The sequence below is a fragment of the Rhinopithecus bieti genome, unplaced genomic scaffold (genome assembly GCF_001698545.2).
Source record: "Rhinopithecus bieti isolate Rb0 unplaced genomic scaffold, ASM169854v2 scaffold_16180, whole genome shotgun sequence".
Classification (NCBI taxonomy): Eukaryota; Metazoa; Chordata; class Mammalia; order Primates; family Cercopithecidae; genus Rhinopithecus; species Rhinopithecus bieti.
Window position 1 is genome coordinate 1,178,013 of NW_016808502.1, and position 71,157 is coordinate 1,249,169.

Sequence of the window (71,157 nt, forward strand, 5' to 3'; positions counted from 1 at the left end):
ACATTTCCCAGTACTACTGAATGTCCTGAAAGCAAACACTCAGCCACCTCCAGGAACTGGCTGGATGTGATATTCTAAACGGAGCAGGTGCCTCGGCCAGGACAGACTCAGCAACAAACTTCCAGGCAAGTTTGACAGAGGGAGAGACAGAGCCAGGGCTCACTGGCCTGGGGGATCCAGCCCAGCGCCTACAGAGCAGAGCAGCAAGGGCATGGTGAGCCTTGGGCAGAGCATCTTTCCAAAGGCGGGGGCTCTGTGGAGGGAGGCTGGGCTCTAGGCCATTCCATCAGCAACTTGTATATGAATGCTAGAATCAAACAGCACCTTTAATCATGAATAATTTTAACATTCTCTGTACTATCCTGAAATGAAACTTTTGGATAATATAATGTGTCTATAATGTGATAGACAGATGATGTTACAGATGGATAGCTGACAGAAAAATAAAGATGATATAGATAGATTAGATAGATAGATGATAGATGATATAACAGATGATACATAGATAAATAGATAGATCATATATGTAATGCTTTAACAGTAATACAAAAACAACGGAAATAGATGCAATACACAATAACATCTGATAGTAAATGTTTAGGCACAACTACCCTAGATGACAAGTCAAGTCCTCAGATGCGTGCATTGGGGTAAAGTTTCTGAGGATTCCACCAGACAGTGGGCCTTGCTTTGGTAATTCCAGCATTCACTAGGCCTGTGGTTTTCTGAAATGATGAACAAAGCTTGGCAAAGCTTGGAGCAAAACAAAGTCTGGATCCTCACTTAGTCTGTGCCATAGCTGCAGCACTGGGAGATCCAGTATCTATCACAGCCATGAGAGAAGTGGGTGGTGTTGACAGAACACAGGCATGGGACTAGACCAGACCCCCAAACACAGATCTGCCACCCAAATGAGAAGCCAAGGGAGTGATGATAGCCACAGTGCCGTCTGTCTGTGTGGGGCTTTCTCTGCCTGGCAGAACCTCAAGCGTCCTCAGTCCTGGACCACAAAGCCAGTAGTCCCTATGGTCATCGTTTCCACCAAAAAATGCCCCCACAAATTTCCAGCATGCCCCTTTGAGACCCACTCCCACAGTGAGCGCTGACGCAGGCAGCAGAACCCAGCCCTGCAGTGAGGGTAAGCAGGGGCCAGCCCTTTGCCACCGTCCGTGCCCAACCATGATTCCTAAACTCCATCCTCAGCACAGGCATAGAGCCTTTGGTGGCCCCTCCGAGTCCCCTTTGTCAGCCCCTGGACTATGTGGTCAAACCCGTGCAGAAGCACAAAACCCAGGCCATGCACCAAAAAAAGTCAGCCCTTTTCTGAGTGCTGGGAGGGAGTCCAAGCAGGCAGCTGGTTAGCTCTGCCTCTGACACGCCAGCCTCCCACAGCCAGCAGCGTGGGCCCTAGGCCAGCTCAAAAGCACTGGAGAGTCCCTCACATGTTAGCCCAAACCTGTAAATTACCCATCAACCCTGCATCCACATGTTTTGGATTCTAAAGAGTTGCACTTGGATGACCGGATTCTGAACCAGGAAGCCTCCTCCTCTCCCAGTGGCCCCAGACCTGCTCCCTACACATTGCACCTTTTTTTCTCATTTCTTGCCCACTTTGCTTAGTCCTGAACATCTTCGTTCTAGAGACCCCTTGGCTTCCAGAATGTCAGTATGCAAATGGGATACGGTGACCCTGCCCTGTCGGTAATCAACCAACCCACTCTTGCTCCTCTCCTCGGGTGTTCCTCCGTCTAGGTCCCACAGAGAAGACCACAGCTGTGTGGGAAAGTTAGGGAAGCTATGGGGCCAATGATCTTGTGGACAGCCAAAGTCAGCACCTTTGCAAACCAGGATTCATAACTAAATATGCTGGCATTTCTGGCCTTGTTCAAACCACTTCCCAACTAAGATCAGCACATAGACAGAATATCGGGTTCTGAACATAAACGTGGGTGGGTCTCCTTCCGAACATGAAACAAGCTAATGAACCAGCGAGAGCCCCAGTCTTTGACTGGCTCATGAACTCAGTATTTAAAACAGTAACACTAGGCTTTTGTGGGAACTATTGATGCACATTTAAGTCTTTTAATAAGATTAAGTAAGAAGAACTCATTCTAAAAATGACTCTGGGGATGTTTTCTAGGCTAGTACTAAAGCGCATGGCCAGAGCTTGCTAACTCGATGCCCAAATCTGGTGTCTGCTGACAGCTATCCTCAATAGTGAGCAAATTTCTTGGGATCTGGTTTTCTCAGTCTTTTAATGAGGCCAGGTGTGGTGATGCACACCTGTAACCCCAGCACTTTGGGAGGCTGAGGGAGGCAGATCACTTGAGCTCAGGCATTCAAGACCAGCCATGGGCAACATGGAGAAACCCTATCTCTACCAAAAATGCAAAAAATTAGCTGGTCATCGTGGTGTGTACCTGTGGTCCCAGCTACTCAGGAGGCTGAGGTGGGAGGATCACTTGAGCTCCCGGAGGTGAAGGTTGCAGTGAGCCGAGATGGTGCCACTGCACTGCAGCCTGGGTGATGGAGTGAGACCCTGTCTCAAAAATAAATAAATAAATGAGACTAGGAATGGTGTGGACACACCCATCCAGGAGATAATGAGGACAGTGATGGTGAGGGGCTAGGTGACGTGACAGCAGGAGGCCCCAGAGCTGCCGAGAGCCCCTCAGGTTGGGAGGCACGATGGGCACAGCAGCCTAGATGCTGCTGCAGGGCCACCCCAGTGTGCTATGCTGGGCAGGGCCCTCCCAGGTCTCAGCAGCAGGGAGGAAGCAGCAGTGGGGTGTTCATGGACCAGCTCTGTTCTCCTGAGCCGGGCTGGCTCCCGTCATCTGGACCTAAAGTGGTCAAACAGGTTTTCCCGGTGGCAGCTGAGCTCCTGCAGTGCCGGGAACACTTTGTTCCTAGTAGTGTCCAGGACGGCTGTGTTCACAAGCCAGGTTCAACGTGCGCGATGGGAGCCTGACAAGGAGGGCGTATCCTTCATGTGTCCCCAAGCGTGACCCGGAGCACTCCAGAGAAGAAAGTCACCTTCTGTCGGGTTAAACAGGGCTGTGTTTTTAGAGCAAAGGACAGAGGGAAAGGCCAGAGGCTCTCTCCTTCGTGCCCTTCTCAGGAGGACTCTGAGCCCCCACCAAAGAAGAGACTTAGACAGGTGACACATCTCTAGCAGGGCCCCAGAAAATTACATTTTGGAGAAAAGAATGCCTTACCTCATTCTTTGCTTAATTGTCTATGGTAGTGGTTCCAAATCTGGGGAGGTATTTTTATACAGATTCCAACTCAACTAGAATCTCTGCAAGGTGAACCTGGGAATCCATGATTCTGATGTTAAGGTGTACGGGACTAATGCTCGGGTGCTGTGACCCACACTCCCAAGATTTCTGGGATACTCACTCCCCAGTGTTGAGATGACAAAGCCTGAGGCATTTCTAAAAATATCAGTCAACTGGTTGAATTTCATCTCTGGTCATGACCACTAAAATTCAACTGAGTCCTAGAGCAAAATTCAGAGATAGCACATTTTTCATTGTTTTCTTGCCAGAAACTTTGGCTCCATATTCCGATGACATCCATTACCATTAGCTGTGTGCTCACCTGCCAGGGCCGGCCCTGCATTCGGGGGGCTCACACACCCTCCAGCCCTGGACTTCTGGGCCTGGCCAGGGGCACCTATAGTCAATAAGCCACTCACATTGGTAAACCTGGTTTAACTCAACTCTCCTGGTTTCTGTGTTTCAAAATCAGAAATTGGCCAAATGTCACTCCCAACCTGGACGGCCAGATCTGGAGGAAGGGGCTATCAGGTCTGGGTGTCTGCAGCTCAGCTCGGCACCCGAGGGTGCAAGGAAGAAGCCAGTGGGTACATGAAGGACAACTTGTTTCTCTTTCTTACTGCTGGCTCTCAGCCAATGTCAGAGGATTCTCATAGCCCCTACTGCCTCTCCTCTTCTAGGCCTCCACTCCCTCTCCTCTTCTCCAAGCTGCCATTCCTGAAGACTGCTTTCATCTGCCTTCCTTCTTCAATAAGGGAGAAAGGAACTAATAGCTGTTGAATTGTACTGTGCCCGGTGCTTTCATTCTATGTTATCTCTGAAAGCATCCCATTTCTCAAGCAGCCTTTTGTAATATTATCCTGATAAGAAAGTAAGGCCCAGAGAACTTAAGGACTTTTTGCAAGGTCACACAGCAGGTAGCAGAGCGAACATTCAGGCTCCAGCCTGCATAAGGCAAAGTTGGCCCTTGAGCCAACCTCCCTGGAATTCAGAGGAAATGCTCTTGTTTCAGAAATTGTCATCTCTACAGGGCCAAGTGCCACGAGGTAGAAGAACAGTCCTGTGCCCATCAAGGCCCACACGCAGAGCCCAGGGCAGGAAACCCACACAGGAGAGCCATGGCACCCACAGAAGCCACTCCCATCAGCCCTGCAGGACCTGACAACGCCCGGCCACTGCTCTTCCCTCCAGCCCCACCCTGGGGAGCCAGTGGGATAGAACATTCAGGGAGAAGGAGGTGCTGATGGGAATCCCTGGGGCTTCCCCAAGGTGCCCAGATGGCCCACAGAAGCACCAGGAGGGTGAGCCACAGCAATTGCTGGTGACCAGCAAGGAGACAGTGTGAATGTCAGAGTCCAGTTCTGGGGATTCTTGGGCCCATTTTCTTTGTGCAGCATCTGGGGGCAGTGGAGGGGTCAGTTCCTCTTAGATCCTTTCAAAAGTCTTCTCAAGGACGCCATCCGAGTATTGTTCTTCTTCCCATCCCCCACTCCTAACACCCCCGGCGACACCTCAGGGGGACTTTTGTGCTTGGACTTGTCGTCTTAGTCCAAGCAATGACCTCCCACTGGACGTCTCAAGCATCAACTGCGGCACTGAAAGTGTGTGCTTTGCCACACAGGGGCAGATTCCTGGGGTCTGGCTGTCACTCCTTGGTCAGCTGAAGAAAGGTGTGGGAGCAGGGAGCAGGAAGCAACTCCGGCAGCCTCCATCCAGAAACTGCGCCCTGAGCTCTGCGAGCAGAAGGAAGACAAAGGGGAGGGCCTGGCTGACCCAGTCACCATGCAGCCCACCGGACACCTTGCTTAACTGCCTCGCACAGAACAGCAGCCGCTGCTGCCCTTCATCACAGCCTCGGCTACAGGCCAGGGCAGCCATGGGCAGGGCGACAATCGGCAGCCACCCAGCTGCTCTCCCATCTGTAAAATGAGAGAGAACGTGCGGCTGAAACTATAGGACACAGCACAGACGCCTGCCCGGTAGAGTACCCCAGGTGGCTGCTAATCACTGTATGCTGACCCCCCGACCCCCCCACCATGCGCCCTTGGCAGATGGAGAAACTGAGGCTGGCAGCAGCAGTGACATTGGTGGTGTCCGGATAGCACCCCCAAGGCTGGCGTACACTCCCCGAGCCCTCGGGCCCTGACGGTGGCTTCCAGATGGCCTCTTCGCACAGTCAGCTGCCTCTGTTTTCTTAGGAATCTTCAGCAAAGGGGACAGATGACCCGGTTGTGTTGTGCAATTTATGTAGTGCTCCGGGCCTGCCTCTCTGGGGTCACTGTCTGCTGCCGTGGCCAAAACAGCATGTGCTGATTTGTAAATAAACACAGTGAGGAGCTCCCTGAGCCCGCAGATGATGATGGCGCTGGGGGCTGAATTTCACAACGGCGTCCCTTTTTGTTTTCAATTAGCTGGGGAGGTGGCTGCCTGCAGGAGGGCAGGAGACGAGGAGGGCAGGCTGTTTTCCCTCTTGTTCTCGGGGTTGCCCCCAGGAGGAAGCCATTCCACAGACAGGCAGGGCGTCCCTCCACTAAGATCTCGCTCCTCCTGGGCTGCCCTCCGGATTGGTGGATCGGTGGATTGGTCGCTCCAGGCCCAGCCCAGCTGCACTTGGCAGGAGCCCAGCAAGAAGCGTCGTCCTAGAGCCAGGCAGAAGCAGGTTCCTCTGTTGAATGCAAAGGGCAGCTCTGCATTAGCAGGCTATTCAGACGTGCAGATGCAATTTTAAGAGCCCTTTAGTAATGACAAACATCGTGTTTAGCACAACGAAGGATAAACAGGGATCATGACAGGGAGAGGCCCTTAGATCTCAGTGTTCCACCCTCCAGAGCAGGAGTGGCCCAGCCCAGAATGAAGGCAGCAGCCACTGAGTCCTATTGCAGGGCTCGTGTGTAGAGAAAAAGAGAATGGTCGGAAAGAAAGATAACTTCTTTCTGCACTATGGGCCGTCTCCCCAAGAGGTGGCCTGATCTTTGCATGCTCGCCCTGAACAGCACACTGCACTACTCTTCTGCCTGTCACATATCCACCTGGGGCGTGTCCCCTAGTCCCCGCTAACTATGGAATGCTGTGTGCAAAGCTCCCTGGCATGCACCACGGAGAAGAACATTTGGTGGCCATACCGGAGTGGCAGATGCTCGCAGAAGACAAAAGGCATGCAGGATCTGTTCTCCACAGCCATGAAGGCCTGGACAAAGCTGCCCAGGGAGGGCTCAGCTGGTGAGAAATCAGCCAGCCTCCTGCAGGCTCCGCAGCTTCCTTCTTTCTGCCCCTCCCCCGGTGCATGGGCAGAGTATGGCCCCTCTTGCTAAAGAAGAAAAGTATTACCTTTTAGAAGTTTTTCTTCTTGCAAATTCAAATTAGCTATGTACTTTGATTCCCAAATATCATCACTAAACACTACAGAAAGCGTTAAGAAAACAATGCAGAGAGAGCGTTAATGCTCCCAAAATTGTCCTTCTAGAGAGCACAAGACTTTGCTGAGACATGATGCTTCCTAAGTGATATCCCATCATTGTTGGATGATTCCATTCAAGAATAAGCAACAGGGTTTTTCTAAAACCCTGGTGGACATGTGACAGGGTTGCCTATCAAATACGTGAAAGAGTCTGGGGGCCACACATGTCTTGGTACAAGGAGCGAGTCTGCAAAGCATTCCAGTACTGCACCTTCAGCTTCTTGTCCTTGAGGCTTTGCTTCTCCCATCCTGACATGGCACTCACGGGCTCCCCTCTCCCTCTGGAGGTCACCCAGCTTTCTCCTTCCTGTGCCCAGCACCTCAAGAACATGGAGGGCCCAGAATGCAGAGGAAGGAAAGAGACTGCACCCCACAACCCCCGTCCCCACCCCTCCAACGCCGCCCTGCTGAGGAACACAGAGGGTTTGAAAGAGGCATAGATGGTGAAGTGACAGCACTGATGCCAACGGGAGTCTGAATTTGGCCAGAAGACCTGAAGGAGGCCTAGGGGCATGCCGGGGACCCAGTCTTTTGGTGCAGAGAGAGACAACAGCCCTGAGTATGGCCGCGAGGAGCTCCTGTTCTCAGGAAGTGGTCAGTCCCATGTGGGTTGCAGGCCAGAGTTGCCTGGTCGGGGCAGACAAACTCCTTGCCCACAGCCTCACGTGACCTCAGATGTCTTTTCCAGTGTTAGGGGCATGACATAGCATGAGGCCAAAGTTTCTCTGCTGCATTTTCACAGTGGAGTTCTACATGGAGCTGCCTGGGGATGTGGTGTCAAGGGGAGAGCAGCCTCCAGGGTGAGCAATGGCCCTTCATTTGTCAGATACTTGGAGAAGTAGAAACTGCTAAGAAGAGGAACCAAAGCCTTTCAATGTCATGGCCTGAAGAGAAGAGACACTTATAGGGATGACATGGATGGAGGCAGCAAGGCCAGCCAGGTCCACCGGCTCCTGGGCCATGCAGCCTTGGGTCAGGGCACTGTCAGAGAAGGTGCCCTCAAGTAGAACCAGTCAATACAAGCGATTTATTCATTTCCAAGAAGGAAGCCCGCGCTTCCCCTAGAAGGAAGTGGTTCTGCATCTGTTCTCACTACGAAGCCACTTTTCCTCCTCCTTAGCTTCCCTCCCTTCACCGTGATGCCTCTGAATTAGACCCACTGGTCCCGGGGCTTGCCTCCCCTGCCCCTGCACCCCACTTCAGTATTGCAGACTAAGGAGGTCCAAGTCAGCCCTTCACCTTGCATGGCCCAGCTTCAGTGAGCGGTGGGGGGCAGGGATGGGCTCATGTGAACGTCCTGGTGTAAAGGTCACAGCAGTAGCAGAAACCCGGAGGGGCATTTGCAGACATGAGGAGCAGGAGGAGCTGCAAGAAAGAATGCTCATTCCTTCCTTCTTGGTTCATCTTCCCATCCGCTGGGTTTCCCCACATTCCAGGACACTCCCCAGCCTGCCTCCCCTATCCCACATCTCTGCATCCATCAGGGTCTCAGTGAGGAGCTCAGTGGGCACAGCCTGGCCTGGGGTTCACTGGAGCTCCAGACCGGCCTTGTCCTCTTCTGGGCCAGCCAAGGGCTCTGGGTACAAGACATAACACCCCCGTCTCCATTTCCTCACTGTACACTTGAGGTGCTCACAGCCACATGACCCTGCTGGCAGGCTGCAGTGAGGACCAAATCAGAAGCATCAGTGCTGCCTTCTGAATGTAGGCGTGAAGGAACCCGGGCACCTCAAACCCTCCCCAAATGCAGCGTGCACTCAGCCTCACCACCCTCACCACTCACACCCAAAATAGGACTCAGAATTTTGTGTTTTTCTTCAAGAAAATATGAGGGCAAGCCCCGTAAGCCTGGACCCTCTCACCCACCCTCCTGAAGCAACAGGATCACAGAGGGGAGCTGGCATTTATTAACCACCAACAGTATGCTGAAAGTCTCCTCTTCTGGGGGCTGCCCAGTGGAATCGCTTTCTGCAGATAGCAGGCATCTCGAGATGGGGGGGAGCGCGTCTCACATGTGGACTGTCTGATGCAGAAGCTACCGCCTGCAGGCCACACCCCATGCCATGCCTCCCAAGGTGGATGGAGGGTGCCCAATGCACCCAGGAGACAAGCCGAGCAGAGTGCCTCACGCTACCTGGGCAGCAGGGCAGACGTGTGATCTCCTGCTGGAGATCAGGGGTTCTCCCGGTCCTGGTATCTGTAAGGTGGAGCAAACACTTCTGCATAAGTGAGGTGGAGCAAACACTTCTGCATAAGTGAGGTGGAGCAAACACTTCTGCATATTGTCAGTTCCAGAAGAGCCTTGATAACCCCTCAGACACTCCAAAGAAGGAAAATCTTCCAAGTTACCTTTTAGCATGTATCATTTTATTACAAATTGATCATGTATTGTTTGTCATTTTTTATTGTAAAAATATGATTAATTCTTTTTGAACATGCCTTTGGGGTCAGGCCCATGTTGAAAACAGATGGCACGGGCACAGGGTTGACAGAAGAGGGACTCATGAAGGGAGGTGTGCACAAGGGCAGTACAGGAGGCATGGCCTAGGGGCAAGGGTGAGGAGCAAGGGAGAGGAAGATGTTGTTGCTAAGGGCCAGCCTCGAGGGCCATGGCGTTGGCAGAGAGGCCACAGAGCAATGCGGAGGGGTCTGGCAGAGAAGCAAGCACATAGGCTCAACCCTGCCTCCTCAGCGGGAAAGGCTGGTTCTCCCTTCTCCACGGCACACTGCATTCATCTCAGGGCCCGTCAGTCTGTACAGATGAAGGGTGGCTGCAAAGCCTCTGCTCCTGCTCTCATGGAGAAGTGGAGCCAGTTCCCAGTCCCATGAATCTGGGCTAGCTCCATTGACTTTTCCAGGGGACGTACCAGGAGAGACGCATATTGGAGGCTCACTCACAGAAGCCTGGCAGCTTCTACCTCCTCTCTTGCAACCTTCTCCCTCTGGGAGAAAGTCCACAGACCCCAACACAATTGAGATAGAGACACGTGTGGGTGCTCTGGTCAATGGCCCCTGCCAAGCTCAGCCTCTTGGCCACCCCCATAGAGGCCCCAGCATGGGAGTGAATCTGTCTTGGACTTCCCCGAACAACCCATGTGCCAGATGTGGTATCACAAGTAACCTCCGTCAGTTCTGTGGGGCAGGGAACAACTGTTCAAATTCCTGATCCACACAATTAGGTGATACAATAAAGTGATGGTTGTTCTCAGTGTCTACATGGGGGTGGTGTGTATGCAGCAACAGTACCAGGACCTGAGTCTCTGTTTCACTTTCACTCCCCTCTATGAGCTCATTCCATGTCTCCTGCAGCACCAACCAGTCACAGCAGTGACACGGCACGGTCGTGGGCTCTCTGTGCTGCATCCTGGTGCATGCAACCTGGTCAAAGCAACACTACCTGGTTTTGACAGTAGTGTCATATCGGTGTGCAAATGCACTTTCACACACACCTCAATACATGCAGGACTCATGCTTGGGTTAATGTGCTTGGACAAAGAGGCATTATTAGCAAAGACAAGCATTTAACTGATTTTTTAAAATTTCAATGAATACCTACTGAGGCTTTAATAGATCCCAGGTACTGTTTCTGGGATGCCAGTGATGGAAAACTGCTTTCCACTCAAGGAGATCGTCTGTCTTCATTATAGGAACCACACGTGGATGCCTGGAAACCTGATCTCGCTCAGCTTGGTCCCAAGAGTGTGAGATTCTGACAGCAGAAATGCGTTGTCAGCCCTATGGGTGACGGAGCCAGTGACTGATACTCTACAACTCCGGTTCTGATGGAAATAAAGAGAACAGCTGGCCCTGCTCCTGCTTGCACCACCGACTGTGCACACTTGAGCCAGCCTCAGTGTTTTCAGGTAGAAGCAGGCACAGCCTCCCCAGTGTGGGCTTCTCCCTGGAGGCTGGAGGACCACACGGGGAATGCATATGATCACATGCATAGTGCGCCACGTGCTGTGAGCAAAATCAGCTCCTCACAGCCATGCTTGTTAGAACCTGTAACATCAGCCACATACACAATCCCTCAGAGGGAGCCCCAGAATGCGGTGTCCTCAAGCTGCGCATGTGCTCCCCACCACTCCACAGGGCCCAGTGGCCCACAAGGCATGCCTTGGAATGCTGTGCTGGACATGGATGGGGTGTCACTCACCTTCTCTGTGCTTCTGTGTCCTCATCCTCTGTATTAATTCATTCTCACACAGCTATAAGGAAATACCCGAGACTAGGTAATTGATAAAGGGAGGTTGAATTTGTTCATGGTTCCACAGGCTGCACCAGAAGCATGGGGAGGCAGGAAGCTTTCAGTCATGGCGGAAGGCAAGGGGCAAGCGAGCAGGAGGAAGCAAGGGTGGGGGCAGGGGTTACACAGTTTTAAACAACCAGATCTCGTGAGCACTCACTGTCACAAGAGCAGCACCAAGAAGCACTATCACAAGAAGCATCCCCATGATCCAGTCCCTCCTACCAGGTCCCACCTTCAATATTGGGGATTACAAAGGGATTTGGGTGGAGAGACAGATCCAAACCATGCCATCCTCCAAATAAGAGGGTTGAACTAGAACCCCACGGTGCCCCTGACCCTGTTGCCAACCATCTGTGATGATCACTGTGGACATGGTCAGGGTTTTCCCTCGAGCTACTACAGGCACCTTCAGAGGTGTCTCATCACTGCCCCGGCAGCACGCACGGTCTGCAGTGCTCATTTCACATGGTGGTTCTCCTCCAGTGGAGAACCTCAGAAGGATTCTGAGGCTATGTTCAGACACAGCCTGTGGTGAGTTCATGGTGGCTGCCCAAGAGGAAGGAAGTGGTGGCGACTTACATATTGATGCTTTGCCAACCCAGGTTTAAAGGAAGTCCGGTGGGGAGAGGACTGCATGTCACGTACATGGACTGACAGAGAAGGGACAGCTAAACTCTCCTCATCAGGGGCAGGGTCTGCACCCCACTGCTAGCCAACTTCTGAGGCTGAAAAGCAGCTGGTCCTCCTCAGTCACTCCGTGCTGAGACGACGAAAGGCCAATGTGACCCAGCCTGTGACCGGACCTGAGCTCCAGCCAGGTCAGAGTGTGTGCTTGGACGCAGCAGCCAGCCCTCCGGATGACTCCACACTCAGGGCCTGGAAAGCCTCTTGCTGAAGGCAGTGGAGGGCAGCATCGCTTTCACTCCAGGGGCTTTAGGGAAATGCATCCAGTGGTGTGTGTGCCCGCACAGGCAGGGCCCGCCTGACCCCGCGGGAGATCCCAGTTCCAAGACGTCTTCGCAGTCATCACTCCCTCTGAGGGGTGTTGGGGGCCTTGTGCACAGCAGGGTAGTTCTACGAGGGCTGGGTGAGGCATTGGAATGTGAAGAACAAAATGTGTGCTTTTAAAAAGAAGTTTCGAGTAAACTGGGCAGGCTCCCAGCCGTGGACCCTCCCTGTTGTGACGCTGCAGCTGAATGGACAGACAGGGCAGTGCAGGCCTGAGCTCCCACAGCAGTGCGTGGGGTGGCTGGCTACTTACTCTTGCTGCCAAGGCCCACCTGACCTATACAGGGACAGCCCCTGCCCTCCTCGCCTTCCAAGACCATTTGTTTCACAGCTTTATTCTCATCAGGGCCCCGCCACTGCGAGGCACCAGGCACTGGGAGCCGAGGGCGGGAGGACTGGGGCTCTGGCCCCCGGGAGCTCAAGGTCTCATCGACAACTGACAGTGAGTTGGCACGCCAGAGCCTCAGGCCAAGCTCGGCGTGCGCAGGCTCTGCCGGATTGTGAAGTGGCAGAGAGGAAGACCCAGTCACTTGGCAGGTCAGGGGATATTGCAGAGGGTGTAGATTAAACTGGGCTGCAAGGAAACAGGCATTTGCCAGGAAGGGAGCTGGAGGAAGAGTTCTGCACAGAAGACATGGCCCCTGCAAAGCCACGGAGCTATGGGGTGTCAGGATGCCGGAGGCACAGGCAGCTCCATGGTCTGGAGCAGGAGTCCTTGAGTAGGAGGAAGCTGGAAGGTCACTGGAAACAAGGTCTAGGCTGAGAGGAGCGATCGGCTGGGTCAGCCATACGGCCAGAGTGGAGGGGACCTGTCGTGATGAGAGGGGAAGACAGAAGTGCCTAGGGTCTGTCGGTGAGGGGACGAGAAAGAGGCAGGTGTCCAGAGAGGGGAGGTGTGCGGGCACCTGCAGGGGGCTAGCCAGTGGCATACAGACCACAGTGGCTGACAGGAGACAGAGGCATGAAACCAGCTCTGGGGCTCCTGGGGAGGGCTCTCCAGCTAGGCTAGAGGAAGGGTAATGAAGCAAGCGGGGAGCCAAGGAGGATCTTGGAAGGAGCAGTTGCAGCAGAAGGATGGAAATCAGGGTCGGGGGCCTCTGTTGAAGCCCAGGAAGGAACTGCGAGAAAGGAGCGGGCATCGCAGCCAGCGGCCTCACAGGCAAGGCAAGGGAGCAGGAAACACAACCCTGGGATCCGGTCCCTCAGAGGCCAGCAGTGTCCTAGTGACAAGGGATTCAGCAGGGTGAAGAGAGCTGCCCCGAAACTCCCACACCCTCACAATGTACATGAAAACAGATGCCAGTTGGGTTAAATATATCAATACGCTGTAAAAACTATCAACTTAATAGAAACATGTGGAAGGAGATGTCATAACCTTGGCACAGGACAACCCCCCTAAGCAAAACATGAAAATCCAGAAGCTCTCAGAATATTGCTACCTGGAAACACATAAAGCCGAAACATGTGTGTAGGGCGAAAGAGAACACAGAGTTTTAAAACAAACAATAAAGTGGGAGGAAATATTTAAGCCCCCCATGACAAAACTAAGGGTTATGGTCCGTCATACATCAAAAGCCTTTACAAATTAGTAAAAGAAAAAGACAAACCAATAAAAACACTGGCAAAGCAAAACTTTGCCAAACATTGCCAAACTTTGCAAAACTTTGCAAAACAAAGACAAACTTTGGTGACAGCAAGAGTTTCTCAACTTCCCTGGCAGGGGACAGACCCACCAGTCTGGCGAAGGAGACAGGGCATCAGGTGACAAGAACCCCGGCAGAGCTGAGGCAGACTGGGTGCGTGGACTCCTGTGCCCCTCCCTTCCCTGCATCAGCCGCCCTGAGTCCAAGGGCGGGCTTTAGACAGAGTAAGCTAGAAAATACAACCTGATCGTGTTAGCTCATTCGATCATGGAGTCTGTCTACTGTAAGAGTTAGCATTCATTTGGGTTGAATTAAGTTGGGTTAAATGTATGAGGATTAAAGCAACTTTGAACGACTGTACTACTTTCGACCCATCCTCGATATTTTTAAAATATTGCTAGCATCCAGCATTGGAGAAGGCATGAGGAAAGAGGCCTTCCAGTACTCTGTTGGTGGAAGTGTACATTCGTACAATGTTGTTGGAGCTTGGCAACAACGACAGAACATTTAAAATACATACCTACCAATTCTACTTCTAAGAATCTATTCTACAAACATATTGCTGGTGATGTAAATATATATGTATATATTTCTACTGATTTCTTTCTATATTTATGTATATTTCATTGCAGCACTCTGTATAAGCAAAAAAAGTTCAAAAACTTAAATAGCCACCAAAAAGGCGTGAAGTTAATAAAAGAGGACTCATTCTAAGGAATATAACGGAACTGACAAAATCAGTGGGAAAAAAAAATCTCTATGTGTTAACATGGAGGACGTCCATAATTTATCACATAAGGAACCAAATACTGATTGAGCATCCTAAATCTGAGAATCCAAAGTGCTCCAAAATCCAAAACTTTTTGAGTGCTGACATGATGCTCAAAGGAAATGCTCACTGGAGCATTTTGGATTTTGGATTTTCAGATTAGGAATGCTCAACCACTGAGTATAATGACAATATTCCAAAATCCAAAAGAATTCAAAATCTGAAATACTTCTGGTCCCAAGCATTTCATATAAGGGATACTCAACCTGTAGCGGGATATTTATATTGTGATTCTAAATATGGGTTTTATTTAAAACACACTATGTGACTATAAGATAGATTATAAGCAGTTATTTTGTATGTATACATGAACCCCCCCCAACACACACACAGATACACACACATAATTTAAAAATACCTGGAGGATAAATCAGGGACCTGATTAACACCTGAGGACACCTGAGGGAGAATAATCCAGTAAGACAGGGATAAATTGGGACTTTCTCTTTGATTTTATTTTTTCTGCATTATATTACTTTTGTAATACAAAAGAAAAAATACGAAGAAGGTAGTTAATAAAATGGAATAAGACAGTGCATGTAAAAACTGGGTGTGAGAAGAGAAAGAACAGGTGGCCCGTGTACCTGTGGACCTTCCAGGTTAACTGGAAAATCTCACATATGTATGCATACATTCCTTTTTCATTTCTAAAAGATGTTCTGTCACTTTTATCAATTCTTAAGAGCGATCCACCAGGCACAGTGGCTCACGCCTGTAATCCCAGCACTTTGGGAGGCCGAGGGGGGCAGATCACAAGGTCAGGAGTTCAAACCAGCCTGGTGAAACACCATCTCTACTAAAATTACAAAAATTAGCTGGGCGTGGTGGCACATGCCAGTAGTCCCAGCTACCCTGGAGGCTGAGGCAGAAGAATTGCTTGAACCCAGGAGGCGGAGGTTGCAGTGAGCCAAGATCCTGCCATTGCACTCCAGCCCGGGCCACAGTGCTAGACTGTGTCCAAAAAAAAAAGGTCCAAAAAAGTTAGAAGCACTGATGTATACTATGTTTTTGAGAAGTTTGACCATAAAGGAAAACAGACATGGGAGCCACTTGAAGGGAAAAGCATGTCAGGAAGGTACCTGTAAATTTGGAATAAACACCATACCAGATGAGGCTGCAGAGCTTTCAGAATCTTCTGAAAGATTCTGTGTGAATCTAAACCAAGGAAAATGTGGACACTTTCATAAGCAATCAGTCAAATTTTCTAGCAGCAAATTCACTCATTGAGCTTTGCACCTTACTGAAAGTTTGTCTGAGTATGAAATTCTAGGATGCATGTCATTTCCCCTCAGGGTGTGGAAGGCATCCTTCCACTGGTGTTCGATTCCCATGGCTGTTGAGCAGGAGTCTGAGGTCAAGTTCATCTTAAACCCTTTGCATAGGATCTATTCTCTCTCGGTGTCTCTCAGTCTCTCTCTCTCTCTCTCTCTCCCTTCCTTCTTTTTTCCCACTCCTCCACAACATGCCTTTAATATCTTCTCATTATCCCTGGTGTCCTGAGTTTCATGATGATATGCATTGATGTGGGGGGTTTTTTGTCCACCATTGTGCTAAGCACTTCATGGTTCTTCCAGCCTAAAATATTCCCCTCCTTTCATTTTGGTAAATGTCTGTAATGATTTCCTCTCTCTCTGTTTTCTATTTCTGGAACTCCTCTTTTGTCAGATGTATCTCCTTGATTAGTCCTTGAATTTTCTTCTTGTATGTCTCTTTGGTTTTCTGTTCCATTTTCTGGAAGATTTCCTCAACACTGTTTCCCAAACTCATATTGAGTTTTTTACTTCTGCCACATTTTTTTTTATTTTCTAAGAGCTCTTTCACATACCCTAAAAGTTCTCTTTTTAACATCTCACCATTGGCTATTTCTTGCATTGTCTTTGAGTTGTCTTTGTTTTTCTAATGTATTGTACTTCTTTCCCTGAGTTCCATTTTTCTGTTTGTTGCTGTTTCGTTTGTTTGTGTGTTTGTGTCTTCCCAACAGAGGTTTTTCCCAGCTGCTCAGGTGTCTAGGGCCATCTCTTTCACTAATTAAGGCCCCAGTCGGCTGGCAGGAAGCTCAGTGCGGATAAGTGGAGCTTGTCATAGGATCACTTCACTGTAGGTTTATCAGGTGGGTGCCTGGTGGTCTTATGTCAATTAATAGGTCATTTTTCTTTGGTTTCTCAGTTTCACCAAAGAAGAATCCTTTGACATTCTGGGTAACGGGCATAATCCTGGTGGCAACGTTCCCAAAACTGAATGGAGGGCTGAGTGGGAGGGGTCTGACTATTCAGAAAGCAAGTTTTCACTTAATTCATCTGTTCTCCATCTGGGTTCTGTGTCCTCAACTCTGACCGGAATCTCCAAGTTCAGAGCCTCCCTGGTCAGTGTCTCCAAGGAGTAACTTTCCTGCCTTCTGCAGCATGGCTGTGCCACATCCCGGCCTTTGGTGCTTCTGATTGCAAGTCTCCTGGGGTTCTGTGTGACCATTGTTGCAGTTGTAAAACATGGTTCCACAGTTCTCTGCTACTCTCCTGTTGAGAGGTAGGGGTCTACGGACCCTTCAATCTGGCAGGCTTGTGACTGCTTCAAACAATTGATTATGGTTAAAAGAAGGGCAATGTGACATCTGCAACTAAGTCAGAAAAGGCCAAGCAGCTGTCACCTAGAGACTTGGAATGTGCCCACTGTGCACTTAGCCACCATGCTGTGAGGAAGCCCTGCCACATAAGAGGCCACGTGGAGGTGCTCCCTTGACAGCTCCAGCTGAGTCCAGCTTTTGAGTATTCCCAGCCAGGGCTCCTGACACAGTGGATCAGACATAAGGTAGCCTTGCTCTGCTCTGTCTGAATCCCTGACCCACAGAATCTGTGGGGATGACAAAATGACCTTTGTGTACTCTCATTTGGGTTAGTTTGTTGTGCACCAACAGTAACTGGAACAACCGTAAGTTTTCTTTTTTGTTATACTAGTACCTCTCTCACACACACACATACACACACACACATGCACAAACTTGCTAGTACATAGGTTTTAGTTAATACCTGTGTATTAACTAAATACACAGGTATTAACTAAGCTAAGCCATGTATTTTCCGTTTTCCAAAATTGTGTTGACATGCCTGATCTGCTGGTATCCACACCCCTTTGGATTGATATCTTTTCCTATTCATTTACTATAATTTTGTGATGATTCAGAGGGAATGCAGAAAAACACACATGATTGATGGGCCAATTTTAACCAGAAATTGCAGCAAACCTTTCCTTAGTGCTTCTAAATGAGTAAACCCAGAGCCAAATTAAAATCACTTCAGGTAAACTGAGGCAGTAACTTGGGAAACAGGTGTGCCCCACGGTCACCCTCAGCCACAGCAAAATCACTGCCATATCTCTACAGTCATTCTGAGCCCAGGCAGGGTTCACCTTCCATTGCTTTGTGTACATGTAAAATATCAAGAACAAAGGGGGGAGCTTCCTGCATTGATCTCCACGATGCTTAGAGCTCACCATTAATTTAAAATAAAAGCTTGATCCAAAACGAGGCAAGAAATCTCCCCAAAGAAAAAATATCTCTCAGTGGAAAGTAGCTGAATGTCCCGTGAGTTGGGCTGGGTCTTACTGTAGGGGAGGGATGGCTGGGTTCCCACAGAAACACAGGCTTGACATTGGAAAGAATGAGGTCCCCTCGGCCACTGGAGCAGTCACAGTGCAACCCCCACTCCCCCAATGAGTGTGTGGCATTGACAGTGACTTAACCACAAATGGTAAATCTGGTTGACTGACTTTAATTGTGAGCTCCAGCTAGGAACAGGTGGAGTCTCAGGTTTAATACTACTTAGATCAGTAACTTTAGATTTAAAAACATCGTTTCAAGGTCACAGGCTGCATCCATAAACCTGGCAGCCCTATCAGATACTTCTCTGTTGTGTGTGAATCAGCAGGACCTGTCACGGTTCCTGGAAAAACAACTCCAAACACGCACTGCCCCGCCTCCCCCATAGTTTCATGAACTTGAAGAGAAAGCACTATCATGGTGATTTTCAGTACATTCAGTGGCACCCAGAGCAGAGAACTGCTACCGTTCCCTAAACGACTGGCTCAAGCACCATTTGGTTTTATAAGAAGAAAGAGAATGAACAAAGAGTCCAACCAGGGACTCAGGCTCCCAGGCTCTAGGTTGCAGCGGCCACTCCCATGCTGTGTACCCTCCCCAGGGCAGGCTGTCCTCCCTGGGCCTTCCAGGCCTAGACTAGTGCTTGTCGACCTGGGGTGGTACTGCCTCATCTGCCCTGTCTGGCCTTGTCTCAGTGACTGAGGGCTTCTCCCAGGAGTCAGTGCCTGGGGGCCAGGGCTGCTGACTGGCCTGCAGGAGGCAGCCTGTCCTCCACCACAGGGTACCCTTCCCAAGAATACATGCACTACCAAAGGGCAGATATCCCATCTCCAGTACTGTGCTCTGACAGTGCGATCAATGCAGAATAGAGACATGAGTGGGTGACCCTAAGGGGCCTCATCACTCTGAGATCACCCAGTGTTTCACTGTGAACATTTCTAATCTCTAGAAAAGTGGAAAGAATTGCACCCTCAACCCCACGGTGTGCATGCATCATGAACATTTTGCCATACCTGCTTTCTCTCAAATCTGTCCACCCACTCCTCAGTCCATCGTGCTGTGTACCTACTTCAAAGACAAGGGCAGGCATCCGGACCTTTGCCCTAAGCACATGGGTGTAAGTGTCACGAACTCAGCTCGACGTTTGTTTGTTTGTTTTTTTTTTTTTTGTAACATGTGGGTAGTGCAGCAGGAACACGTGCTCCTCCGTTCCTAGACAGAGAAGGGAAACATCCAGCCAGACTCATTTTGGAAGGAGTGATTAGCTCACCATACAAAGAACTTTGTTAAAAGTTTGCTTCAAGGAGATGGCTGCGGGCACTGGGTCCCACACAGCAAGGAAAGTAGCCCCCCAGTGCTGACTCTCCCAAAACTATCCCTCCAGCTTTCCGCAGCCCCACTCCACTACCCAGACAGAGTTTCACACCAGCAACCGCACTCACAAAGGTACAGCATGAAGGACCCACAGCACAGACAAGGGGGGCCCAGCGATGGAAAGTGGGGCCTCCCGGATACTTCTATCAGGGAGTCTCAACCAGCAAGAGTTCTGTTCCCAACCCTGTATTTGCAGAGGACGATCCATCCTGCTCTGGCCTCACACCCAAGTTCTGCCTTGGTGTGTCCCCGACTAGACGCCTTCTCAGACTCAGGGCTATGATAGGTCACTTCCCCGTGACTGGAGTTGAGTCTCCTGGTTTCTCTCACGTGTGAGGACAGTTTGCTCGCTTCTTCCAAACAGACAGCCTTGCTCTCCGTGTTACCATATCCCATGAAAACAGACACTGAGCTGGAGGCCACCCAGAGCCCTGAACTCGGTGCCTCCTTTTCCTTAGAGGAAACTCCAAAGCCCCCAACCGTGCAGCCACTCCATGTTTCCCAGCCTGCAACAGCAGCAGTGGCCCCAGGCTCGCATCGCAAACACAGAGTCACAAATTCCCAAGCAAAAGGCATTTGTCAGACCACCTCCCTACACAAGAGACGGATGAGCTTCCAGGAGCTGAGCCACCCAGGAAAAGAAAACACTGTGGGGTTTGCAACTCCGTCTGGCTGTGTTGTCCACAAGCACAGACAGAAGGAGTCCTAGGTGGGGATGCTTGGCTGGGTCTGGGGTGGGCGGCTCTCTACTCAGTGTCCTCTCCTCCTGACTTCCTATGTCTCTTCCTTCCCTCACCTGAGAACTGGCCACCTGATGTTTATACCCCTAATGACAGAGAGAAGCCTCAGCCTCCCAACAGGACAAGGCTTTAACCAAGGAGATGATTCCAGGTCAGAGTCACGAGAGCCATGGACCAAGCCGGGCCTCAGCCCACTCTTCCTGTGCTTGGCTGCTGTGGAGTCATGGGGTTACCAACCGTGAAGGGCTTGGAGAGGGGGACCCCATCTCTCAACTGGAGGAGTATCACAGAATTCAGGCTATGTTTTAAAGCCACAACCCACCACACGTGTCCCTGAAATCAGTCCCTGTGGGTGCGCACCCCAATGACGTCTCAGGACCTTTGCTCTGAGGCATCTTGCCTAGGCCGTGAGGTTTTGCATTTTTGCTCAGTTTAACTCAGGTTTTATGACTCCCACATCTTGGGAGGAGACAGGGAGGAGGAAAAGTTGGGACAACACAACCTCCCTAGCATCATCACCACTACCCCCGCCTCCCAAACCTCAGAAAAACAAGTCTATCCACCAGAAAGGGTAACGCATTCCCCCACAGGCAAATCTGCCCCACAAATGCGGAAGGCGCTAATAAACACGATCATAAACTTGGAATCCACAATCCACAACATGTCAAAGGATTTGGAAGAAAACCTTAACTCCTGTGAACTACATTAAATTCTAATCTCCGAGACATTCAGAATGAAAATGCAGCTTGCTACAGCTGGGCTTCCGCTCTGTCCTTTGCAGACTCAAACATCCACAGCATAGTGTTTGTGCAATAAAAACTTTAAGTCGAAGCCTGTACACTGAACAGATAGAAGGACATGACCAAGATTGTTCTGGTAGTTCAAAATAAATACACATGCATGCTTTTGGACTCCATCCATAGGGGATTTTAGCCCTATTTTTCAAAGAGCCTTGTAATCTACTCATGAAAATTGGGTGTTTGTAGCCACTAAATGTAGTAAAATCCATCCAAGGGTAGGCAGGTACAAATGTGTTGACCACAGCACATAGCCAGGTCTGCAATGAAGGAAAATGTAATAACCTATGGAAGTAATTGAGCCTATCAATGTCTCTGTTTAAAACTCCCTCTTTGACATGAAGATCCATAATAAAGTTATTTAAGGAGTCGAAAATCTACTTGGTATGTTCTAATAAGAAACACACGAGTTTCTAAAAACATATTCCAGTCCTCGCGTACCATGCGGCATTTTGCATGTTTCTCTTCCTATATTTTTTCAGTAAAGCATGGTGGTTGTTGGCTGTCCATGAAAGCCACCTGTGACGTGTGGAGTTGAAGATGGAGGATGTTCGTGGGTTGTCTGATTCTGAGCAGGCTCATGCAGGCTGGAGGTGAAAGTACCTGGAGTTACATTTTTATGCATGGGAGAGGGACAATTCAGTACCTTTTTGGAAATATACACACAAAATATTCAATGATATGTGATATGGTTTGACTGTGTCCCCACCCAAATCTCATCATGAATTGTAGCTCCCATAATTCCCAAGTGTCATGAGAGGGACATTGAATCATGGGAGGTAATTAAATCATGGAGGCACGTCTTTCCCGCGCTATTCTTGTGACAGTGAATAAGTCTCCTGAGATCTGATGGTTTTATTAAGGGGAGTTTCCCTGCACATGCTTTCTTGCCTGCTGCTATGTAAGACATGACTTTGCTCCTCACTCACTTTCTGCCATGATTGTGAGGCCTCTCCAACCATGTGGAACTGTGAGTTAATTAAACCACTTTCCTTTATAAATTACCCAGTCTTGGGTATGTCTTTATTAGTAATGTGAGAATAGACTAACACAATATGCTTGTGTTCACCTCAAGTTTGCAAATTTAACACTAATGTGGAATTTCGTTTTGACCTAGGCTCTTTCCCGGTGTGATAGGATTTTTGTCTGCAATTCTGAACAACCAGAGTTTCCAAGAACACAGTCAACTAAAGGACATTATTATATAAAACTTTCTGACTCAGTTATTCTTTTCCTACTAAATATGACTATTTATGAAAACAATTAGGCATAACTGTTAAGATGATACCACTCTGACCATCAGATGCATCTACAGGATAGATTTGAAGAAAGGTAAACACAAGGAAAACAAGTTCCTGTTCTCTTGGTCCCTCCAGGGCAGTGCTGGCATCAATAACTCTTGATGACTTTATTCTTCTGTAAACGAGTAAGAAGAAGCTAAGAGCTAGGAAGTTTCCGTGTTTTCTATTTAGAGTGCTGTATCAGTCCATTTAGGCTGCTATTACAAAATACCATCAACTAGGTGATTCTTAAACAATAGAAATGTATTTCTCACAGTTCTGGAGGCTGGGAAGTCCCACAGCAAGGCACTGATAGATTCAGTGACTGGTGAAGGCCCTTTCCTCATAGACCATGACTTCTCACTGTGTCTTCACATGGTAGAGTGGGGAAGGCAGTGCTGTGGCCTCTTTCACAAGGGCACTAATCCCATGCATAAGGGTGTCATCCCCCATGACTTCATCACTTCCGAAATGCCCTACCTCCTAACACCATCACTTTGGGGGTTAGAATTTCATCATATAAATTTTAGGGGGCACACCATCAGACCATAGCAATGTTTGACCTCAGCACTTTCTTCTTCCATCATCTTGTGAAAACAAAAGGAAAGAAAAGCAGAGCACCATGCTGCCCTAAGTAAAAATACATTTATCTCTCACTTATTCATTCCGTAAACATCCTTGTGCCCGTTACCAGCTAGACTCTGCAAAGACAAGGAGCACTAACAAGTGTCCCTGTCCCCAAGGTGTTTGTAGGTATATTAGCCAAGATGAGTTAACACCTATGAAAATGACTCTTAACTCTCAGTGACCTAATAAGCTATAAGTTTGTTTATCCCTTTGTCCCAGTCTACCATAGGTTGGGGGAAATAGTACTCCACACAAACCTTTAGGGACTCAGGCTTTCCCTCCTCAGTGGCCCTATCACCACCCTGGCCTTGGAGGTCTCCAGGCCCTCTTTGTCCAGCAAATGAGAGGAGAGAACGCAAAGGAGACACAGATAATTTAAAAAGCTGCCACATCCACCCACATCCCCTGTGCAGGACTCCATCCCAGAGCCACGATGGCCTTCAGCAGAAGCTGGAAGTGTGGTGCCCATGAGGAAGAGGATAAAGAGTGAACACACGCTCTGGTACTATGGATGAACACACACTCACCATGGTCAAGTCACCCCAATCAGGAAATAGAAGTCCCTTTTCCACCTGCACTTAGCACCAAACTCCTTTCTGCCCAGAGATGTGCAAGCAACTGGAAGTTTGCATCTAGCACTTACATTCTTTTGTTGGAACTCCAAATCCAAGAACATCCTTCCTTTTCAACCCCTTCGTTTTCTTCTGACAATTTCCTTTAACAAACATAAGTGTTCCTTTCTAACACATTTAACCAGAGCAGAGCAAAGTTTAAAGTAGAAATATAAAATACTTTCTCAGCAGAGAATTATTGTTTTTTAGTCTAGTGAACCTAATCATTTATTAATGGAAGCTCTCCATAGCAAATGTGTAATCTCCTATAGATCAAGTGTAAATATTTAAAATTATTTTCCAAATGTCCAGGCAACCCTGTGGGTCTCGGTCCCCTTCTTCTTATTTACAGAGCTTTCTGGTTAGAAGGGGAAAGAAATAAACAAGAAGTCCAGGTGCCCAGGTATACTGAGCAGTAGGTGAAGAGCCATGTTTTTTGTCTCCATTTTACTTCCAATTATATCAGAGCCAGGAGAGCCACATTCAAAAACCTTAGAAGTTCAGCCTGGCCAACATGGTGAAACCCCATCTCTACTAAAAATACAAAAATTAACCAGACGTGGCAGTGCCGTCTGTAATCCCAGCTACTCGGGAGGCTGACGCAGGAGAACTGCTTGAACCCAGGAGGTGGAGGTTGCAGTGAGCTATGATGAAGCCACTGCACTCCAGCCTGGGTGACAGAGCAAGACTTGGTCTCAGAAGAAAACAAAACAAAACAAAACAAGAAAAAACCCTTAGAAGTTGATACCTAAATGGTCAATGGGCACAACAGAAATTTTATTCATAAATTAAAGCGTGAGGCTAGGCAATTGAGCTAGCAAGTTTCTGTCTGCCTGTAATCTAAAATCCAGTAAGGCAATAATGATTTCTTCTTATTGCCATGGACCTGTTCAGGGCATCATACTAAGTAAAAAAACAAAACAAAAAAAAATTCAGTGGCTGAAGACAACAACAATGGCTTATCGTCTCTATGGTTTCTGTGGGTCTTGGCTCACTCAGGCATTTCTGGCTGGAATCCCCTGAGGGCTGGGCTGTGGTCCCTCATCCTGGGTGTCGGCCATTCCTCAGGGCTGCTTGAGTGTCCTTGCAATATGTCAGCTGGTTTCCCACAGAGTGAGCAAACCAAGAGAGTGCGGGCCAGGCGCCGTCTGTGATCTGTATCACCTATTATGACACAGCTTCAAGTCACATAAGGTGACCTCCATCAGAGTCTACTGAGGGAAGCAGGTCTTAGGGAAGGGGACAGAGAGCTCACCTCCCAGTGGAGGGGTGTCAAGCCATACTGCAAGAAAAGCTGATGAAAGAGTTTTTAGGTTGATGTGACTACCTTTTGAAAATGCAATCTTTTTTAGGGCCTAGCATGCAAACCTTGGCTTCTAAAACTAACCCTGAGATAATTTGATCTAGCTAAACCCACACAGCCAGGAAGTGAGGGAGGGGTGAGGAGAACAGAGGCTGTGGACTCCGGAGCCCCTTCCCCAGCACTCTGAGAGGTCTCCACCAAGTGGGAGATTTTGCTTTTCGTTTGGAAACACAGTCTTACTCTATCACCTGGGCTGGAGTACGGTAGCACAATCACGGCTCACGGCAGTCTCGGCTTTCTGTGGCTCAAACGATTCTCCCACCTCAGCCTTTTGAGTAGATGAACTACAGGCATGTGCCACCACGCCTGGCTATTTTTTTTTTTTTTTTTTTTTTTTTGTAGAGGCACGGTCCCACTATGTTGCCCAGGCTGGTCTTAAACTGAGCTCATGGGAACCTCCCACCTCAGCTTCCCAAAATGCTGGAATTACAAGCATGAGCCATAGTGCCTGGCCAAGATATGATTTAATACAGCACTCTTGCTGGATACTCAATGTTAGCCCTCACTGAGCAGGTGGTGGACAATCCCAGCCCTATCAGAGTAACAAGAAAGGAGATAAACTCTGTGAAAGCCTTCAGGGCAAGGCTGTTATCCGTAGCATCAATAACAATGATAAATCCTGACCTGACCTGAACTCCTCCCAGGACCCACCAAACGGCCGCCATCCCACATCCAGCTGGGTCAAACAGCTGATGCATAATGCTGGGTGCCCTTCTGGGTGCCACTAAAGGAAGAGAAAAAATTAACTGTGAGAGTTTTAGAGACCTAAAAATGTGCAGGGCAGAAGCTGCAAAATGGCAGCAGGCCCAGCGCCGACTGGAAGCAAGTGTGACTTTCCATGGGCCCACAAGCAGCTCTGAGGTCCTAGGCCTGGCTGGTCAGCGACTGTGGAACAGTAAGATTCAGGGTTCCAGGAGTGTGATGGCCAAGAACCCACGCCACCCTTGCCCCAGGCAAAGGACTCAGCTTTCAGCTGCAAGAACTCCACAGAAACCTATATAGGGTCTTGGAAGACAGCAGGGCATCTGCCAACAGAGTCCTGTCTCTCTCTTCTCCTCCCTCTCACTCCTCTCTCTGCTGCTTCACTAGACTTTGAAAAATATCATGGACGGAGCCATTGGGTCTAGGGCCAAGAAAGGGGCTAAAAACCTCCAACCTGGGTAACTATCATTAACACTAAGATCGTGAAAGTCAAGATAAGCCCTCTGCTCTCTGATCCCCACCCCACCACAAGATTTGCAGGGGAAGTCTGGCAGGGAAAAGAACCAAGTCCTGATAAATGTAAATTGACAGGCGCTCCTGTTCACAATCTGTTCTAGATAAAATTCCACGTGGCTCCCCCAAGACAAAGATGTTCCCCTTTGATGGTTCTGCTGTCTTGGGGAGAGGCTCAGGCACATTCTGACTGGCCAGTTCTTGCTCCCTAAAATAGCCTGTGGACTGTGCCCTCCTTGGGGTCAGGGAGGCGGGACAAACAGCTCCTCTCCAGCCCACCCTCATGCTCCTGCTCTGTTCTCCTCGCTGACCTGGCCACAGGCTCTCCCACCCCAAAGGAACCCATAGTATCTCCGGAGCTCTGCCCTGAGCAGCCCTCTGCTAGGGAGGAGGGCTGGGAAACAGGCCCTCACCACCAGAGCACGCGACACAGCCTGTGAGATGGTGACAGTGGGTCTGGCTTTTTCGTACAAGTTGACCAGGGCTTATGCTCCTGCAATGCCAGATCAAAAGCACAGCCACCAAGTTCTCCTCCAAAAGCTTGACTCCTTTGGAACTCACTTCCTGGGGGGGCCAGAGCAGAGTGTACCCCTACCCCAAGTCCTGGCACAGGGATACAGCCATATAACCTGGAGAGTCTTCCTGCTATAGCCAGGAAGGCACCTCCTGCCACCAGGAGCCGGGGCTGGAGAGGGCTGGGCTGCCTGCCTGGCTCACACCGGGAGTGGTGTGGCTAGGACCGAAGAGGGGACTCTCAGGCCTGTCTGGAGCACCTTGGGGGTGGAGTCATGGGGGAGGGTCTAGACAGTGGCTATTCATTGCTTCTCCTTCCGCAGCTGCAGAAACTTCCTCCTCAGTCTGAGTTGGGCAGGGCCCACTTGCATCTGCCTTCAAATCCCTTTCCTGCTGGTCAAAGGCAACCCCTCTGACTCTATCAGAGAGGGCCGGAAATCCAGCTGCCCACAACATATCCTGCCATGGCCTCACAGAGAGGGCATGGGACCCGGGAGACTGAACAGGAAAGGCAGAAAGGGGATCCCATCCACCAGGACAGCAGATTCGGTGCCTTGCATGATGGCAGCTGACTGTGGTGGGTGCCGCCATTTCAGGGACCCCCAATGGGCCTTTGGTGCCTCCCAGGAGCCCGAGGTGGCAGGGACGGCACACAGCCAGCTAGGAACGTGTCTGTCTGTGATGTGGTGAGGGAGGCAAGGAGCAGGCCCAGATTCCTCAGCAGGGCTGAAAATACCCATTCGTGATGATTGGGCAGGAATCTGGGGCTGAGGCACAGTCTCTGCTCCTCTGTGCAGGGGTGCGACTGCCTGATAGGTGTGTTCTCCCACTGCCCCCACTCTCGCCAACAGCCCAGAGAGGGGAAGTCAGACATCCCTCATCCGCCACAGATGGCAGTAGCCAGAAGACAGGGGCCCTGAGGCCACCAGAAGCAAAAGTCCACCAATGGGCCCTTGGTTATGATGAGGATCGAGTGGAGCGCATCTTACCAGTGTGTCCGAGACCCAAGCTCCTCCCCAGATAACACCCAGACTGAGCGCCCACTTCACCTACCCCAGCTTCTGCTCAGGGCCTCCAATCTTGGGCTCTTGGGGCTGGGAAGCTGCATCTTCTGTTGTGGTGGGCCCAGGCTTGGGTCCCACAGGTGCTCCAGACCCATCCTCCTTCCCCCCAGAGCCAGGATGAGGATCAAAAAAGCCAGGAAAGCCAGGATAGCAGGAACAGGGAAGCCACTGGGAGGAGGAAGGAAAGACAGAGAGGCGGAGACCAGCAGCTGCTCTTTGAATGAAGAGAAAGCATTTCAGGCAGCCAAACAGAATGTCAGCAAACCTCAGAAGCAATTCGCTCCCCCACGCCCAGCCTTATGGGGTTCCCACTGGTGCACCAGGCGCGGGCCACGCCGACCCGGAACATTCAGTACAAATGCTGGGCTGCCAGCTCGTCCCTAAAATAAGACTCCAGCTGTTGGCCACAGAACTGCTTGGAAAGTAGAGCTCCCTGGGACAGGAAAGGAGCCCTGCAGGGCAGAGAAGCAAAGCTGGGGGAAGCGAGGCCTGCTTCCATGTGGCGGAGGTTGGATGCGAGAGCTGTGTGACTGCTGCCAAGAGCTACTGGGGTGGGGCCCCAGGGGAGCTGCCGACGCTGGAGCCATCCTGCCATTCCCACGACGGTTTCTTCTGAAATGGACATCCTTCTTTTTCTGCACTTTGACCCCCACCTGGTCTTGGCAAGGGTCCTTGGGCCACACAGGGCAGGCTAGCATAGGGGTCCTTTTCCCCATTCTTCAACATCCTGGCCCTTGAAGGAGTGAAGCTGGGGCCCCAGGAGCCACACTGCAGGGACCAGTCCCTAAGCAGGCAGGCAGGCTAATTCATGTGGGCTGCAGAGGAAGGTGAGGGACGCAAGGAGCAGGCCCAGATTCCTCAGCAGGGCTGAAGATACCCATTGGTGAGGATGCTGCTGCAGGGAGAACCAAGCTCTCGCTTCCGGGCGAGTGTGAGTGCAGGGCTGTTAAATGACATGAGACGCTTTGAAATGAAAAACAAGTGAACTTGAGACTTCCTCCTCTGTGTCGCCATCCATGTGCAGAGGAAGTAAGACACTAGCAGGTCCTCCAAGAGAGTGTCTGCCTGTACATCATTCCTCCATCCCACACTATTGGATGTAACAAGCGCACTTCTTGCTCTCTTCAATGAAACAATGAATATTTGTGAGTCTTTCCTACAAGGCCAGCACTGTCCTAAGCACTTTCTCTGCATTTCCTTCTTTAAACCCCATGGTAACCCTAAGAGGTAAGCACTGTTATTATCCTCGCTGTGCAGACAAAGAAACCGAGGCAGGGAGAAGTAACATAGCTTGTACCAGGCCAGGCAGCTGGTGATAGGGGCCTGGCTGGAGACTGTGTCCTCTACCTTGCCCATGTTACCCCAGGTGGTGGCAGCTGCTCAGAGCCGTCCACATCGTGCACACTTGCCAGTTCATTCTATGGAGCCCACACTTCTCCATAAGGAATGAAGAGGGATATTGTAAGGAGGAGCAGGGGGAGGTCATAATTGGTATGGTTGAGTCTTCAGAAAGTCCCTAGGCACATCCCAGGCTACCTGCTCCTCCTCTTCCAGAACCACCGTGTGGTCTTGGACAGGTTGGCAAGAGCTCAGGGACTGGGGCTCCTCACCTTTAAGATGGAGCTAGGTGAGCCCAGGCCACGTGGCTGTGACTTGTGTTGGATTCACTCCTACAGTGCAAGAATGCCTCCAGGACAAAACAAGAGCCTGCCCCTGGAGTCTGCATTTTAGCAGAGCGGGGAGTGCTGAATCACCAGGACACCATACAGAAGTGAGTCCTGCAGAGATGCAGTCTGGAACAAGGCTGTGAAGAGCCAGCAAGCCCAGTGGTGTTCAGAGCAGGTGGCGGGTCTCAGGGGGAGCCTGCCCAGAGGTCCCGGGGAGCTGAGCGCCCCAGAGGGAGGCAGGAGGCGGGGCAGAGGGGCAGGTCTTGATCACAAGCTCCAGACCCTTGGAGAGGTTAAGTGAGTCACCCGAGGCTGGATTACCACACACAGAGTTCGGCCAGTGAGGTGCAGCCCACAGGAAGAGATATGAGGGGAAGCCCCACCTGGTGCACACGCCTGCATGGACAAGGCCGCTTGTCCCACATCCCAGAGCCCCCTGGTACCTGCCCGTCCATGGGCCATGGTTCTGGACTGACTTGGATTCATGATGCTCACGTAGTTCAGATTTAGAGGATGGCAGGTCCATACACCTTCACTGGCTGGGCCCAAAGGCAGGAAGCCCATGTGGACAATAGGGAGGGGTGGGGTGCTTGGAAAACTGGAGGCTGTGGGCCCAGCAGAACACAGGTTTGAAACACAGGATTCTGTTGTTAAACTTGTCTGGGACTTGGCCAGGTGCGGTGGCTCAGGTCTGTAATCCCAGCACTTTGGGAGGTAGAGGCAGGCGAGGTCAGGAGATGGAGACCATCCTGGTTAACACAGTGAAACCCCGTCTCTACTAAAAACTACAAAAAATTAGCCAGGCGAGGTGGCGGGCACCTGTAGTCCCAGCTACTCGGGAGGCTGAGGCAGGAGAATGGTGTGAACCCAGGAGGCGGAGCTTGCAGTGAGCAGAGATAGCACCACTGCACTCCAGCTTGGGCTACAGAGCAAGACTCCATCTCAAAAAAAAAAAAAAAAACTTGTCTGGGACCTGAGTCGTGTCCCCCAGCCCCTGGTGAAGCTTTCAGCTTCATGGAAGATCAATTTTAACCTAGTTCAAACCACCTCTACTGAGATAACTGAAAAAAAGACTTGAGGCCAGGGACAGGATACATGTGGAGATGAACTTCTGGTGCAGATGATAGGCCTGGCCACAGAAAGGAGTCCTGCAAGGCTGCTGTTAACCTGGGAGAGGATGAGGCCAACACCTGCTCCAAATGAAAAGACATCCAGACACACAGGCCCAGACACACAGCTCTATAGACACATAGTCCCCGGACACACAGCCTCCAGACACACAACTCTACAGACACCCAGCCCCCTAGACACACAGTCCCCAGACACACAGCCTCCAGACACACAGCTCTACAGACACCCAGCCCCCTAGACACACAGTCCCCAGACACACAGCCCTACAGACAACCAGGCCCCCAGACACACAGCTCTACAGACACACAACCCTACAGACACACAGCCTCCAGACACACAGCCGCCTAGACACACAGTGCCCTAGACACACAGTCCCCAGACACACAGCCCCCAGACACACTAGCCCTACAGACAACAGGCCCCCAGACCACCACAGCTCTACGACACACAACCCTACAGACACACAACCACGACAACCCTACAGACACACAGCCTCCAGACACAGCCGCCTAGGACACACATCCCCAGACACACAGCCCCCAGGCACACAGCTCTACAGACACACAGGCCTCAGATACCACAGCCGCCTAAGACACACAGGTGCCCTAGACACACCAGTCCCCAGGCACCACAGCCCCAGACACACAGCCCCTACAGACAACCAGGCCCCCAGACACACAGCCTACAGACACACCAGGCCCCCAGACACCCACAGCTCTACAGACACACAACCCTACAGACACCACAACCACACAACCCTACGACACACAGCCCTCAGACACACAGCCGCCTAGCACCACCAGTCCCAGACACACAGCCCCCAGGCACACAGGCTTCTACAGACACACACCCTACAGGACACACAGCCTCCAGATACACAGCCGCCGTAGACACACAGTGCCCTGACACAGTCCCCGCACACAGCCCCCAGAACACAGCCCTACAGGGCAACCAGGCCCCCAGACACACAGCCCTACAGACAACCAGGCCCCAGACACACAGCTCTACGACACACAACCTACAGTAACACCACAACCACACAATCCTACAGACACACAGCCTCCGACACATAGCCCGCCTAGACACACAGTCTCCAGACACACAGTTCCCAGACACACTGCCCCCAGACACACAGTCCCCAGACACACAACCCTACAGACACACAGTCCCCAGACACACAGTCCCCAGATACACTGCCCCCAGACACACAGTCCGCAGGCACACAGTCCCCAGACACACAGCCCCCAGACACACAGCCGCCTAGACACACAGTCCCCAGACACACAGCCGCCTAGACACACAGCCGCCTAGACACACAGTCCCCAGACACACAGTCCCCAGACACACAGCCCCCAGACATACTGCCCCCGACACACAGTCCCCAGACACATAGCCCTACAGACACCCAGGCCCCCAGACACACAGCCCCTAGAACACGTGATGCTCAGCGGTGAGAGACAGGGAAGGAAGCCCGCAGCCAGCTCTTGGAAAATCACGCATTTGGGATAGTCATTAAAATCTCCTGAAGCTTCCGCTCTTCTGAGGGCTGCTGCAAAGTACAATAGAGCTCACATGTGATAGAGAACAAGCACCTGCAAGTGCAGAACTGACTTCCTTTAATTTCCTTAAACTCAGGTCAATTCTTTTTAGTGTATTCTGTTTTTGATGAAGTCTTGCACTGTTACTTAGGCTGGAGTGTAGCAGCGCAATCTTGGCTTACTCTTGTCTCTATCTCCTGGGTTCAAGTGACGCTTCTGCCTCAGCCTCCCAAGTAGCTGGGATTACAGGTGCCCACCACTATGCCCCTTTACTTTTGTTCTGTTTTGTTTTGTATTTTTAGTAAAGACAGGGTTTCACCATGTTGGCCAAGCTGGTCTCAAACTCCTGGCCTCAAGTGATTCGCCCACCTTGGCCTCCCAAAGTGCTGGGATTACAGGCATGAGCCACGGCACCTGGCCTATTTTTTTAGTGTATTTTTAAATTTGTGGAAAAGGTCTATGTTTTCTTTAATGATGAGTATCTGTCACAAACTGGGGATTAAAAAAATAAATCTATCTCACAGACTTATTTCTATCAGGAAGCTAATCAGTATAAAAGTAGCAGCTAGATACCTGACCATAAGGCGGAGGCATCCTATAACTCAGCGAAGAGATCTTTGATTCCAGGAGCCTACACTTGGGGTGGGCCTACTGCATCTCTCCTGAGGGAGCCGGGGCCTCCTGGAGCCCTGGAGAGGTGGGCTCCCAGAGGCCAGGCAGGACGGACCCTCAGCCCTTTGCTCAGGAGGGTTTTGGCAAGTGTCTTGTGGAATGGGAGATTTTTACATGTGGCAAAGATGGTAGCAGATGTGGCACCGTTTCCGGAAGATCCAGTCCCTGCTAGGTGGGTTTTCAAGCTCCAGTAAGGTGTTAGGGCTCCGTCAAGCGGAACGTGACTGCCAAGACCAGACGGCCAGGTGGAAAGGAATCTATCAGCATCTTGCAGTTTGTGTTCCTTTCATTCTTGGTCCCAAATGTGTACTGCTTGTTATCTACGGTCATCAGAGATTAGTTTGTGGTTGATTCTCAAGGGAGGCCATACAAGGATGGAGAAGCATGTTGAATTCCTCTACCTGGGTGAGTCAGATGAAAGAACTCTGAGTGGACCCTGGGCCATGCATCCAGGAACCATGGCTCACCCTTGAGCAGCCTGTGTGAATTTCAGGCATATCTCTGCAGCTGCTAGGGGAAGAGCAATCTATGTGAAGCACTGGCCATGCATATCTACTGTCTCTACATGAATGGCAGCTGGCACGGTTGGAGGACTGCCCTGGTTCATACATGGGGCAGCTGGAGCTATCTACAGAGGCACCCAAGGTGAACAGTGGTTGGCCAACGTTAGCAACCCAGCCACAATGGGCTTTTGGAGCTTCTCTGGGCACACATGGTTAGCACCCCTAATGGCTTAGCAGAGTGAGGGTGCTGCGGGGGGGGGGACTTGAGCCATGGCCTGGAGCCTGAAATGCATAGCACTGACCAAAATCCCAGAACCTTCTTGATTGTGTTTTTCTTAAAATATGCCACCCACAAACACTAGGTCCTTCCACCCTTGGGTGATCTGCTGGGCTGGCTGCTGTTCAAGTGGCACCCTGAGCTGGCCACCGGGGGAAAGCAATGCAGAGCACCCCTGGCCACCTGGAGACACTCTCAGTCTGGCTTAAGCCGCCTGCACTTTACCTTACCAAAATGGCAGGTAGACTAGATGGCTGGGTACATCCCAGGCTATGGGTTGGTGTGTCTGAGCTGGCTTGTTCAAGGCCATTTGGACTGTCACCCCCTAGCTAACCCAGGCCAGCAACGATCCTCCAGCTCCTGCAAAGGGCTCTGGGTGGCTCTGGTCCTGCTTCTCCACACAAAGTTGCCCTTGCAGGGTTGCCTTCTGAAGAATGTTCTATCTGTTTTCAGCAAGGTACTATCTAAAGACTGACCACAGCAACTCCTACACATCTCCTTTCCACAACAAACAGTAACAAAGGAAAAAATTCTCTCCTGAGCTGACAATGGAAAAGAAAGATCTTGCCTCCTGCACTTGCTTAAACTGACTCATTCTGTTCTATTCAGAACATGCCAAGTGACTAATGTACATAGTAGAGGCACAGCTTTAATGGGAAAAAAGGTGGGGCAGGAGAGTTTCTCAACTATAATTGTGGGATTTAGGTGTTACATGGCTTTTAAAGAAACTAGGGTTACTGGAAAGTGTGTTGCTATTTTGGTAGATGGCTTCATGGCCTGGCTTTCACTATGGAATACTGCTCACGCCCTCCGTGAATATCACTCCCAAGCTTGCCCAGGAACACCCTGGGCTTTGTCCTCCCACTTTTTAGCATTGGATCAAAGTAATCCTTGACTTTGAGTTTACAAACCCATTGTTAATATTAGAGCTCAGCTTTAGGTTCTGTCTTTGGAAACTTGCCCCGGAGATACGGATATAAAAAAATTTATTGTTTCGTTTTGCTGCTGGTACATTTTAATTTATGTATGATTCAACCCATTTTTCCTACTGGAAATGTTGTAAAAGATGAATTCGGAAATGTGTGCCTTGTCTACTTATCTTGATGAGCAGAGTGTAGGAGCCAAGAGATTGGATACTAGAGTATTTAATTTTGTCTTAAAGATTTTTTTTTAATCTTGTGTATTCATAGAGAAAGCAAAAAGAGGGCATAAACGTAAGAAAACTGGGTAAATCACATTGCACAGAAGACTGTGCAGTCCTGGGCAGTTCTACGAATCTGTCGCTAAGCTGCCTCCGAGCCTCAGTTTCTTCTTCTGCATGGTGGGGATGATGATGCCGCCCAGCCTGTCATTGTGAAGATGAGCTAAGTGATGCAGGTGGCTGGACCGCATGGAGTGAAAGCACTTGGCTTCTGGGTTTAACTTCATCCAGTGACCTGCCGAGCACAGGAAGAGAAGTGTTGATAGTGTGGCCATGACAGCGGGTATAACCGTGGCACAGGAGACCACAAGGATGTGTCATATCATGGGGTGTGTGTGGTGTGCTGGGGCTGCCATAACAAAATGTCACACACGGGGCAGCTCAAACAGCAGAAACGGATTGTCTCACGGTCCTGGAGGCCTGGAGTCAGAAACTCAGGGGTCCGCGGGGCCACACTCCCTCTGAGATTCCACGTGGAACCCTTCTGTGCCTCCTCCTAGCTCCTGCCCCTGTCATCCGTTCCTGGTGTTCCTTGGCTTGTCCATGTACCCTCCAGTCTCTGGCCCATCTGCACTTGGCTGTTTTCCCTGTACATCTGTCTCTTTGTTTTCTTATAAGGATACCAATCATTAGATTAGGGCCCACCTTAATGACCTCCGATTACATCTGCTAAGACCCTATTTCCAAGTTAGGTCACCTTCACGAGAACTGGATCTCAACAACTCTTTGTGGGGAGTGGATGCACAATTCATAGCAACAGGGAGCACCTGGCACTGACTGGCCAAGGGGTCAGTTGGCTTCCAAGGCCCCCCAGCTGGCCTGGGTCCACACCAGCCTCTGAGACTGAGGATGTGATGGAAAGCAGGCATCAAAGTGTCCCACCAAAGGGCCTCTCAGCCCTGTCCTGTGGATGCAACTCCATGCAGAAGGGAAGCCCTCAAAAGCACCCTCACCTGCCATCCCATGGAGGGCCCCCAGGGCTGAGCCTGCTCCAAGGCCTCCCAGGGAATCAGGTGTGACCCTGGAGAGGTGGGGTGGCCCCATCCTCGTGGCTATCCTGGTCACCTTCAGCCCCAGATCAGAGGAGGAGAGAGAGCTGATTAGGGACATGCTATTGAATACCTGGAGCTGTGGGCAACTGGAGCTCCAGCCTTGAGGAGCTCAGGGGTAGGGATGTAGCCCCAGTGTCATGTCATGGAGGGGCAAGACGAGGGGATTTATGCAACAACCCTCAGCTCTCCTGGACTGAAACTGTTCTCAAGGACATGACCCCCATGGCCAGGCATGGCCAAGTTGGGCCAGGACGTTTCTGCCAGAGACAGAGAGTTGCAGAGGTGGCAGGTGGATCCCCCGGGAGGCATGGGCAAGGAGGTCTTGCCTAGTCCCTTACTGCACCCCAAAGCAACATTGCATTACTGGGGTGCAAATGCTCCAGGCAAGCCCAGGTTACAGGTTCATTTGGGGTGCAGCCAAGGCTTAGCCAAGCACCTCAAAGAGCACCCTTAAGGAATAGAGGACTTACACCCCAGCTGCTGGAACCACTTCCTGGCCCTCCAGGGACAGCCTCCCTGAAGCGCACTGCCCCACTCCTCCCAGGCAGCCTGCTCCTGGGATCGGCCACCTTGGGGTACAAAGGCCTGTCCTCTCGGCCTGACTCAGGACACCTCTGCAGGACCACCCGACCGAAGGTTCCAGTGCCCTTGCAAGTTCGGCTGAAGCTTTCCGTCTCCTTCCTTCTACAGGCATTAATCCCAAGAGTGCCCCAGAAGTCTCCTCCTCAGTAAGTGTCCCTGGGAAGGCCATCCACAAGACACTGCTGCATTTGTCCTCCAAGCCAGAGTACTCTTCAAGCGTTTTATTTCTTAGGATCTCTGATAAGAGCCGGAGCTGGATCTGGAGCCTCTCGCCTCCCCACAGCCCTTTCTGTGATGGCAGTTTACACAAATCTTTAAACAAACTTTGGTGGGATCAACATGGTCGGAATGCTTTCAACATCTGCCGGCGTTCCGCATGCCAGTCCTGAAAGATTTCTAGCATCAAACATCCCATTTCCTTGTAAAACAAAAAGATTTCCCTCTCTACGAGCTGCTAATAAGCAGATGCAGACCAGCATGTCAGCCCAGTAAGCTCAGGAGAACAGAGGCTCCCAGCTGGGCCCTGGACACCGGCATGCTCTACATGGCTCCCAAGCTTGGACTCGTGAAGACCTTAAAAGCAAATGCCACCACTATCGCTTAAAACCAGCGGTCACATCCTGAAGGAACGAGGAGTCCAGACTGCCCAAAGGTTGCATGTCCAATCAGGCCCCATACCAGATGCACTGGGCGGAAGATCTGTGAGGGGTCACCCACTGCAAGTCACGCACTGCCCTGTTCTCACTTGACTCCTCTGTGCCAATCCAGGAGATGCTTTCAGAGCAAGCCTCCAGGAAGTTCCAGCCACGGGCCACATGGCCCAGCAGCCTCACCTGGGAACTTGGAGATTCTGGCATATTAACTATGTCGCAACCCCCTCCAGAGGGTGGTGATCCAGGGACCCCAGAGCCAGGAGGTCAGGCCATCAGCTGTACCCATTAAAGCGGGTCACGTCAGAATGTGGCCTGCAGCTGCTCAGAGAAAGCAATCATTGTTCCCTTAGTTCAAGCTCACTTACACTGGGTCCACAACAAACCTTGACTACAAGCTTCCAGGTTTGATACCCTGTTTATTTTTAAAGGTAAAGACAAGGAGCATGCAGAAGGACCCCAGTCATTCAGGGAATAGCCCTACCCCTTAGTGCAATTTGTATTTATCCACTTTGGGGTGAATGTTCCCCAAATTTATAAAGATGTGAAAATGAACAGATACAGTACTTAGGGGGAAAGGCAAAACCAAGGGACCATTCATGTGGCCTATCATGCTTTTAGCAGGCTGCTGAAATGTCCCACGCCTCACTTGGCATCACCCTGACAGCCCAGCAACATTGTAAACACCAGAAGGAGGCTGAAGGCAGCTCCTCCTGCCATGACTCAGAGCCGTGGCTTATTTCCCACAGCCCGCAGACACATGGAGCTATTGACAGGAACACTCACTCAGTGGCTGAAGAACACGGTGGAAGGCATGTGCTCCTGGCCAGGTATCTCCTCCCTGTCCTGCAGGTAGCTGGGCAATTGGTCCTTACCTCAGAAGAGCCAAAGGGTCCTAGTGGACCAGAGCAATATTGTTTCCAAGATCTAGCACATAGGGTGAAGATCTTCACAGAACACGATCAGGAGCTGCGTTTTATACCCAGTTTGGAGTTTGGAGTTTGCCAGGCCAACACTTCAGAGACATTTCTCTTTCTAGTAAGACACTGTAACTTGGGACAGTAGCACCAAACCAATGGTCATTTCTGCAGACCAGGCACAGGTTACAGTTACACAGCAAGTTACAGCTTTTGCAGAGGGCCCTACACAACCTGGCTGCCCAAGGATGCTCTGAATAAGAGAAGTGCTGAGTACAAATAGCAATGCCTCAACACTGCCATGTGCTGGAAGGAAAGTCACCATGGGTCCATTTCACACCTTGCTCATTGTCTGGGTCCATTAATACAGATACAACAAAATCGCATAGACTGGGTGGCTTACACACAACAGAAATGTATTTCTCACAGTTCAAAAGGCTGGAAAGTTGAAGAGCAAGGCTCTGGCGCTGCGCTTCCGTGATGGCTCCCTGTTGCTGCATCCTCTGGAGGAGACAGAGAGGCTCTGTGAATCCTCTTTGAAAAGGCCTAATCCCATTCATGAAGGAGACACCCTCATCATTTCATTGTCTCCTAAAGGCCACACCTGTTAATACTATTGCATTGAGATTTAGAATTCAACATGAATGTGGAAGGGGACACAAACATTCAGACCATAGCATTCTACTAGGGAATGCCTAACAGAGCCATGGAGTCAGGGTTACTGCAGAGTCCTCATTAGGGAATGTTCGGTGCAGCCCTGAGGGCAGGGCCACCTTCAAAACCCCAAAACTATGAGAAAATAAATGTGTGTTCTAAATTCCCCAGTCTCCAGTACTTTCTCATAGCAGCATAATCGGACTAAGATACTCACCAAACATCCATTTTTTTTTCAGCCATTGCCTGGTCTGCCCCTGTATTTGTTCTGGCCTCAGGAAAGCTTTTATCCTGAGATTTTTTCAACCTGGTGAACTTTACCTGCTTGTACCTACTGATGGGGAAAGTGGGAAATTCTGCCTTGGGCCCTCCTGCTCTGAGTGCAAGGAGCCACTGGGTCCCTACTCACTGCCCATGCATACCAGAAACCAGAGCTTGTCTGCAAGAATGTGACTGCTTCTGGAAAAGGAGGAGGCATGGGTTCCATGCACAGAATAGTGACTATTTGTTCTCCTTTGCCAAACAGGAATGTTAGAGCTTTCTTCCTCTCTTCTACGATCCGGCTTAGAAGAATATTGTTATTAAACACACACACACACACACACACACACACACACACACACACACACAGGACTCAAAAGATGAAATTGCATGCTAGCCACCATCAGCAGGCACACTGCTCTTTCCAAATGGACAGTGTCATTGTTTTTGAGGAATTGAGACTTCAAAACATGATTTTGTAGAAGGAAACTTTTTAAACTACTGCATGGTTGGTGGTTTTTCTAGAACTAGGAGCTTGGAGGGAATAAAATAGAAATGGAGCCAAATCCAAGGAAACTTCAGCATGAGACATCTCAGAGGCTCATCGAAGGCACGTTGCCTGCAACCAGCTGGGTTTTATTGTTGACTCTTTTAATACTACAAAAATAGTGCATGTTGCTGGAACAAGTGACATAGTACACTTGCATGAGGGAGCACTTCTTAGTCCTCTGCTCACCCTCCTCCCCACCTCCAAGACCCAAAGCCATGGCCCTGACCTGTCCTGCAGCACCCTGCCTTCCTGCACCATGTGCACACACACAACCCAGAGCCCCACTCGGGGCAGGCCACCCTGGGCACTGACTGGACACTTGCTGCTTTTCTGTAATTTAACATTTCCTGGGCATTCCTCCAGATTAATACTCACAGATCTATCTTGTTCCTCTTGAAAGCTACCTAATATTCCACTGAATGGATGTCCTATCATTTATTCCTCTATTCTCCTCCCCAGGAACATTCAAGCTGTCCTGTTTTGTGCTATCTTTGTATAAAGCTGCAGTACACACCCTGTGCATATATTCTTATACATCAGTTCACTTATTTCTGAAGGATAACTTCCTAAAAAGGAGACTGCTAAGTCAAAGTGTCCAGGCATTTTACAGTGTAACGAAAACTGCCACGGTGGCTTCTTCTTGCCTTCTCTGTAGTTCACCATCCCGGCAATAATGTAAAGGAAGTGTGCCCACTTCCTTGCAACCGGCCACCATTGAGGTTGTCCATTTTTAAATGTGCCAACCTTAGAGGTGGAAAATATACATCATTATGACTTTTATCTTCATTTTGCTGATTACTAGTGAAATTGAGCATCTTTTTATGTAATCTTGGCAACCAAGGTGGCCTCTTCTTCCATTTTTAAAACCTTTGCCCATTTTTGATTTGCGTCTAATCGTAAAGCTCTTTGCATATTGTGGACACTAACCTTTTATCTTTCACAGAAATTGCCAAACATTTTCCCAGGTTCTTCTTAGTCATTTTACTTCTTGCCAAACAGAAATGTTTAACTTTTATGCAGCAAGTTTGTCTTTTCCAAGATCATCCTGACAGCCTTCAGGATGTCCTTTCTATTTTCTGGTCCTGCATGTTTTAAAGGGCAACTCCTACCCCGAATCAGACAAAGGTATGCCTAACATTTCATCTGTCGTTGTCAGAGTCTCATGTTTTTACAAGTGATTCCCCTGGCTTTCTAAGACTTTCTGCCCCGCTGGAAGCAGTTGCCACATGACTGTCCATAGGCAAGGTTTCAGACCACCAAGGTGCCCAGGCCAGGGACTCAGCATTTTCCTTTTTCCTGGTGTTAATTACCATGCACAGAGAACACTCTATCGGAGTCCAGAGATTCCTAGGGATACCTCTTTTATCTCTGGAAAATTTCTGAGTTTTCCAGAAAGAAACTGCTTGAAAGCACACAGCTAAGCCTGGGGACACTCAGTCACCAAGGAAAGCTGCCAGGGACACTGGGGAAGTCAGGGTGCTAGTGAGTGCCTGCGTGGCTGATTTGGTACAAGTCCCACCCTGCTTGACCCTGCCCAGTGCTCCCAAAGACCCCACAGGACACCCCGCAGGAGAGCAGCTCTGCAGGGTGTAGAACAGGAACCAGGGGTGCAGAATGAAGTTCGCATAGATAGACTGTGCTCCGTCTGTGCCACGGCATGGGCCACAGTAAGATGTTTCACTGGTGTCTCACGCCTGTAATCCCAGCACTTTGGGTGGCCAAGGCGGGATCATGAGGTCAGGAGTTCGAGACCAGCCTGGCCAACATGGTGAAATCCCGTCTCTACTAAAAATACAAAAATTAGCTGGGTGTGGTGGCTGGTACCTATAATCCCAGCTACTCAGGAGGCTGAGGCAGGAGAATTGTTTGAACCTAGGAGGCGGAGGTTGCAGTGAGCCGAGATTGTGCCACTGCACTGTAGTCTGGGTGACAAGAGTGAAACTCCACCTCAAAAAAAAAAAAAAAAAAAAAAGATGTTCCCCTTAGTTGTTCTCAGAATAGCCCAATATCCAAGTGACTTTGCCCCAATGTCACAAGTGAGAAACAGGGTTGGTAAGCTCACCTAGCTGGTTAGCAGGGCAATAGAGACCCCAGGTTTACCCTGACCCCAAGGTCCTGGTACTTGGCCCCTCACACCCCAGCCCCCTGACCTGGTCTCTACCTATCCTTAGTGCACTGGGTGTCATTTAGACCCATGGAAGGACTCGCCCAGGCCAGTGAGCTCAGAGGAGCAGAGGGGAACCCTTGTCCAATGCCTGCCCCTAGGGAAGGCACAGCAGGGCCAGTGGGGCAGGTGCCACACAGTGAGCCGTGCCTGTGATCGGCCAGCCCAGCGCTCCTTTCCGGGTTTCTTACTGTGCCGAGGTGTGGGCCGCAAAGGCTGATCCTCTCCCAGCTCTGAGTCTCCTTCAGGACAGCTCGCCCCAAGGAGCTCAGCACATGTCACCAAAACCTTCCATCTGATGGCATCTCAGCGCCTCATGGCAGTGGAGCCCTCAGCCTGCCTCAGAGCAACTGAATCTAGGTTCCTAAGTGCATCCCCTCCCAGGCTGAGCTCAGTGCCTCCTCCTTAGGGGAGCTGTTCTTGCCTCTGAGAGTGTGTGCTTGCACCGCTATCGGGCTTTCTTCCCCACACTCCTCTCACTTTGTCACTGCGTGCTTACTTCTGTGATCGCTGGCTGGCGTGCTGTTCTCCACCTACAGGTCCATCTGCCTGAGGGCAGGCTCTGCCCCCTGCAGTGGGCATAAGAAACATGGTGGGTGAATAGCACAACACCAGGAACCCCTTCACTGAAACCCCAGCCTGCACCATCTCCCAGCCCCGCGCTATTCACACCAAGGTCAGTGGGGCCTTAAATGGCCAAGGCCCCAGCCTGACACAGCACTGGACACTCATCGGATCCCCTGTCCATGCTGAGAAATGATGGGAAGGAGGACAGTTTCCCTTTCAGGGTTCCAAGGCCTGCAGTTGATCCAGCAAAATAACGCCAGGAGCTGTGTTCACTCCCTGAGGCGTGTCAAAGCTCTCTTTATCTCCCCCTGAAAGTTCTGACATCAAGCGGCTCTCCTTCCGTCTCAGCCAGAGCGGGGACACCAGCTCTGCTTCTCCTGCTCCTCAGAGAGGTTTTGTTGGGCTGTAGGTCACACCCTGTGGCCACAGGCAACTCCACACCCACCTGAGTGGAATGTTCCCTGATTTTCACAAGAAATGGGAGCGAGCTGAGAACTCAGCTTGGCGGTATAACTCCGACTTGCATTCACCCACAGATCACACAGGTATCTGGGGCCTCTCTGCCTGCACTGAGTGCCAGCCCACCGAGTTAGGCTGTGGGAAGAGCCTTTGCAAGATAGGAGCCCCTCCTGCGAGCAGGAATGCCCCAGCAGGGCGGGGACCAGGTCAGTGGGGGAGTCAGTGGCCGCAGCTTGCCTGCTGCTGGCCTCTCCGTAGCCATCGGCTTTTCAGGGTTCCTGTCTCCTCGAGCCAGGGGTCTCTCTGACTCAGCTTGCACCCATTTCTTAGGTGCTTGGCAGTTCCACAGCATGACATCAGCAGGGTCGCATGCTTCTCAGATCCAGCTGGGCTCTGCTCAAAGTCAGGAGGGGCTACAGCCCAACATTTAAGACACGTGTGCTAACAAAAGCTGCCTGTTTTGAAGAACGAAGAAAAACTTAGTGTCCCAGTGGAAAGGATTAGGCAGAAAAGCTAGCATTTTGCTTTAAGCTAAAACAACACCTATTATTGACAACCTTACAAAGGTCAATGTATTATCCTACTGCCCTGGGCCCCTGTTTCAACAACAGTGGAAAATGCCTGGAGAAGGGAGAAAGCCCATAGAACACACATTGCTCAGTGCTCTGTGGCGTCACTGCAGACTCACCGGGCACTGAGGGTGGTGGTCTCATCCCTGCCTCCACAGCGTGGGGGAACCCACAGCCATTTTACACACAGATTGCCTCTACCTGCAGGCCTGGCTGTGGTGGCCACGTGACTGTCTCAGCTAAAATGACCATGAAGTGAGCACTGCAGCAGACCCCCACTCCGTGCACCCAAGCTAGGAGAGTGGCCTGCTGCAGACGACCAGTGGTTGCTGTTCTGGAGCAGAGTCTGCAGCCAACCACAGGCAAGCCTTGACCCTGCATGCTGCCTGTGGGCGTACCTGGTGCCCTCCCCTCCATCCTGGACCACCGGCTTCTCACCTGGACTCTCGGTTCCCTGAGGGTGGAAGTCCTGGCCAGCCCATCTGAGATTCCACACTGCCCTGCCATCTCTAACACACAATGAGAGCTCACTAACAATCTGCATGGTACCTGCATCAGCCCCTCTGCGGCCATCAGAAGGACCCCCAGAAAACAAGTCTGAGTCAACCTCGAGAATAATCAGAAGCCAAGAGCCAGACAGTGAGGCCTCTTCTGTGCACTCCAGTATGCTCTGTGGAGGCTGCCCCTGTTCCCAGCCACTATAAAGGGAAGGCCTGGCTGGGCACAGTGGCTCACACCTATAATCCCAGCACTTTGGGAGGCTGAGGTGGGAGGATGGTTTGAGGCCAGGAGTTCGAGACTAGCCTGGGCAACATAGCGAGAAACAAATAAACAAAATTATTCGGGCATGGTGGCAAGCACCCACAGTTCCAGCTACTCAGGAGGCTGAAGTGGGAGGATCGCTTGAGCCTGAGAGGTCGAGGCTACAGTGAGCCATGATCATGGTTATGCACCTCAACCTGGGTGACAGAGCAAGACTGAAATAAATAAATAAATAAATAAATAAATAAATAAATAAGCCTTCTGAATGACTGCAAATGAGCACAGATGCACAGGAGTCCAACAGCACCTCCTGGAAACAGGCTTGCTGCACCCAAGGGTGTGGTCCACCAGCGGCAGGGTGGAGTGCTCCAGCCCGGTGTCCCAGCCACTACCCCCTGCCTCTGTTCTCCTTGGGCATAACTCCTCCAGCAGAGGCACTAGGGGAGGTGACACTCAGATGCATCCTGTTCAGCCTGGGAAACCTTCACAACATCCAAGAGACAAAAAGTTAGAATGAGATTTCTGCATTGCCCTTTTGGGGATTTTTATTTGCCTCCATAAATATGTTGGGGACTGAGTTCTGAACTCACCTTCACAGAGTATGTCACATGGAGCGGGGCATAGCCATGGCCCACGGGGGTTCACAATCCCAGATGAAGAAATGCCAAGGGCCATCAGGACCCAAGTTATAAAAGACACCAGGTAGGTTTTCTCGAAGTGCCCATTCGGAAGTCACAGGAAATGAGAGCTGAACGCTGGAGATCCTGAGGCTATGGTTGCTATTCTGGGTAGAGATGGGGGCCAGGTGAGCTCTGAAGGACCCTCTGAACCCCAAATCCACAGTCCTCAGGAGCCGTGCCCACGGGATCCTTTGTGCCCCGACAACTGACAATTCTGAGCCTTGAGCAAGGCGCCGGGGGCCTCAGGACAAACCCAGAGTGGTTCTCACTATGCTCAGCACCTTTCCACCAAACTGCTGAGCCCAGCCGCTTCCTCCTTGGCATAGTCAGCCCCCAAACCCAGGTCTCCCAAGAAAGTAAGATGCCCTCCAATAATCAACGTCACTAGCAGGGCAGCAGCCCAGAGGAAGCTCCCGCCGGCCGTGGACTCAGCACCGCCTTACTGGGAGAGGCACCCTCTCACTTTACTTTTCTGAAGGGTGGGCAGGGCACCCAGAGAAAGGGAAGCTGGTAGATAGAGCTGCCCTTAAAACTGCCACAGGCTGCCGGCAGCACACTTTGTTCAGAAGTAATAACAGCTATTAGGCTGCATAATTAACCCGCAGAGGGAAGTCATCACCAGTAAGAAACAAAGGGCACTCAGTGCTCCTGGCCGCAGACCAGCTGGCGGGGGCGCCAGGGCCTCCTCACCTCAAAGCAGCAGCAGCCCTCAGTGGGGGTTTCTGGCCTGCTCCCCTCCTGGGTTCCCGTGTGTTGGGCTGTGCACACTCCCCCTTGCTGAGCAGAACCGAGCCACTCTGGAGACGCTGGCCGAGGAGCTAAGAGCCCAAGAGCCTCACTTGGTTTTCTTGCACTTTCTCAATGCAGCCCATGGCTGCAAAGAGCCTGCTGGTGTTCCTGAGCCTGCCAGAAAGATCTGAAATGCAGGCAGGTGTACGTCTTAAATGCCAAGAAAGGAGACAGCAAGGGAAGCCCACAAGCTGTGTTTATGGGAAAGCAGAACAAAAAGGTAAACTCCAGCCCGGCACAGAGATAAAAATAACAGCGGTACAGGAGGTCCTGCCAGAAGCAGGCTGTGCTCACAGCTTCTCATTGCCGCTGGGCCTGGGGCCGGGACCCGAACAGCGAGGACAGCAGGCAGTTCACCCCCAGCAGCCGTGGGGGCTGGCTCCCTCCTCATTCTAGCTTGTACAATTTCTCTCCCTCTCACTGGCTCCCTGCTTCTGCAGACATCTGAGAAGCTCAGCTGGGATACCCAACTTCTAACAGAGCTTTCAATCAGGCCTTGTGAACAGTTCCAGACAGGCTTCAGGATGGCTGCGAAGCACTCCCCTGGGCATGTTCCCAATGCCTGGAGTCAGCCACTCGCTGGTGACCTTGAGCCAGTCACTTCACTGCAGGCGGCTCGGGGTCTCCCCTTCCCAGGATGGAAAATGATACCCAGCCTTTGAGGTCATGGCAAGCGAGGACCATCAGCAGCAGGGCTTTAAATGCTGAGCTCTGCTTAGTGAGAAGCTCTTTGTTTACAGAGGCGCTCAGGGTGCGAATCTCGGCCTAATCCCCATCTGCACAGTTCAGAACATCCCACCCCAGCCAGGGAGCGTGTCCTGGTGTGGACCTCCCCAGCTAATGCCAGTGCCCTTGCAAAGGCTAGGTCAGCTGCCCTCGGGCGGTGCTGAGCCTGGGCCATGATTTCTCGATCTAGTTGCCAGCATTGGTTCTATCTGAGGACTTAGCAGAAGTATGATATATAAACACGTACACAGGCACACACATATACATATATACATATACTTGCTTTCTGGTTTATGACACACAGGGTTTGCAAACATATTTGTAACTAACTGAAGAGACATTTCATTGCTGTTCACTCTGCCAGAATAATAGCCAGGGAGGCCCCATGGCTACTTGGGGGATCTTCTCTCCTTCTGTTTTTCAGTTGGAAAAAAAATGGTACCTTGCCATGCACCAGAAAAGCTTTAATCCCACAAAAGATGGATTCACCTTCCCCTGGCTGACGCTGGCCGCGGCTCTGCTTCCTTGCTCACCACAGCACGCTGCTCCTGGGGTTACCTTGGTGCACCCTGAGTTCGTTCACGGTGCTTTCTGGAAACCCCAACAGACCTTCCTCTCCTGAAACTTCCAGGGTGAGTGTATTCAGAAATGCACATTCCTCTGAAGGCAAGTAAAGAAATAGGGGGCAAGAACAGTTTCCCAGATCTCCACCTCCTGGCATCACAGGCCCTGGGGTGGTCAGTATGCATGAATCGGAAATAAAACCCAAGGCCAGACTGCCCCAAGGGGACTGTCAACCTCTGTGGCTTGTAGAGAACACAGACAGGAACTCCACAGGGGATGAAAAGGGGAAATCTTTGGGTGAAGTTGCAGCTGCAGGCACAGTCGAGTGGTGGGAAAAAGAGCATGGTTCACATTCCAAGTGTGGGAAGGAAACTCACTTTCACTACGCATCCACTCCAGGCAAGGCCCTCTCCTGGGCACACACTCTTCATGCGTCTTGTCTCAGTCTTTGCAACAATGATAGCAAATTGTCTGAGTGGAGTTGTTGGATAGAACAGGAGACTGGGAGAGGCTGGGACCACATTAGTGGGCAGGAGAGGGTGTGGAGGTGCCAGGGATCTGCCTTCCAGCAGGTGTGAACTGGAGGGCCGGTCCCTTCTCCACCAGGCCAGACCCCAGCCAGAGAGGTCTCCTCCTGCCCAACTCCTGGCAGATATGCTCATGGCAGCGTTGGTGCTGAGGCCCAGAGCTTTGTCAGCCAGGGAACAGAACCTCTCGGAATCTGCTATCTGCTGCCAAATCCTGGCCCTGGGACAAACAAGACAGGCTCCAGGAGAACCCTGCAAGCTGAAGTCGTTCTTCACTAATTGCTAATCTGTGCAAGACTAAGCAAGAGAATCAAAGCAACCAACTTCCAGCTCAGAACAGAACATACTGTGCACCAGCTGCTTGTCCATCACCTCACCCGGGGATTCCACAAGGTGCAATGTTCCCATAATATGATCGTTTAATAGAAACCAAGCGTTCTGGCCATTGCTTTTTCTGTGCTAGCTTGTTTATTTGAAGTAATTTGCAGCCCTGAAAATAAATAAATAAATAAATAAATAGGGCAAGTGCTAGGTAGAGAGGACACTTGTAGAAAAAATGATTTTGTTCAATTTTACCCTGTGGAAAAAGGCAAAAAGTATCACTGAGCTTTGAAATAGGGCCTTCTCCTTTCATGTTTATGAGATGGATGTCAGCCTCCACAGAAAGGAGCGGAAGCAAGCAAAAGAGGCCACAGCCTCATCCAGCACATGGCTGGATGGTGACAACGTCAAAACCAGAGGGAAAAGGCAGAGCCGGCCTGCACCGAGTAACACCCAGACATCCCCACAGACCCTCAGGTGGCCTCAAGAAAGAATCCGAGAGAATGAAAAACAGCAAGAGAATCACTGTCTGTTTATTTTCTAGTGCTCACTCTTTAAGAACGAGCTGCCAGCCCACGTGGGAGGCTCATGGGGAATGTTGCAGGCCATTGAGCACGGCATGCTGGCCCTCCTCACCGGCACCTTTGCCGCTCTCTGCAGGGGCAAAGCAGCTCTTTACTTTTCACTCATCCTTGACCATCTGAGGTTGGTAAAGCTAACACTGTTGACCTAATTTAATAACTGGGGAGTCCAGCGAGGTTGAATGATTGAGCTTCACAATAGACAGGTATGGACTATAGGCACATGTGCCTGTGTATGCGCATGCATGTGCATGCATGTGTGGGAGGAAGCAGCTAACAGAACAGGTGATTATGGAACCTGGGGAAATTGGTGCCCTGTAACTGAGAGAGCCTTTAAGAGCCCATTGGCTTTAATCCTTAGTTCACAAGCAGAAAGGCCTCTGGCCGTTTCTGACGATACTGAGCACTGAGGCGGGGAAGGCCAGCAACCTGCCCCAAGGTCAGATCCCGAGTCAATTGGTGCATTGGGCACCTCTGAGCACACAGGTACTGTGTGAGATCAGACGTCTTAAAAATGTGGACATTAAATCTCAGAGAGGTACCAAAGAGTCTGAAGTCACAACTGGGAAGCTGGGAAGATCAGGAATTCAAAATGCAGTCCCCAGCCCCACGTTGGCTCCTAGCCCAGCGCTCTGGCCCCGTGGCCAATAAGGGCCCAGGCAGGACAGCGTCCTGTCTCATCATGTGGCAGCACAGCGCTCCTCCCATTTCTCCACCAACGCTGCATGGAATCAGATCAGCAGAGGACAGCCCCTATCCCAGGATCAGCCTGGAACTGGAGCCTGAGCTCCTGTTCAGGTTCAATGTAGGTTCAGGCTTGGCCCCATTGAGCCAGAAATTTCCCCACAGAGCTCTACCTAAGTGGAAATGCAAATCCACCCCAAGGAGTGGAGGGCTCCTCTGTCCTCTCGATGCCCAGGGCGTGCTCAGTGAACCAGCAGCAGCAGCAGCACAGTCCCCAGAAGCGTTTTTGGAAAAGCTGCCCTCCTGAGTGTGCAGGAAATCCCAGGGGACTGACAGGCAAGTTAAAGACCAAAACAGGCTGCTCTTCCCAAACCCAAGGAGACCCTGAGGTCAAGGAGCAGCCAGCCAGAGCCTGGGGGAAGCCAGCCAGCGCATGCCCTAGGGAAGCTGGCCTACCTCAGAGTGCCCTGGCTTTCTCTCTGGCAACTGCTTCCCCAGCCCCTGAAGGAATCCCTGGCAGACTGGCCTTGCCTCATCCCTGGCCACAGTTGGCCCTGGTCTCACCCGGTGAAGCTGCCATGCTGCAGTGAAAGGCACCTTCCAGCACCCCTGCAGGGAAGAAAAGCCCTCTCTGGTCTGGAGAGCAGCTTGGCTGGCTGCAGGGAACCACCCCTTGCAGGTGGCCTGAGGCTTGGGGCTCGTGTGACTTTTATAGCTTGTTATTTAGTGCCCAACACCTCAACTCTTGATAGAGGGGATACTTAGCAGGGGCTCTCCAACACTTCAGTTGTACTCCTTTGGAGAAAGGGAGCATTTTTATATCTTTCTCTCACAACCACCTAATGAGATAAGGCCTGCCTTCCAGATGGAAGCAGCTTGAACCAAGTTATGCAGCTAGTGGGGGATGGGATTCACCCCAGTCTCAGCTCCAAGGAAAGCTCCCAGCAGGCAAATGCTGCTCTCCTCCCCGCTGGTGCAGTCCCTGCTTCCTCCCGCAGTGGTGAGGGGTTTAGTCATTGTTATTTACCGTGGTCTTCTATGGCTGCGTCACACTTTCCCACAGAACAAAAGCTATATACCACAAGATGCACCATAAGTCTTATTTTCCTTCAGGGATATTGGATTTTGTCTTAGCGCATTTGGGCTGGTACCACAGAATACCACATACAGAGTGGCTGATAAATAACAAACATTTATGTCTCACAGTTTTGGAGACTGGGAAATAGAAGATCAAGGCACCGGCAGATTCGGTGGCTTCCTGCTTCATACACGAGGCCTCCTCACTGTGTCCCCACATGGTGGAAGGGGCGATGGGTCTCTCTGGGGGTGTCTTTTGTAAGGGCATTAATCCCAGTCATAACAGCTCCACCCCATGACCTCATCAACTCCCAAAGACCCCACCTCCTAACACCGTCACCGTGGGGGTTAGAATTTCAACAGATGTATTTGGGGCGGGCCACAAACAGTCAAACCATAGCAGATTGACTTTCTAGCAATAGAAGGAAGGCAGGATTTTAAGTAAGACAGGCCTCCCTTTGGGTCTTGGCTTCTCCTATTGCTGGCTTTGTAACTCTGAAACAGTTTCTGCCTCAGACTGGGTTCCCCAGAGGCTGGGATGGAGACCTGTCTTCCAGTGATGGATGGGGGTGCTCTCAGTGGAAGGGGTGTGAGGAAGGAAAGCTCAGCCAGGAGGTGGCCTGGGCCTGAGCCCCCAGGGTCTCTGGAGTGTGAACTGTACCCAGAGCTGGTGCCACTTGGAGGCAGCAGGCTGGCCTTTCCTATCTCCTTTGCCTGCTGGTCTTTGGCTGAGGTCTAGAGAGGGAAAGCCCCCACGGCTCCCTGCGTGCCATTCTGCAGAGAAGGAGGGGCAGGAATTGGTTAGCAGTGACGCTCTCAGGGGCTGAGGGATGGGCACACCTGTTGCCAAAGGGAGTCTGAGGGGGCACCCATGTCACTGGCAGCCAAGCCTCAGTGTGGGTCCTGGCACCACTCATAAACCTCCTGCTCCCCCCTCCTTCCAGGCACCTAGGGGTTGTGCTGCTTTGCTCTCTGGCTAGGCACAATCCCATGCCTTGCTCTGGCCGGTGATGTGGGAGAGGCAGGGACAGGTACATGGGACTGAAGCCAAGTGCTCTGCCAAGAGCAAGCCAGCCCCCGACCTGACCCATTCAGGATCATGGTTCCACTCAGCTCCTCCGCGTGCACACCAGCCAGGGCCAAGCAGAAGGAGGTGTCGCCCCAAGCTCCTACGGAGAAAGAAAGGCTCACATTCTCAGATGTGTGGCGGCTCAGAGAGCCAAGAGGATGGAGCTGATGTATTCCCAGGGACTGGGGGATTGTCATCAGCCCTGGGCCGAGGGCTGAGGGCAGCAGATGCCCACACCAGTGCTGTGGGGCAGGGATTCCTGGCAGGAGGTAAAGTGCAGAGGAACAACGCACCCCTGGGTACTCGGCCGAAAGCAGGAGCAAGAGAGAAGACACACCTCTGCTTTCCTCCCCACAGCCCTCTCATCTCCCACCCACACCTGTCATTGGCCAAATCCAATAAGAAGCTAGCAGGCAGGGCCCGCTCCATGCTGTGAGCTCCTGGGACACGCAGTCCTGCGGCACAGACAGGCCACAAAGAAGGCATGGGGGAAGGGGAACACGTGTTGGAGAATGATGAGTGGAACTTGGACCTCTATGCTGGATCAGGGTTTAAAGCTCAATGTATTAATTGATATTGTCATTATTCAGACTTAACTCATAGCATGAAATGATATTGTTATTTTTCCCATAGATGAGGGAAGAGTGGTGAGTTAACAGGGGAAGCCCGGACTTGATTGGAAACCCCTTCCTCACAGGCACCCAGGCCCACCCCCACTCCACCCCACCCAGCTGATTTACTCCCTGGAGATGAGTGAGGATCCCCTGGCCCTGCTGAGAAGCTTCTCTTTGCAGAAAGAACTTCCAAAACACATCTACCCACCCTATGGTATAACAGATATTCCCACCTTCCAGATGTTTCCGATGAAGTGCAGAGTATCTGATGGGGTGGGGGCACAGGGAAAACGAGTCCCAGGGGGTTTACTTCCCAGGGCACAGGAGGCTGGGTGGAGGATGTGCTGAGACACAAGCCTTGTCCCCATCAGCTCCAAGAAGCAGGGGTGGGTGCAGGCCCAGTTACAAGAGGAGGCAGACACCACAGTGTGCAGGCAGCAGTGTTCTTGTGTGGAGCCTAGTCAGGTGCCTGTGGAGAGTTCAGGGGCTGATGATGTGCCCTCGCTAAGTTGCTGAATTAACCCTTGGGCTAAGCTGAGGCATGAGCATCTCTGCCTTGGAATTCATCTCAGCAATTCCTACTGTCTCTAAAAATCCCTTTCCTAGCAGAAAGCAGTAACTCTTCCCCAAAACTGCAATGGCACAAATGGTAACATTTTGTACTTTGAAGTTATTTCCCCTTAAATGAGTTATGTAAGCTAAATAAGCCTCACACCTGATTCAGGAAAATGAGTCACAGCAAATCTCCAAAGATGGCCCCTTGGCCACTCTCCCAGGATTCCCGCTCTCAGGTGGTCTTCTCCACTGTGTAACCCAGGCCGGTGGCTCCCATTAACCCACAAAATGCAGTGGGAGTGGAACATCCCTGTGCAGGACACTCTGGAGGGAGACCCCATGATGAGACCACATGGACAGGCCCCACCGGAGGGGAACAGCAGGGATGTCTAGCTTCCTGGCCAAGACCAGCCTTGCAGCCCCACCCCATGCCTTCCATGGCACTTCCTGAGCCTCTCAGCCAGTCCAGCCCCCAAACGACCACCCGGCAGCCTTGGGCAGCCTCAGGTAGAGCAAGGGAACTGCCGAGCCCAGGCCAGCTGGTCACGGGAGCTGAGAAACATCACAATATGTGTGTGGTAGTGGTTTGTTATGCAGAGGGACATGGAGAGAAGCACCAGATTCCCTCCAGAAGCTGAGCAGTTCCTGTCCCCACCTTCAGGTCAACAGATACTGCAGGGTCACCCCAGGGCCCTAAGCACCTCAGACACGTTGGGACTGTTAGAAGCCCACTCTGCCCCCATGGGCAGCCCACATCTAACACAGACCCCACTCCCTGGGCTGCCATGCTCTCCACCGTGGGCCATCTTACTCCTGCTTAGCCTCTAAGAACCTCTTTCTTTCTCTCTCTCTCTCCTTCCACACAAACACACATACACCTTCCCTCTCTCCCTCTCCGTTCACCCATCGGAAAAGTGTACCCTTGGGTCCTGGAATCTCTCCTACTGCAAGAGTGTGAGCCCAGCCCCCTGAGCTAGGAAAAGCAAAGGTAACACAAGCAAGCCCAGCGTCTGCTCTCCAAGCGTGGGATCCCTGCAGACCCAAACTTAGGAGAGGACTGAGGGGTGACCAGGAGCAAACCTAGAGGATGTCCCCACAACAGTGACTGTCCTCAGTTCCGTGCATGAGCTCTGCCTGCCTGAGTTCTGCCTCACTTTTAAAGCTCTGCCCCAGCCCATCATCCTACCTGGTCTGTCCCCCAGGACACTCAAGACCTAAACACTAAACATGGTGTGTACATCCGTTTGTGCTACTATAACCAAATACCTAAGACTGGGTAATTTATATTAAAAAAAATTATTTCTGAAAGTTCTGGAGGCTGGAAATCCAAGATCAAGACACCAGCAGGTTCAATGTCTGGTGAGGGCTGCTCTCTGCTTCCAAAATGGCACCTCTTTGCTGCATTTTCTGGGGCGAGGAACACTGCATCCTCACATGGCAAGAGGGTTAGAGAGATAAAAAAGAACCAAATTCCTTCCATCAAGCTCTTTTATAGGGCACTAATCCATTCACCAGGGCAGAGCCCTCATGCCCTAAACTCTTCCCGTTAGGCCCACCTCCCAACGCCATTGCACTGGGGACTTACGTTTCCAACACATGAATTTTAGAGGACACATTCAGACTGTGGCACATGGCCTCATCCAGTGGGCTTCAGCAGCTGTCCTCTGAGCCTGCAGTGACTACTGAGAAGTGCTTATGATGGTAGTCCCTTGGAGGATGCAGCTGGGGGTGTACCCCTGGGCTCCTAGTTTAATCCCTGTAACCCCTACCTGATTTCATTTGGGCCTCTTGCCACACTGTTGACCTCATATGGGCACTGCAGGAGCCTGGCTACCAGAGGAAGCCAGCAAGGTCTACTCAGGCCTCACTTTAGCAGCCGGGGCCCCCTCGGGGGTCTCTGAAGGTGGAATGGCCCATTTGCCTTGGAATAGGCTTCCCAGTTGTGGGGTGGTCTGCTTCTCTATCAACATAATCAAGATCAAGGCCAGGGAACCCAGCGTGGACAGGCAGCTCCAGACGGCTCAGCTCCTTCCCCAGCAGAGACTGCTGCCCGGGGACCCCCAGCTCCTGCAGCCCCTCTGGGTGGGCAGCTGTTTCTCCTGAGTCTTCTCCGAGCTCTTGGAGAGACAGCATATCCAGGGGCTTAGGGGCCACATAGAAGGAGAGCAGCTGCTTGCCCCTGCTCATGACGGTGAACGCAGAAGTTCGCTCACTCTCCCCTGCATGGGGGCCGTGGGCACCCACACAGCCTGGCAGGACCCCAAACCCTCAGTCAGCCCAGGTGGATCATTTGGTGACGTGTGGGCCAACTACCAACTCCCTGGACTTTACCTTGGTCATTGTTTCGACCTTGCAGGGCTAGAACTTGAATGATTTGCAGACACGTGAAGACACCATGGTTTTAACTGGTCTTCTGAGAGCTGAGCCTAACTCACAGTTGCATCCTCCTTCCTGGAATGTTAGCATCAGATTCTTGCTCAATGCAGGAGTTCCACGAATTGCTTTGCTGCCGTGGATCACTCTAGGGAAATTTAATCTTGCTGCAAAAGAGGATACTTTCTCCACAGTGTATCTGTTCCTTTCCTTTCCTTTCGATTTTGCTTTTTACTGTTGTTTCACTGTTGTTCCTTAGAATTCTATCTGTCTGAACTTTATCGTAATGAAAATGCAACACATTTTAATCATTCTCCTGAATTTTCCCACTTGCAGAAGAGAGGCCATAAATGAGTGACCCCAAGCCACCATTGCAGGGTAGGGATAGCGCAAGTGTCAAACATCGGAATCAATTCTAATGACCGTGTTTCATCACTGACAGGCGTGTAAACCTCAAACCAAAGCAAACTCTGAAAGCTGAAAAATGAATCATGAAACTCAGTAGCAAATCCCACCTCCCCTGGAGGTGGTGAAGTAAAACCACATCAATGGCTTAGTATGAGATCAAGATGGTCGGTGGTTACAGGACGAGAGACCCACTTTGAGGGGGAAAAAATAAAAGCTTTGACATCCTTTTAACAAGTGTTCCCATAACTGAGTGACTTTGTTCTGTCATTCTCAGCTTTCCCACAGCAAGACACAAATTTTTCCTGGATCTCATTGATCTGCCTATCCCACATCCAGAGGCTAGACAGACAGACAAATGCGTCAACTCCTCGTAATGGGAAACCACGAGCAACAACAAAATGAGAGATACTTTAACCAAAAGACTGTAGTACAAGAAAATTAGGTCAGGCAGGTAGAGACCCCACTTTCCCATCTGCTTCCTTCTCTGGAGCACCGTGAATTCCGTAGCCATACTGCTTGTGTTCGGCCTATCATCTAGGCCTTGGATGGCAGCTCAGAGGGGCTGCTGAAAGGCCCATGTTTCAACTTTGGACCAAAAGGGCCTGGGTCAACAAAGCCCAGACCTGGTGAGGAGACCTGGACCTCCCTGCAACAATGGGCTCACCTCTCTGAGCCCGTTTCTTTGTCTGTGAAATGAAGAATAAATAACTTCACTTCCCGCCAACACTAATAATCTGTGATTTGACAGCACTTGGGAGATTTCATATAAGGGAAAGGATTTGGGGATGAAAATCAATGAATCAGTGGCCCTTGGGTCTTTTAATCCCCAACTGCAGGTGAGCAATAGAGGGTTGCCAATATTCTGCAGGAATGAGCGTGCTCCAATCACAGCCAGAAAGTGGACCACAGGCACAGGCCTGCCCACCATTCCCATGGTGACGTTGGAAGGACCCCCACGTCCTGACACTGCCACCTGCTCTGTGTAGGGCACCTCCTTAAATGCTAAGGTGGAACCCAGCCTTGGTAGGGCCAGCGTCCACAGGCTGACTCCTCTGTTACCTCCATGCCCAGCCCCCACATCTCCTCTCTAGGCAGATGCCCGTGCACTCCACGCATTCCACCTGCAAGCAGAGCCTCCGTTCAAGAAAACATGCCGTTCACGCAGCAGGACCAGCATGTCCAAGGCCCCAGGGTATGAGAGGGCATGATATGTCTGGAGAGAGGGAGGAGCCCTGTGGGACACAGGGAGGGGTGAGAGTGGGGGAGGTAGTGCAGGACACGAGTACAAAAGCTGTAAGATGAGGTCCAGGTAGACCCAATCGGCGCATGAGAGGCGGGGGAAGGCAAGGAGGGGACCCTGATGTTCCTGGGATGTATTCGCTCCCTATTGCTGAGAAACAAATTAGCGCAAACTCCGCCGTTTGAAACAGTCCCTGTTTATGGGCTCACAGTTCCATGGATCTGAAGTCAGGCAGGCTCAACTCGCTTTTCTGCTCAGCATCTCACAAGGCTTGAACCAAGCTGTCAGCCAGACTGGGGTCGTCTCTAAGGCTCTGGGGAAGAGTTTGCTTCCAGCTCAGCCACGTTGTTGACAGAATTCAGTTCCATGTGTCTGTAGGAATCAGGTCCCCATTCTCTTGCTAGCTGTCAGCCGAGCACCACTCTCAGTTTCTACAGGCCACCCTCAAATCTTGCTCCATGACCCCCTTCCTCTTCAAAGCCAGCAATGGTGTGTCCAATTCTTCAAACATCTGCAAAGTCTCTGGCTCCCTCTTCCCCAACCAGCCAGTCTCTACTTTTAACATATTCCTGTATTAGGTTTGGCCCATACAGACTCGGTTTTCAGGTCATCTGATCAGTAACCTTGATTACATCTGCAAGATTCCTTAATCCCACAACTGTGGGAATAACATAGGAGGCGGTGGTTGGGGGTCTGTGGTAGAATTCTGCCTTCTGGTGAGATATCAGCTGGGATATCGCTAAGATAAGTAAGACAGTTTCGTCTGTCAGTCACTGGGCATCCAGGTGAGAAGCAGGTGGACGGCAGCAGGGGCAAGTCTGAGCAGCTCCCCGTAAGCCCTACTCAGAGGGAGTTGCTTGTGCTGGATCTGGATGGGAAAGGGACTCGGGGGCTTTGGGGGGTCCTTCTGAGATGTTTACTGAATTTCTAAAAACAGAAAATTGCTCATCTCCGGCAGGTTTTGTGGAATCCCATGCTCCCCAGTAGCCAACCACTCTTCCTGTGACCTTCGCTGATTTGCAGCCTGACACTGTCAGCTCAATCTCAAGGAGTCACCCATCCCTTCTTTCTGCTGCAAAGGCAGCTCTGCTGAATGAGCCTCTACTCCATGAGAGGCATAGAAACCATGCAGGCTGTCTCCTTTCCACAGCACCTTCTTCCACCCATTTTGGTTGGGTTGTATTTCCTAGGATGATGCCACTTCTAAGATGTCCATTCTAATGCATTTTCCTCCATGTGACAAAGAGCCGAGGAGGGCTCGGCCCACTCTGTTCTCCCAGAAGCACTGTTCTATTCTGAAGCTCAGAGGGGAGTCTGCGGGACAATTGTCTTATTGATTGTTATCAGGCTGTGCTTTCAGGCTTGCACAGTCATCCACCAGCCTTCTGCCTGTACCACTTGCCTGATTATGGTCTCAGGGATGGTGGCAGGTGGCCCTCATCCTCCCCAGCAAGCTAGCCAGCCCCCAGACTCTCTTCCCTTCCACCCAAGATGAACAACTTCTGGACTCTCTCTGATGCTCTGAGGGATTTAGGGAGAGTCAAGAAGATGGAAAAGGAAGCCCAGGTGAGCTCCCTCTGGCCATGGCCCAGGACACAGATGCTGGTTGGGCTGGACCCAAAGGAGTCACATGCTTTCCCCTATACCAGCAGCTCCTCTGACCAGGTGCCTTCCTGCTACCCCCAAGCCTACACCAGCATCCCTAAAAGTATGGGACTCAGGTAGGTGAAAGTAAAGAGCTGGACCCTGAGGACAGGGATGGAAGGGGCAGAAGCAGAGCATGGACAGTGCATGGAGAAACCTAGAAGAGAGAGAGCACTGCACCCTGGGCACGCTGGGATACGTGGATCCCACCCATGTTTGCACAGGCTGTGACACTCTCTTCACTGGGGAACTTCACCTCCTCATCACTGTTATCATAGCCCCAGTCATCCATCCACAGGCCCACCTCAAAGGTCAGGACTTTGGCCCCCAGGGAAAAGCATGGAACGAGCGAGGGTGTGCATGGCTCTTTGCACCAGGCCAGACCCTGGGCAGAGACTGACTTGGGCTCAGTCAGACAAGGTGTCCGCTGGACCTCTAAACAGGCTCGGGGCCTGGCAAGTGTGAGGGGATGGATCTGGGATACTAAGTGGATGGAAGGGAACTGGAGAGAGCCCCAGGCCAGGCCAGAGAGCTGGGGCCAGGCCCAGCTCCTGGGAGCACAGCAGGAGCTCCATAATGGAAGTGAAGGTGGAGGGGAAAGGGAGAAAGAAAGGGGAAGGAAGGGAAGGATGGGAGGAAAAATGGACAAGGAGGAAGAGCGGAAGTGGAGGTGGAGGCAAAAGAAAGGAAGAAGGAGAGAAGGCTGTGGGGAGGGAAGTAGAATTGGAAAGCAGTCTTTGGAAGCCACTAGCAGTACTCAGGAGGGAAGCACAAGGCCCAGCTTGGGCAGGCTTGCACTGGAGAAAAATCAAAGGGATAGAAATAAATGGTAGATGACGAGAAGGAAAGAAGCAGAGGGTGCTTTTGATGCCAAAAGGTAATGGAACGCCAACTGTGACATATTTTTTAGTTGGCCGGTGAGAGTCTCATAAAATTAGCAATTGGTATGGGAAGCGGTGTCCCCACACTCACCTTTCTCATTCCTGTCCTCTCCGTGTTTTCTAGGCAGGATGAATAAGAGACATGGGCTTGGGAATGCGGAGCCATGGGCTCAACCCAATGCTGTCAGGACCTTCCAGGCAGGCAAGGATCAGTGGGGAAGCCATGCCTAGCACTGTGCCTGGCACAGCACATGTGTTCAGGAAATACCAGCTGAATTAATGAGGGGATGAATGAATGAATGCTTGAACCACACAGTAGACAGCCTATATCCCACCCTTGAAGCCCAGCAGCCCAAGGCAGTGCCTGTCTTACCAGCATGAGGAGCTCACAGAGGTTTGAAAGGCCTCTGCTGCATCAGTAGGCAAGAAGCCACGCATCTTCGTGGTGCAGCCACCTGCTCCCAGTATCTAGACTCTGCCACCCTGTGTGGGTGAACTTTACTCACACACTATTAGTTGATGAAAGAAGTGAAATTATTGGGCAATTTTATTCTAGTTGATAAAGAAGGAAAGTTTGAGCTAGACCTAAAAACCAAATGTAAGTTTGCACTAGGACAGAATTCAAAGCCGTGTGGTCATTCCAGATACCCCGAGGCTTCCAGCTGGCCCTTCACACAAACTTGGCCACTCCTCCGGGGGCGGCTCGCAGCTCGGGTGCACCACGCAGGATCACGTCTCATTTCCCCCAGTTAAATCATAAACTCTCCGTTGTGACCGTGGAAAGACAATTCCCTTTTGATGTTTTGGAGGGCGGACTCAAATGAAGAGTACAGGGGTTGGCATCTTAGAAAAGCAACTGAAAACACAAGAATCTTGAAAAGCAAAATTGAGTATCTGTTTACTGTGCTGACCCTACACGCCTTGCCAACATCCTTGCTTTTCCTCTGAAAAATTCCTTTTTTATTTTTTCTCAAGTGGCTTCAAAACCAATACACAGTGTACTATTGAGGCTAATGGTTTAATAAAATATATAACACAGAGAATTAGAGCCCTTAAAAATAAAATAAATCTGAGATCATTTTGTCCTATCATCTTGCCAGGAGAGGAACAAGGAGACCTCAGCTCCCTGTGTGGACAATGCTGGGTGTGGGCAAGGAATGGCTGACTCTCCAAGCTGCTCCTGTTGTCATTCTGTATCCATTTCATCTTCATGACAGGTGCTTTGCCAGCACCAATTTTTACAGTGATAATATGCAAAACTTAAAAAAAAAATTAAAATAAGCATGCTTTACTTCCATTTCTCTGGGGTGGCAAAGCTTTTAGACATGAGACACTTAAAATCCTGCAAACAGCAGTCATCTTTCTAGTTTAGTGAGGGCTGCAAGGTAAAGAAGATGCTCCAGCTGGATCTCAGGCTGGAATGTGTATTTTCACCCAGACACTGGAGCCTGCTAAAGCAGAGACAAGCCCTGTCTCAAGGTCATGTGGATATATGTGGGCTGTAATAGCATGTTAATGAAAAGGAGATGGTAACTAAATCCAATGCAGACTGAGCCAAATACAGCTTCTTAAAAACTGTTGGGTGTGCTTATGTATGTTACAGGATATGTAAGAGGAAAAATAGGAGTTCAGAAGGAAATATTAATACACCAAAACTTGCTGATGGTCAATTACAGGTGCTTTTACTTATTTCTTTAATGGTTATGTATTTTACAATTTTCCTCCAATGAATACATATAACTTATAAACGTAGAAAGTTATCTAATGAAAATAGTCTTCTTTCCAAAATAAACCTGCTGCAAGTGCTCCAGCACCTGGAAGTTCATGACAGCAACGTGTTGGTCCTGAAACCAGATGGCTGGTCCAAAACCCACTAGTTCACTTGGAGTTCTGTGCTCTGAGACAAATGTCTTCATTAGCTTTTAAGTATTACTGTCATTAACATTCATTCAGTGATTTCCAGATGCCAGGCATTGTGCTTGTCTCTCTGGGTCACCTCAACACATATGCAGTGACAATTACCATGCATTGAGGGCTTATATATGCATGATCACTTAGGGTTGTTGGAAGTATTAAACGCAATTATGTGTTTATAAACACTGGACATTTTATTATCTGCCTTCTGGGTTAGCTCATGTTAATAGCATTAAACACCAGTTCATCAAAAAAAAAAAAAAAGTTTAGCACAACTTTTGGGCATGGCACTGTGTTCCATCACGCATTTTTTTTTTTCCCCTGCAAATTCTGGAGCTCTAACAGGTGGCCTCACAACAAGTTCTAATCAAAAAACCAAGGGCTTGCAACCTCATGTTCTGCAAGGCTTGCTTGGCCAACAGGAGGGTCTGCCTACCTGATCTGTACAATGTTCTGCTGAATTTACTCATTTAAGGGTCCATTTTAAAGTAATCATGTTTACTTTGTGTTTACAATAGCATGTTCTGGTCATTTTGCCGGAACACAGACTGGTAGACAGGCCCACCCCAAGACTACCTCAATAAGAAAACCTTAAGATTTCAAGCAGCAAATAGGTAAAATAGTCATGAAAATTGGGCACAAACACAACTGAACTTTTTATCTGGGCTTTTGTCCCGTTGAGCAGCAGATGTTTTTAGGAGCTGATAAATGGAAAACAGGATGCTTTCATCACAAGAAGAGTAATTCAGTACAGTTTTCCTGTTACCTCAAGAATGCTCCTGTAATTTGGAGAGAATTTTAGGAAGTGGCACTCAACAAGGTAAATCAGCCACCCCAAGGACTGAAGACAGCACACCACACCTCCTTTTTCCAGAAGGCTCAGCCTGCTTGGCAGCCTAGCTGAGAGCACAAGGGCCCCACATGTATTTCCCCTGCTGAAACAGCTAGTCAGACACAGAACCAACTCAAGCCATATTGTCTCATAAAAAAGATTGATTCGATCAGGACATTTCCCCCTCGTTCCTTCTTAAAGAAAGTCTTGGCTTAAAATATTTAATTTTTTTTTCCTATGAGTCTTTAAACGGAATTGTGAATAGCAGCAATCCTCGTAACTCTGATGTGGGCAGAGAACACTCAAAATAGTAGATAGCAGATGCCAGGCCCCCTCAGAATTGCTCATGCCTATTTATATAGATGCTGCCTTCCAATTTTTTCTCAGATCTTCCAAGTTCGATCACAGCTATGACAAAGTAATGACTCATACTTAAATGCAGTCATCAATGTCATATTTGGTATTAATACCTTTGTAGCATTGCTTTGTGTCAGAGCATCTAAGAGGAAAAAGTCCCCAAGAGCAGGAGCAGCCTGCCACCGTCCTCAGGGACCACAAAGGGCAGGGCCTGCAGAAGGCAATGCTCATTGTGCAGGAAAGCCTGCGGCCTCCGGCAAGCTGTTCCGATAAGCAGCTGTGGGAGGGAGGGGAGGAGGGCCGAGGGAGGGGGAGGGGAGGCAGAGGTCACTGTTATCGCCTTGGAAGGCAAGACTTCAGCTGCTGCACTGATGTCTTTTCTCAAGTATGCTCCTATTTTGCAAGTTTAAAATCTTCCTAAAAGGAGAAAAGTAGGAGCCAGGCTCAAGTTGTACCCTAGCACTGGGCAGCATGCCCTCCCTCTGCCAGCGCGTAGGAGCCTGTCATTCTTGCCCGACAGGAAGACGGAACAGGTGCCATCAGTTCCACGGAGTTCCAGCAATCCTCTGAAACCCTGCACACCACCTCCCCCGACACAAAGATCCCCTACCCTCAATAAAGAGCATAAGGTTGTTTCAAAAAGTTTATTGTAAAATTCAAAGCTTCAACAGCAGCGTCCTTTAGAAAACGAAGCATTGCCCGGATCCGTTTTGAAAAAGCAGCGCAGTTGGCTAAGTCCTTCACGCTCCTGCAACTGTACCAAGTCCAGGGCGCCGCTCCTTCCTGCCGAGCGCAGGCTGCTGAGTCACGCCTGCCCGGCCAGTCTGTCCTTCCTGGCCCTGAGGCCAACGTCCTAGCCTAGGCCTTCCTGGGCGAGCAGCCGCTCCAGACACTTGCAGAGTCCTCAGCTCGGGCCAGCCTGGCCCTGCCGCCGCCGGGCCCCTCCTCGGGAGGCCGCGCCTCCTCACTCTCCAGGCGCCCCCCCCGCCTGCCAGTCTCCACGCCGCACTCGGGCACCCTCGGAGGGCCCCTCCACAGAGCCAGCCGCGCTCTAGGCGCCCCGGGGCGTCACCACGTCGATCAGACCAAGGTCCCCGCCGGGCTGTCACTCGGGGAGGGTGATGCTGGGCACCCAGTCGTTAACGCTGCGGCTCTCCTCGCAAAACAGGCTGAGCTTCTCCAAGGCAGGATCCTTCCAGGCGTCCTCGTTGGGGTTCTGCGGAGAGAGAGCAGGGTCAGCCTGGCTGGCCGCGGGCCGAGGCGGGAACTGCACCGGGGCGGGCACCGGACGAGGCTATACTCACCGAAATGAGGATGCAGTGCAGGTCGCCCGGCGCGCCCGCCTCCTCGCCGGCGCCCACGATAGCCGCCAGCCGCTGCACATCGCCCACGCGCACTATGTCGATGTCGTTCTCGCAGCAGAAAGCCTGGATCAGCGTAAAATGGATCTGCAGCGCGATGTCGCCCTCGTCCTCCTCATCGGCAGCCAGCACGCAGAAAGTCACATTGTCGGGGTCCCTGCGAGGGCAAGACCGGGACCAAGGTCAGAACCGGCGAGCCAAGTTCTCTCGCCGCCACCCCTCCCATCCGCCGGTCTCTTCGCCATTCATCCCCGCCCCTGTCTCCCAGCCTGGGCCGCGTCTACACTTACACGTTCAGGACTTTGGCTGACTCGTAGACGCCGGCAGTGAGGCAGCCCTGACGCTGCGCGGACAGCAGCAACTCGTGCAGCGCTTTCCCGGCACCCTGCATCCTGCGGAGGAGCCAGCCAGTGAGCGGGAGACGGCCGTGGGGCGCGGCGGAATCCCGAGCCCCGGCCACGGGGACTCACCCTTGGCTCCCCAACTCCAACCACACTCCAATCCCGGCTCGGCGCCCGCACTCCGGCTCTCCAACCCGGATCTGACGCCCGCACCCCCGGGCTCGGCTCCTATCCCGCGGATTCCCACCCTGGAGAACCCAGACGGTCGCCGACTGACCAGCCGCTTTCTCAGCGCCCTGAAACCCACCTGTCTGTGCTTTCTGGAACTGTGTCCTGGCCGCGGACTTCTTCCAGAGTCATAGTGCGATCAAACAGCAGCAAGTTATCCACAAGCGGAGAGCGCGGAGGGGACGCGGACGAACACCCTGAGACCAAGAGCTCAGGACGGCGCGCCCACCACCAGCGAGTGCGCCCGGGCTACGCTGCGCGTCCTTATATAGGCTGGTGGGTGCGGCGCCGCCAGCTGGCGCGAGGCTGCGCGCCTATTGGCCGGCACCCGCTTTCTGATGTAAATGAGACGGCGAGCCCGCGGCTCGTGCCAGAAGGCCACGTGGGGAGGGGTGCGGGGGATGACAATGCCTCAAATCTGCCGCTTTTGTTGGGGTGTTACCAGGCAGACTGGAGCCTGCAGATTTCATCTCGCCTGGCTTTTTTTTTTTTTTTTTTTGAAATCATAAAAAAAAAAAAGAAAAAAAAAAAAAAAAAAAAACCAATCCACAAAACCTTGTTGCTAATATGATGCTGCAATTTGCGAAAAGCACCTTTATAGAATCAAAAGGAATTTTATTTCCATTTTTTATTGCTATCTTTCTATTTCTTTTCTTTAATTTGAAGTTTATGAGACTTTTGCATTGGAGCAGGAAATTAAGGTAAAAACAGCGCCAGTTAAAGGCTTGCAAAAGGCAGTAGGCACAGCCCCCTGCAGCTGACCACTAGCGTCCGGAGCACGCTGGTAATGCCTGCCAGGCATACTCAATGTGTACATTGAGTAGTAGCTGGAAGATCTTACCCCACCTCCCCGCCCTTGGCCGAGAGCGGCAGGGCGCCGGAGAGGGGGGCGGGCGGGGGCGAGCAGATTGCGGCCGGCGCACGCCGCTCGTTTGCATTTCTATGGAGGGCGCACAATAGCAGAGGTCTGGCGTGTGGCGGTTTGCAGTAGGGACAATCGAGGCTTTCTCTTCATAGCAACACTGTCCACCTGCCGCCGGGTGGGGTGGGCAGCCCCCGCCGCGCGTGGGGGTCGCCGGGCTGCCTGGCGCGTGGGGTCGAGGCTGAGTGCCACTCCGTGGTCCCTGAGTGCGCGCCGCCTGTACTGGCCCTGCTACATGTAATTCCCTTCCACCCGTTCCTCGCACGGGTGCCGCGCAGCCGCGCGAGTTGGGAAGAACGGAGAGCTGCTGCGCAGTCTTAGCGACTGGACGCCCTCTGGCCGGGACCCCGCGGCTGCGGCCCTTGGAGCTTGGGGAATGTAGTTTGGAATCTCTTTCCCGGGGCGCCATCTACAGGCAGGTTAAAAAGATCCTGAATCCCTTTTCTCCTCCCCACCCCCAACACACACACCCTTGCATTGGCCTGGCGCGGGGGAAGGGCGGTGGAGGGGGTCGGCCACTGAGCTGCCCGGCCGGGCCCACTGAGCCCTGTCCAAGCTGCGCATTAATAGGAACCCCAGTAAGGGCTCCAAAACGCATTCAGGTGGGGCTGCAGTTACCCTGGGGAGTAGAGGGCAAAAGGAGATTCCCATCCAGTACTGATGGAGTAAGAGCCGCTACGTCTTATGTCGTGTTGAAATATTTTAATTACTTAAATACGCATATGTAAAAAGCCTTTTTTCCGGCAATAGAATAAAAGTCTGGAAGAGATCTTGAAAGAGTTTAATAGGCTAGAGGTTGCTGCCGCTTGACCATACACGCTGGCACTTTCAGAGGATTCACCCTCTGACCGCAGCACTTTTGGTGTCTGCGCCTTCTGTTCTACGTGGAAAGGCGCGCTGGGGACACCTCAATGCTCCCCTTTTTTGGGTGAGGCCTTGGAGACTGGCCGGGACAGTGGCGGGCCGGGTGGAGTGGATGGAAACCCGGACCCTGCCGCAAGACTGGGGCAATAATGGGAAAGTAAACAACGCCGAGGCTTTCTTTGTTCCTTTCATTCAGGCTTTCTTCACGTGGGTGGTGAATGTACAAGGTACTTCTGAACTTGTTATGGGGAAGTTTTCATTCTGCGCTTACAGGCAGGCACTTCTGCCAAAGTGAGAAACTGGCGTCTTGCGCCTCCCAGCGGCTTCCAGGCAGAGGAGAGCTGCAAAAGCCCGGCCCATCCTGGATTGTAAGAATGAAGAACTTGCTCTCCTAGCATTTCTGAACTCCAAAGGTGTCTCCTAAGGACGGGGGCGTAGGTGGAAGCGGGGCCAGGAGGCATTAGGCCCCGTTTGTTCGCTAGTTTCTTTTCTTTCTTTCTTGGTGTATAAAATGATGATATGCCTTGATTGGATAAAATATGTTAATTTTAAGTGATTGGAACATAGGTATTACTCTTCTAAAACGATTAAACTTTTCTTTTCTTTTCTGAGATGGAGTCTCGCTCTGTCGCCCAGGCAGAGTGCAGTGGCCGGATCTCGGCTCACTGCCACCTCCACCTCCCGGGTTCAAGCGATTCTCCTGCCTCGACCTCCCGAGTAGCTGGGACTACAGGTGTGCCACCACGCCCGGCTAATTTTTGTATTTTTAGTAGAGACGGGGTTTCACCATGTTGGCCAGGCTGGTCTCAAACTCCTGACCTCGTCATCTACCCACCTCAGCCTCCCAAAGTGCTGGGATAACAGATATCAGCAACCTCACCCAGCCTACTATTAAACATTTTTTTTTTAATGTATTAGTTACAGGTCTCCAGGAAATGCTGGAAATAAAATTTACTTAAATGCTAGCACTCCACCCCTCCAATTTATAACACTAAAATCTGCGCACATGCCAGGCCAGAGAAAACAAAGGCTAGGCCTGAAGCCTCAGCCCCTCCTCCCAGAGGAAGGCCACTACTGAATACTCCCGACTTTGGATCGGGGGTGGGTGCATTTCCAGTCCCTCCTGAGCTAGCTGGGACCAGGAGGGATGATTGACAACCCCTGGGGCTGTTCCACTCTGCTCACATTTTTAAAGTATTCAGTTTCAGGAAACTGCCTTTTTGACACATGATACAGCACCATTTTGCTTTATTAGGTCAGTCCCAATGGCCCCAAAGCCTCCATCTCAATTAGGGAAGAACCATTTTGTCTGCAGGCAAAGTTGGCCTTCCAGCAGACTCACCACCATGTGTCTTTGGTTCAGACACACGCTCAAAGCTTCTGGGCCTGGGATGCACTTGTGTTGAGGAGTGGGCAATGCCCACTAGAAGAAGTTTGAGGATCCGGAATGTCCCACTACACAGCTTTGTGGCCACAGCGCTCCCAAGGGACTTGGCCTGCTCTGTGCTTCAGGTCATAGGTGGCTGAGATGTTGTCCTGAGCTTCCTGTGACTGCACCCCTAAACCTTCCCCTAAATCTCAGTAATGCAGGTGATGGTGACTTACTTAAAGGGAAATCCTCAGAGATACTCTATTTTAAACCCTTTTTGGAAATGTTTAGAGTTGAACTGTTTTTATTAACACATTCTCTGAAATGTGCTTCTCATTCTTTCATGGCTTGACTAGGTCATTGATGGGCAGATGTCTTTCATTTGGGTACAGAAGGAAATGAGCTTTAAGTAAGCAGTACGCTTTAGGAGACATTCTTTGTTGCATTTTCACAAGTTACTTATGTGTGGAGAGTGCACAACATTGTTATTAAATAGCAGGTGTATGCCCTTATCCTACCCAAGCAATGTGCCAGAAACCACTACCATCCAGCCAGAGGCTGTGGGATGCAAGCTACTGGTTGCACATCAGCCCTGTGCAGGCTGCAGGTGGGATTTCTTTGGCCTGTGAGGTGTCTTAGGCAAAGTCAGATTCACTGCCACTTTTCAAAATTAGCCGCGTTCATATAAACATCTGGATTTCTAGCTTCTCTTGGAAAATGGGTAGATTTGGCCATGATATTCCTAGAGTCCGCTCCCCACCTTGGTAATCTTCAGCAGGGATCGGGGGCACTGGGATCCCGCATTGGGCACTGCTCTCCCATTCACCACAATCCCCACCAGACCCTAGCTGAGGACACCCTGCTGCTGTGTTCATTTACATCACCTTCCTGTCACCTGCAGATGTTTGCTCTTGCAATCAAGAAACTGAAGTCTGAAGCACAAAATAAAGGGGCCAAGTTCCTAAAGATGAAACCAAAAAGGTTAAGCATCATTTGTGTCTCAGCTTGTGCAGGACAATGTCCTATGTCAGCACAGGGCTCTTGGAGCACTCTAGGCTGGCCTCTTTCCAAATGGTTTCCTGTTGTCCTCACTATTCCCCCCCCATCCACCCCCTTCTCGAGCCAGAACAAGTCTCCTCGGGGGTCCTCTGTTGGGATTTTTTTTTTTTTTTTTTTTGGTCCAAAAAAACTCTTGAATGATAGGGGCAGCAGTAAGTCAGTGACAATACTACAATAACTCAAAAAGAAGCCAAGTTTTCATATAGGACACATAAAAACTATTACTTAAAACCCAGCAGGTGCATCTCAGATGCCTTCCAGCATCTGAAGGACACCATTGCATTGGCCCTCACCACCACCGTGTCCTCCTCCTTACTCTGGGTGAAGTGTGGATCTGCACATGGGATAGGCTTCAGATGATCACTGAGACAAGAAACAGGAAGCTGAGAAAGGAGGACACCTCCCACACACACACCTAGCAAAAGCTGGACATTTCTGGTCAGTTGTCCTTATGGAAAGACTTTCTGGAAGGAGCAGTTATTCTTGGGTAAGCACTTACATAGCATGAAAGAGGTTAACATTAGCCCAGGGAAATCCTTCAAAGTAATTGAGGGGGGAAGATACATTATTTATGCATTTGTTCCTTTCTCCAGCAACAGTAAGGAATGATTCATGGCACCTGTCAGTCCTAGGCAGTGACAGACACCAGCCCGCACTGTAGCTGAAAACCCTTGAGAAGCCACAGCTGTGCGGTCTTCCCAGCTTGACTCCACACCCAAGTCATCTGAACCTTGGTTTCCCAACCCAGGAAATAAAAATTGTGCCCTTTATTTCTCATGAACCTTATTGGGGTCTTATAAGGTTGCTCCTGGTCGCCATTCGGCCCACAGATGCGTTTAGCTTGGTGGACAGTGTCCCGAAAGACTTACAAATTCAAGTCTGACTTGTTCATTTGTGTAGGGGATGGCACACATCCTCTCTGTCACCGTCAGCATGTCCCAAAGGTCACATCAGGCCCGCTGGCATGTGTATGCCCTCTCTGGCATTTGCCTGGTCCCTGCAGGCATTTGGATTAGCAGTAACCTTTCTTTTCTAACAGAGTTCTGGAAGTGTTTACACGTAGCATGTAATAGAGTAATAGAACCACAGAACTTCCAAAGTAAAGCCTTCCTTCTTTTACATTCCAAAAGCTAAAAGGTACCTCCAAAAGGCACTCTGACATTGGAGTTTAAACTTTGTGGAGCAGGACTCAAAGCTGGGCTTAGCTGCTTGCTAACTTTGACCTTGAGCAAAGAGTTAGCAGATGATTTAAAGTGTAAGGTAAAAAGAATCCATGCTTGTTAGCCCATTAAATACCCATTAATTGAGCTCTCCAAAAAAAGCCATTCAAAAATGTATATGACAATCAAATATTTATTGCAACATTTCTTAAAATAGTGAAAAATCAGAAAAAATTATAGGGGCTAGTGTTAACTCATGGTGTAACCAGAAATGAAACATTATGCAACCATAAAAAGGAGTTCTGAAGAGTAGTTCCTGGCATGATATAATATGAAGAAAGCAAAATATAAAATTGTGCGATTCTAATTTTGCAAAAACTTTCAGCGTACACGACTATCACTGTATAAAGTCACAAAGCAGAAATGGTGATTGTATCTTGGAGTGATGAGATTATAAGTGATTTTTAACTTCCTTCACTATGCTTTTCTGCAATTAAACATTCTGTAATTCAATTTTATTTAACACAAATATATAAAACTTCTCAAATAGAGTAACTTCAGTGCCAGACATCCTCAACCTGACTGCTGTGGAGGTTATTATGCAGAGCAATCTTTGACCATATGGTCACAGATCCAGAAGCCAGACGTCTGTGGGGCTTTGCTCCTGAGACTGTGACCTTTGATTCCTGCACTCCTCCTCTTGCCATCTGATGCTGGTCTGCTGAGTGAAAATCGTCATAACTGTACTCGGAGGTTACCTCTGGTATGACTGGGATGGAATCCCAGGCAACATGCTGGAGACAGGAAGGAAGACCAGCAGCCGAGTCAGAACCAAACACCCTGGACTGCACCTTTCCATAGACATGCGGTTCCGAGGACCCTTGGGGAATCCTCTGCGCACACCGAGGCAAAAGTAGCAATGGAAGAAATTATCTTTCACCCCCTTCTTGGTGAAAATGTCTATTTTCCAGAAATGAATTACAGCAATAAATTATGAAAATTGTTTCCATTGCCTACATAACACAGCAGGGAATTCTACAATTTCAAAACGTGTAATATATTCAATCTGTGCTTGAGACTCCAGAGTAGGATTTTTCAGTGTTTGAGTTGTGTCTGTTTGAGAAGGGTGAGGCGGTCCTTGAGTACACTATTAGTAGTAGTATTGTTATTATTTTATTTACTAGACTTTTCCAGGACTTGCTCTGCACCAAGCACAGTTTCAAGCACTTTGAAAACATCATTTAATTCTCATAACAAACTCATGATGTAGGTGCTATTATCACCATTTTAGGCATGAGGAATCTTGGGCACAGAGAGGTTGAACAATTTGCTCAAGGTCACACAGCTGGGAGGTGGCAAAGCTGGGTGTTTGGAGCTCCTCTCCGAAGCAAGAGGGAACAGATGAACTTCACTGTGAAACCTTTTCTCGAGCCTTTAGAACAAACCATTTGACCAGCAAGGACAAGGAGAGCATCCAGGTGAAAAGGAGGTTTCAAAACCACTTTTGGTTCTCCTCAGGAACCCTGAATCCGACGGGGCCTGTCCCGATATCATGGTTGCAGGGTGACATCTTGTGGTCAAAGAGAATATCGCTTCCAGCCCTAAAAAGCAGACTCTACACTTCAGCTGGCCTAAACCCTTCCAGGCCTGCAAGTGCTGCCCCTTAAGCATGTTTCTGGTGAGCCCGTGGGCTCTCATCACACATGAAGGTTAATATCCAGATGCAACAGACCCTGGTGACAGTGGGCTCAGACCCCATTGTGCCACTGCTGGGGAGCCCCCGAGAAGTCAGGCCAGCTCAGAGGATGCTGCAGTAGGGTTTGGTAGTCAGGGCAGTGCAAACCACCACCACCAAGGAGAACAGACCCAACCGTCAGGGAGCGTTCCTGTGTCAGCTGTAATACCCATGCCCACTTCACAGGTAGGAGTACTCAGTTTCAGGGAGATTAACGACGTACCCAAAGGCACACAGCCAGTGGTGGAGCTGGGATTCTAGCCACATGTGCCAGGCCTCCAGCCTCAGGTTCATCAGGCCACACCATAGGCAGAACACTGGCTCACAGCTGAACAGCTACCCTGGGGCACAGCCTCCCATGCAACTCAGCTGTGCTTGGGAGGATCAGGCAGGGTGTATACCCTGCTTTTCTTACAAAATCAGGAATGCGGCCGGGCGCGGTGGCTCAAGCCTGTAATCCCAG

At 50.8% G+C, this 71,157-nt stretch overlaps 1 protein-coding gene and 1 long non-coding RNA gene across 2 annotated transcripts; both read right to left on the reverse strand.

The window, feature by feature from the left end:
• Positions 1-9,139: 9,139 nt before the first annotated feature.
• Positions 9,140-27,896, reverse strand: LOC108538615 (uncharacterized). Its single transcript, XR_001888134.1, has 3 exons — positions 27,633-27,896; positions 19,073-19,271; positions 9,140-12,070 (listed from the first exon to the last, which is right to left on the reverse strand). It is a non-coding gene; the product is annotated as an uncharacterized LOC108538615 (long non-coding RNA).
• A 34,389-nt stretch (positions 27,897-62,285) lies between these two features.
• Positions 62,286-63,847, reverse strand: GADD45G (growth arrest and DNA damage inducible gamma). The gene is made up of 4 exons (XM_017886791.1): positions 63,665-63,847; positions 63,307-63,408; positions 62,960-63,173; positions 62,286-62,871 (listed from the first exon to the last, which is right to left on the reverse strand). Exons 1-4 carry the CDS (start codon positions 63,715-63,717, stop codon positions 62,761-62,763), a joined length of 480 nt encoding a protein of 159 aa, XP_017742280.1. The 5' UTR covers positions 63,718-63,847; the 3' UTR covers positions 62,286-62,760.
• Between the last annotated feature and the right edge of the window lie 7,310 nt (positions 63,848-71,157).

Bases quoted from the DNA above. Each gene is read 5' to 3' on its own strand.
- GADD45G (XM_017886791.1), bottom strand. From the start codon at position 63,717: ATGACTCTGGAAGAAGTCCGCGGCCAGGACACAGTTCCAGAAAGCACA. The intron at 63,409-63,664 runs GTGGGTTTCAGG...GCTCCTCCGCAG, and splicing joins GTTCCAGAAAGCACAGACAG to GATGCAGGGTGCCGGGAAAG. The intron at 62,872-62,959 runs GTGAGTATAGCC...CTCTCTCCGCAG, and splicing joins TGCACTGCATCCTCATTTCG to AACCCCAACGAGGACGCCTG.